Source organism: Coregonus lavaretus (genome assembly GCF_964263955.1).
Source record: "Coregonus lavaretus genome assembly, chromosome: 30".
In the NCBI taxonomy this organism is placed as follows: Eukaryota; Metazoa; Chordata; class Actinopteri; order Salmoniformes; family Salmonidae; genus Coregonus; species Coregonus lavaretus.
In genome coordinates, this window is record NC_140017.1 from 17627312 (window position 1) to 17699400 (window position 72089).

A 72089-nucleotide genomic window follows, 5' to 3' on the forward strand; every position below is an offset into this window, starting at 1 on the left:
GTATAAAAGGTGCAGTGAAATGCTTATGTGCTAGCTCCCTCAACATTGCAGTACATTTATCAATAATCAATAATAACAATGAAAAGAGTCAGGTCAAAAATAACATGTAGTAGAAGTAATATAAGAGGTAGTATGCGTAGTAATAATGGACTGTATTTACAAATATAAATTGGGTAGTGGAATCAATAGTAGATATTAGAACAGCATCGTTGACTGAATGTGTGAGTTTGAGTGCATGTGTTTATGGGTGTTTGTGTGTAAATTTGTGTGCCGTCAGTGCAAATAATTTCTAAGGTGCATATACACTCTTAGAAAAAAAGGAGCTATCTAGAAACGAAAGGGTTATTTGGCTGGGGGGGGGGCTGCTACAGTGGGCCCCCGGGGAGATGTTGTTGCCTTGCTCAAGGGCACAACGGCAGGCAATGGCATCTAGGATTTGATACCAGCAACCTTCCAGTTGCCAGCTCACTTCCCGCCAAATTTTTCCCGTCGGTGTGGATGCAAGGACCGACCATCCATTATATAAAAATTATAGTTTTAACCATGTTTTGAGGCTATACAGGGTTTGTTTACATTTTAGTCATTTAGCAGACACTCTTATCCAGAGCGACTTACAGTTAGTGAGTGCATACATTATTTTTTTCATACTGGCCCCCCGTGGGAATCGAACCCACAACCCTGGCGTTGCAAACGCCATGCTCTACCAACTGAGCTACATCCCTGCCGGCCATTCCCTTCCCTACCTTGGACGACACTGGGCCAATTGTGCGCCGCCCCATGGGTCTCCCGGCCGCGGCCGGCTACGACAGAGCCTGGATACGAACCAGGATCTCTAGTGGCACAGCTAGCACTGCGATGCAGTGCCTTAGACCACTGCGCCACTCTGGAGGTTTTTACATTGTTTACAAACATTCCAGTAAAACAAGCTTATATTTGGGGTTCTGATGGGGTACGACAATTTAACTAAGCGCATGAGGCATTTATAAATTATATTCTTCAAGAATCAATGGGCTTTTATTATTAATTTCTAAGTCCACAAATTGATGTAGCCTTTAAGGATTGTAGGTTTAAGCATTTCCCACGCTACATTGTGCCACGTTGATGTTCTTTGTGGCATCTTTTTTAAGGTCATCTGAGCAGCCGATGAACCACTAGAATAGTTTCTTTCAACAGCGGAAGTAGAGCCACATGAGTCAAATCAAATGTATTTGTCACATACACAGTTTACAGCAGGTATAAAAGGTGCAGTGAAATGCTTATGTGCTAGCTCCCTCAACATTGCAGTACATTTATCAATAATCAATAATAACAATGAAAAGAGTCAGGTCAAAAATAACATGTAGTAGAAGTAATATAAGAGGTAGTATGCGTAGTAATAATGGACTGTATTTACAAATATAAATTGGGTAGTGGAATCAATAGTAGATATTAGAACAGCATCGTTGACTGAATGTGTGAGTTTGAGTGCATGTGTTTATGGGTGTTTGTGTGTAAATTTGTGTGCCGTCAGTGCAAATAATTTCTAAGGTGCATATACACTCTTAGAAAAAAAGGAGCTATCTAGAAACGAAAGGGTTATTTGGCTGGGGGGGGGGGCTGCTACAGTGGGCCCCCGGGGAGATGTTGTTGCCTTGCTCAAGGGCACAACGGCAGGCAATGGCATCTAGGATTTGATACCAGCAACCTTCCAGTTGCCAGCTCACTTCCCGCCAAATTTTTCCCGTCGGTGTGGATGCAAGGACCGACCATCCATTATATAAAAATTATAGTTTTAACCATGTTTTGAGGCTATACAGGGTTTGTTTACATTTTAGTCATTTAGCAGACACTCTTATCCAGAGCGACTTACAGTTAGTGAGTGCATACATTATTTTTTTCATACTGGCCCCCCGTGGGAATCGAACCCACAACCCTGGCGTTGCAAACGCCATGCTCTACCAACTGAGCTACATCCCTGCCGGCCATTCCCTTCCCTACCTTGGACGACACTGGGCCAATTGTGCGCCGCCCCATGGGTCTCCCGGCCGCGGCCGGCTACGACAGAGCCTGGATACGAACCAGGATCTCTAGTGGCACAGCTAGCACTGCGATGCAGTGCCTTAGACCACTGCGCCACTCTGGAGGTTTTTACATTGTTTACAAACATTCCAGTAAAACAAGCTTATATTTGGGGTTCTGATGGGGTACGACAATTTAACTAAGCGCATGAGGCATTTATAAATTATATTCTTCAAGAATCAATGGGCTTTTATTATTAATTTCTAAGTCCACAAATTGATGTAGCCTTTAAGGATTGTAGGTTTAAGCATTTCCCACGCTACATTGTGCCACGTTGATGTTCTTTGTGGCATCTTTTTTAAGGTCATCTGAGCAGCCGATGAACCACTAGAATAGTTTCTTTCAACAGCGGAAGTAGAGCCACATGAGTCAAATCAAATGTATTTGTCACATACACAGTTTACAGCAGGTATAAAAGGTGCAGTGAAATGCTTATGTGCTAGCTCCCTCAACATTGCAGTACATTTATCAATAATCAATAATAACAATGAAAAGAGTCAGGTCAAAAATAACATGTAGTAGAAGTAATATAAGAGGTAGTATGCGTAGTAATAATGGACTGTATTTACAAATATAAATTGGGTAGTGGAATCAATAGTAGATATTAGAACAGCATCGTTGACTGAATGTGTGAGTTTGAGTGCATGTGTTTATGATGGGTGTTTGTGTGTAAATTTGTGTGCAGTCAGTGCAAATAATTTCTAAGGTGCATATACACTCTTAGAAAAAAAGGAGCTATCTAGAAACTAAAGGGTTATTTGGCTGTCCCCATAGGATAACCCTTTGAAGAACCCTTTTTGGTTCCAGGTTGAACTATTTTGGGCTCCATGTAGAATCCCTTTCCACAGAGGGTTCTACATGGAACCCAAAAGGGTTCTACCTGGTGCCAAAAAGGATTCTACCTGGCACCAAAAAGGGTTCTCATATGGGGACAGCTGAAAAACCCTTTTGGAACCCATTTTTTCTAAGGGTGTAAATAGCCTCTAAGGTGCAGGTCTGTGCAGGGAGACTGCTAGGTTTAGCTTTTCAGCAGTCGGATGGCCTGGTGGTAGAAGCTGTCTCAGAGCCTCTTGGTCCGAGACCCGATATTCTGATACCGCTTGCCAGATGGTAACAGAGTGAAAAGTCTGTGGCTTGGGTGACTGGAGTACTTGACGATCTTTCGCGCCTTCCTCAGACACCGCCTAGTGTAAATGTTCTGGAGGGCAGGGAGCACACCCCCAGTAACCTATTGGGTTGTCCACACCACCCTCTTTAGGGCCTTCCGGTTGAGGACGGTTCAGTTGTCGTACCAGGCGATGATGCAGCCGGTGAAGATGCTCTTGATTGTGCAGCTTTAGAACTTGTTTAGGATACAAGGGCCCAAATGTATTCAGGTGCCTGCTGCACCTTCTAGTGTGAAGTGGCGATACTATAACACTAGTTATAGTACACTAGACTATTAGAACACTGCAAAAGGTATAGACCATGATCATAGGTACAGTGGGGAAAAAAAGTATTTAGTCAGCCACCAATTGTGCAAGTTCTCCCACTTAAAAATATGAGAGAGGCCTGTAATTTTCATCATAGGTACACGTCAACTATGACAGACAAATTGAAAAAAAAAATCCAGAAAATCACATTAAAGGATTTTTAATGAATTTATTTGCAAATTATGGTGGAAAATAAGTATTTGGTCACCTACAAACAAGCAAGATTTCTGGCTCTCACAGACCTGTAACTTCTTCTTTAAGAGGCTCCTCTGTCCTCCACTCGTTCCCTGTATTAATGGCACCTGTTTGAACTTGTTATCAGTATAAAAGACACCTGTCCACAACCTCAAACAGTCACACTCCAAACTCCACTATGGCCAAGACCAAAGAGCTGTCAAAGGACACCAGAAACAAAATTGTAGACCTGCACCAGGCTGGGAAGACTGAATCTGCAATAGGTAAGCAGCTTGGTTTGAAGAAATCAACTGTGGGAGCAATTATTAGGAAATGGAAGACATACAAGACCACTGATAATCTCCCTCGATCTGGGGCTCCACGCAAGATCTCACCCCGTGGGGTCAAAATGATCACAAGAACGGTGAGCAAAAATCCCAGAACCACACGGGGGGACCTAGTGAATGACCTGCAGAGAGCTGGGACCAAAGTAACAAAGCATACCATCAGTAACACACTATGCCGCCAGGGACTCAAATCCTGCAGTGCGAGACGTGTCCCCCTGCTTAAGCCAGTACATGTCCAGGCCCGTCTGAAGTTTGCTAGAGTGCATTTGGATGATCCAGAAGAGGATTGGGAGAATGTCATATGGTCAGATGAAACCAAAATAGAACTTTTTGGTAAAAACTCAACTCGTCGTGTTTGGAGGACAAAGAATGCTGAGTTGCATCCAAAGAACACCATACCTACTGTGAAGCATGGGGGTGGAAACATCATGCTTTGGGGCTGTTTTTCTGCAAAGGGACCAGGACGACTGATCCGTGTAAAGGAAAGAATGAATGGGGCCATGTATCGTGAGATTTTGAGTGAAAACCTCCTTCCATCAGCAAGGGCATTGAAGATGAAACATGGCTGGGTCTTTCAGCATGACAATGATCCCAAACACACCGCCCGGGCAACGAAGGAGTGGCTTCGTAAGAAGCATTTCAAGGTCCTGGAGTGGCCTAGCCAGTCTCCAGATCTCAACCCCATAGAAAATCTTTGGAGGGAGTTGAAAGTCTGTGTTGCCCAGCGACAGCCCCAAAACATCACTGCTCTAGAGAAGATCTGCATGGAGGAATGGGCCAAAATACCAGCAACAGTGTATGAAAACCTTGTGAAGACTTACAGAAAACGTTTGACCTGTGTCATTGCCAACAAAGGGTATATAACAAAGTATTGAGAAACTTTTGTTATTGACCAAATACTTATTTTCCACCATACTTTGCAAATAAATTCATTAAAAATCCTACAATGTGATTTTCTGGATTTTTTTTTCTCATTTTGTCTGTCATAGTTGACGTGTACCTATGATGAAAATTACAGGCCTCTCTCATCTTTTTAAGTGGGAGAACTTGCACAATTGGTGGCTGACTAAATACTTTTTTTCCCCACTGTATCATATTTGGTAGTACAGTGGCTCCATGCACCTTGTGCCTATGAGGTTTAGGTGCTAGGGGTTGTTTCTGGCCTTGTCTTCATGCCTCTTGTTCTTTATGACTTTATTACTCAGTGCAGAAGTTCAGGTATTAATCCCCATTCATCTTGACAATGAACAGCTTGACAGATGGTTTCATTGTAATTTTTTAAAATGACCTCATTGTTGTGGGTAGCTGAAAATTAACACAACAATATTGTTCACATTCTTCATATACTGTAATAAGGCACCATGTGGTTATTTGAACAATGAGCAAAAAACTTCCCTGACTGACTCATGATTCAAACTTTGACATTCCCCTGGATGTCTTTTTACTGGCAGTGGGTATAGTCGACAGATTAGCATTTGAGTTTATAGGCATTTCCCACGCTTCATTTTCTCAGGTAATCTGAGCAGCCACTGAACAACTGAACATTGCTAAAAGGACATTAGTACAGCAATAGAATAGATCATGTCATGTAAACAATGTCTTCACATTTCTACAGGGCACAGGCTACCTTACAGTGTAGCCTACTATGCACACTCAATTGCCTCTCTATACCTAACCCAAACACGTGGAATATCAGTTTGATATTGACTGTTTGTTTGACTGTCTTTTTTAAAATTATTATTATCTTATCATCGTGGATATCTGACAAGACAAAAACATTCTTCACATAGTGATCTGACCAAGCAGCGACATCAATCATGTTTAATCAGATGCAACTATCACCAGTTGTGGCAGTCGCAGATTAAATGCAGTTAATTTATCATCTTTATGACTAAAGAATTTGGTTGTGTTCCCCTGTTCAGACGTTGCATGTATCAACCAATGGTTGTGTGCCACGTCATCGACTGTGTCATCGGCTGACAGATTATATTTAGACTACTGTCTGATCTCTCGAAACAAAAGTAAACACTGCATATTGTTACTTGGCCAGGGGTAACTGTTCTCACTTCCTCTATTTGGTCATGCCAGAAAAAACGGAAGTAGCCTAGACTAGAGTCTAGTTTGAAAATATAATAATAATCAGCGGTGAAAGTAAGCCGGTAGGCCATACCATTAGAAGATTAGCCTATCAAAATATAGCACCCCCTAGTTTGCGCACCTTTGAAGTTCAGATGAGAACAGCTAGGCCTTATAGTTAGAATAGTAACTGAAGTCTGGACACTGAGTGTAGGCCTCACATGTAGCCTGTTGTAATATTAACTCCTACAGAATGAAGTGTTATTTGCAGTAAAATTATAGACCAAATCTTAATTTTGTCACGGGAACAGGAGTAGAGAAGTATGATTTATTTATTTTAGCATATTGAGAGAATGTGAATGCACGCTCAGGGACCATGTTGTGTAGCGTAAACATGAAAAAAAAGTGACATAAAAGCTGACAGTAGCTAGGTTTTCATCCATTTTGCGACAGATTATAATGTCAATATAAAAAAATCTGCATAAAATAATATGCGCATTTTCCCACCAGAGATGTGTTTCCATCAAATTGACCTTTTGCGGATAAAAGGCTGTGCGTGATGATATAGTACACATCAAAATAACTTATGCCTATATTGTCATGTACCGAATGAAAAATACAAGTTAAATGGGTTTCAATCTCATTTTCAACTCTACTGATGGTTTTGTCACAAAAACTGTTGCGTTGCCTTGGCGCATGTGCTCCAGCCAACAGCTCGCAGATACAGTGCGGGTAGGCTACCTACATTATAAGATTAAAAGGCAGCCAATCATCGATCATCATGTCACCAGAATAAGACCCTCGATATTTATTGGAAAGGAGCATCAAGCTCATCACCTTGCACATTACTTGCACATTCACCACCCTGTGAAGTTCATCATAATTTATTTAATCTCTAGCCCAATAAACTGCATACTTTCCCGAGTCGTAGTGGGAGGACCACAAAACATATCATCGTGTGACTCCAAGTTTACTTCGATATGATGGTTATTAGATCAATATTTGCGTATAACGGTGTTCCCACCACCATTTCTTGCATAATTAATTTTACCGACACAAAAACATCCCACCATGTCGAACGAACAAATTATCTGTCAGCATTTATAAAATTGTACTGGCATTTCATGTTTCCATCCCGATCTTGACTTTTGTCAAGCAAGTCTAAGAAGCGGTATATCTGTTCTGTGTGCGCTGTTTATAATAATAATAATAATATGCCATTTAGCAGACGCTTTTATCCAAAGCGACTTACAGTCATGCGTGCATACATTTTTGTGTATGGGTGGTCCCGGGGATCGAACCCACTACCTTGGCGTTACAAGCGCCGTGCTCTACCAGCTGAGCTACAGAGGACCACACTGTTTCTATGCTTCCTGTTCTTAAGTTTTGCTTTTGCATCTTTTACTTTTCACTTTTGTACACTTCTATACTTCCTGTTCTTAAGTTTTGTTTTTGTGTCTTTTACTTTTAGTTTTTGTACACCAGCTTCAAACAGCTGAAACAACAATATTTTTGGTTATGGAAAATATATTTCACAGCGGTTTAGATGGTACAATGATTCACAGATTTTCATTTTCAAATTTGGGAAATTTTGCACAGAAAATCTCCCCAGTCCCTAAACGTCCTCACTCTGGGAGAGAAGCAGAAATGAAATAGAAAACCTTACTGATGTAAACTACACTGAATAAAAATATAAACTCAACATGTGGTGTTGGTCCCATCTTTCATGAGCTAAAAAAAAAAATCCCATACATTTTCCATATGCACAAAAAGTTTATTTATCTCAAATTTTGTGCACAAATTTGTTTACATCCCTGTTAGTGAGCATTTCTCCTTTGCCAAGACAATCCATCCACCTTAAAGGTGTGGCATATCAAGAAGCTGATTAAACAGCATGAACATCACACAGGTGCATCTTGCTGGGGACAATAAAAGCCCACTTTAAAATGTGCAGTTTTGTCACACAACACAATGCCACAGATGTCTCAAGTTTTGAGGGAGCGTGCAATTGGCATGCTGACTGAAGGAATGTCCACCAGAGCTGTTGCCAGATATTTAATGTTAATTTCTCTACCATAAGCTGCCTCCAACTTCGTTTTATAGAATTTGGCAGTACGTCCAACCGGCCTCACAACTGCAGAGGGGGGTGGGGGTGCTGAGGAGTATTTCTGTCTGTAATAAAGCCCTTTAGTGGGGAAAAACTCATTCTGATTGGCTGGGCCTGGCTCCCCAGTGGGTGGGCCTGGCTGCCAAGTGGGTGGGCCTATGCCCTCCAAGACCCACCAATGGCTGCACCCCTGCCCAGTCATGTGAAATCCATAGATTAGGTCCTAATTAATTAATTTCAATTGACTGATTTCCTTATATGAACTGTAACTCAGTAAAATCTTTGAAATTGTTGCATGTTGCGATTATATTTTTGTTCAGTATAGATTGGTGATGACGCATTCATTCTATTGATTTATAACATTATTCTGGTGAGCAAGGCTTTATTTAGTATTCTAGAGCATCAAGTAATGACAGAAGAGAAGCTGCATGTACTGTAGAATATCTAGTTATAGACAAGTTGACTAACAAATAGCCTACCAAATGTCGGAAATTATAAGCAGAAAATATCTAAATGAAGCTTAATAACAACAAAACAACCCTGTCCAGGTTACAAGTGTCATTACACTTTCTAGTGTTTTTCTAGCAGATGTATTTTTCTGTTCATCAAATAGCTGGTGTGCTTTTGGATTCTATAATTATTTTAGAGTGGATGAACTTGTGCAGTTATGGAGCTTTACAAATGATTTGTTTTACAACAAGACGGAAACGTTCTGCTTACCGGTATGCCACATATTAAAAGGTAATATATTTTAAAAGTGAAAAGACATATCTTTACTAATTAGGCCCATAAAAATGTTTTGTGGATGCACAAGCCCATGCACAGATAGGTCCCATACCAGCAATAAATTAATAATTGCCCTCTACAACCTAGACTACAATATGTCACCATTGTTTTTATCTTGAATGAAATGAGAATTTATTGGATAACCTTAACATCAATCATTTGTTTTTACCTTTAACCCTACTCTGTAAGTAAAGCAAAATCCTTGAGCCAAAAAATTATTGAGCAGTTTGCTTTTCACTTGTTCTTAGATCACGTCCGGTCCTTCTAGTGTGTCCATTTAGAAAGGTTGTGCCTACATGGAGTACAACTACGACCGGAAGTAACTTTTCATAACAGGTTATGAGAGGATTGTAGCTACACTACCAGTCAAAAGTTTGGACACATCTACTCATTCAAGGGTTTTTCTTTCTTTGTATTATTTTTTACATTGTAGAATAGTAGCGAAGACATCAAAACTATGAAATAACACATATTGAATCATGTAGTAACCAAAAAAGTGTTAAACAAATCAAAATATATTTTATATTTGAGATTCTTCAAATAGCCACCCTTTGCCTTGATGACAGCTTTGCACACTCTTGGCATTCTCTCAACCAGCTTCATGAGGTAGTCACCTGGAATGCATTTAAATTAACAGGTGACCTTCTTAAAAGTACATTTGTGGAATTTATTTCCTTCTTAATGCGTTTGAGCCAATCAGTTGTGTTGTGACAAGGTAGGGGGGTATACAGAAGATAGCCCTATTTGGTAAAAGACCAAGGTCATATTATGGCAAGAACAGCTCAAATAAGCAAAGAGAAATGACAGTCCATCATTACTTTAAGACATGAAGATCAGTCAATATGGAAAATGTCAAGAACTTTGAAAGTTTCTTCAAGTGCAGTTGCAAAAACCATCAAGCGCTATGATGAAACTGGCTCTCATGAGGACTGCCACAGGAATGGAAGACCCAGAGGTACCTTTGCTTCAGAGGATAAGTTCATTAGAGTTACCAGCCTCAGAAATTGCAGCCCAATTTAATGCTTCACAGAGTTCAAGTCACAGATACATCTCAACATCAACGGTTCAGAGGGGACTGTGTAAATCAGGCCTTCATGGTCAAATTGCTGCAAAGAAACCACTACTAAAGGACACCAATAATAAGAAGAGACCTGCTTGGGCCAAGAAACACGAGCAATGGACATTAGACCGGTGGAAATGTGTCCTTTGGTCTGGAGTCCAAATTTGAGATTTTTGTGAGACGCGGTGTGGGTAAACGGATGATTTCCGTATGTGTAGTTCCCACCGTAAAGCATGGAGGAGGAGGTGTTATGGTGTGGGGGTGCTTTGCTGGTGACATTGTCTGTGCTTTATTTAGAATTCAAGGCTCACTTAACCAGCATGGCTACCACAGCATTCTGCAGCGATACGCCATCCCTTCTGGTTTGGGCTTAGTGGGACTATCATTTGTTTTTCAACAGGACAATGACCCAACACACCTCCAAGCTGTGTAATGGCTATTTTACCAAGAAGGAGAGTGATGCAGTGGTGCCTCAGATGACCTGGCCTCCACAATCACCCAACCGCAACCAAATTGAGATGGTTTGGGATGAGTCGGACCGCAGAGTGAAGGACTGTTGGAAAAGCATTCCAGGTGAAGCTGGTTGAGAGAATGCCAAGAGTGTGCAAATCTGTCATCAAGGCAAAGGTTGGCTATTTGAAGAATCTCAAATATAAAATATATTTAGTTTAGCACTTTTTTGGTTACTGCATGATTCCATATGTGTTATTTCATAGTTTTGATGTCTTCACTATTATTCTACAATGTAGAAAATTGTAAAAATAAAGAAAAACCCTTGAATGAGTAGGTGTGTCCAAACGTTTGACTGGTACTGTAACTCTAACCATTGACTCTGTACCACGGGTATGACAATTACTTTTTACTGTTCTAATTAAGTTGGTAACCAGTTTATAGTAGCAATAAGGCACCTCAGGCGTTTGTGGTATTTGGCCAATATATCACACCTCATCTGGCCTTTTTGCTTAATCATAGCAGTCAAAACAACTTACATCGACATCCATTGATGGAAAAAGTTCTGGCGAGTTTAATAAAATCAAATGATCTTTTCTCTTGCGGAAAACCGAACTTTGTTTTTTAGCCTACGTAGTTACAAATTACGTCGACATTCCTTAATTCGCTCCATAACGTTATTGAAAAAGGGTTTAATGGATAAATGTTTCAACTCGTCTCTTGCTGCGACCCCAAAAAATAGGGTGGGTTTTGAGACATCATTGAATAGATGTGGCAACCCTGGTCAAGAGATACAGGAAGTAAACAAACTGATGGAGCTCTCAAAAAAAGAAAACAAGACGTTGCTAGCTTCGTGCAAGTGATACAGTTGCCATGACCGGTTGTATCATTTTACTTGTTGTACTTTCCGAAACATCCAGCTAGCTACATTGACTAAGGTAAATTTAGCAAGGGTAATTTAGCTTAAAAAGTATAGGAATGCTTGGCTAGCTACTGTAGCAAGCTAACGAAAGGAAAGGCGACCCGGCTAGCAAACTAACAGTAGCTCCCCACCATAACCAGACATCCCATCATATCAATAATATAATATAACATGTCATCAGTTAATTGTAAAGTCAATGTGTCATTACAAAATCGTTAGATGAAGCTAGCTAAGTGGATTTTCACTTTTACATGGCAACAAGCTAGCTTAGTACAGTAGCTAGCTAGTATAACGGTAACTAGCTAGCTAGGTCCGCTCCACTGTTAATAGCCAGAGCTACTCATCTAACCTAGCACCGGTAGCTAGCTAGCTAGCCAGGCAATAATACAAATTATTCCTGCAGGTTGCAGAGAAGAAATTAGTTTATCACAGATAATAAATGAACTAGCTATGCCTGTGTTGCCAGGTAAATAATGTGAAGTGAAATGAATCTAACGTTACTTATTTTGTATTTCTTTTTGTAGACACTGAATATAAAAGTCATATGAAGAGCCATGTCTCACACTCAGTCCGAGACGGTTGGCCCAATTCAGTGGACCATGGCGGAGCTACTGGGTCAGAGGAGCCTACTGGGCTTTGGCGCTCTTCTGACATGGCTGATTCTCTTCCATTTACTGGTGAACGTATGGCTGCTGTGTGTCTTCACCAGTCTCCTGGTGGTCATGGGGGGCTGGCTGGGATCTCAGGCTGTCCTGGACTCCAACAGCGTTGTTCACCTAGAGAGGTTCATCACATTGGAAAGGGTCCCTCCTTCGCCTGAGAGTGAACGGCAGCTAGACCACGAGATACAGACCACCGTGCGCAAGATAATCCGAGACTTTGTGTCCTCCTGGTACTGCATAGTGTCCTCGGAGCGGGACTTTGAGGTCGAGGTGCAAAGTGCCATGTACTCCATGGCGATGGAGCTGAAGAATCGGTCAAGAAGAGTGGATAGGAAGGTCCTGACCCAGAGGGTTTTGGACCTGTGTGGCGGCCACCTTCAGAGCTACCTGAGAGCCAAAGAAGTCATGGCCGAGCTGGAGAAGCAACCGGATGGAGAGAACAGCCTCTGGAATGCATACTCCCAGGTCTGCACACCTCACCCTGCTGTGAAGAGCTCAGCCATGGAGGTGAACTACGCCAGGGCTATTGTTGACCTGCTGCTGCATGTCCTTGTCCCTCCGCCTCACCTGGAAACCCGAACGGGAAGGTTTGTGGTCGGAGAGCTCATCACATGCAATGTCCTTCTCCCCTTCATTACGAAACTATCGGATCCAGACTGGCTGAACCTGTTAATCATTTCCGTTTTCACCAAGTCAAGTATGCAAGCCCCCAAAGCCTCAGAACCACCAAAACCACCATCACTGCCACAGCTCACTGTCTTAGAGCAGGATCAGCCCCAGCAAGACATTCAGGTCCCTTGCTCTTTACCCTTAAGGATCCTATCAGAAACACCTAACGACACAGAGGTTGCCACACCTGAGTTGGCTGCTTACGATATCATCGACTCGGCAGAGTTGTACTGCCCTCAGAATAATATAGAGGAAGAAGAGCCTAGACAGGCTAGACAGTACATTGGTATCTGCCCAATGGACTACCTGAGACCAGTCAAATCCAACCCGTTCTACCAAGAGACCGACTCAGATCTGGACTCGCCACTGACAGATTTCAAGAGGAGCTCCATGGAGTCCCTGGTTCTGATTGGTGCGGAGGAAGCGCTGTCAGACCGTTTCCGAGAGTGTGCCAAGCCCACTGACATCAGCAGCGTCATGGATCTGGAGGATGACCTCCGGGTTTACCCTGGCCTAGCCGAGGTCACTTCCTCCCCCAAAGTTGTGGTCTCTGAACAACAGGATCACCCCGACGCCTTCGCTAATGCGTTGTGCACCATGACGGAGGACGTTCCCTCGAGTGTCCGCAGCCTCCAGGACCTGGAGACGAGGGACAGCGGCACCAGTCCAGAGAGAGAGCTGCTGAGCGTGGACCTGGCGGTTGGCTGCCACTCCAACGGGCTGATGGCGTCGGTGAGCGGCCCTCTGCAGACCTCCTCTCCCATGGTGCCCCTGCCCTCCTTCAGCTTCGAGCCCCTCAGCAGCCCCGAAGGCCCGATCATCATCCAGAACCTTCGCATCCCCGGGACCATCACGGCCAAGGAGCACCGTGGCACCGGCTCGCACCCGTACACTCTCTACACGGTCAAGGTGAGTTATTATTGCAAGGTGAATCTGTTTGTTGTTTAATGTATGGAGAACAGTATGGAGAACATTCCATGTTGGTGGTTTGAATAGGCTAGGTTACATATGTGTCTATTCATAGCTATAGGCTACTGAAACACAACTTGTTCTGATCATTGATGAGGTGTGTTGGTCTTAAGGCCAGAACACTGAGTAGAGGAAAGAAAAGGTAAGTAGTGGAAATGGAAGTTTAGAGATTATTTTAGTCTATATTAATCTAGTTTGTTTTATGTTAAAACATATGTCTTTTAGTATGAAACAGCAATGGACTCTGATAACCCAGGGTCTATCCAGCCAGTTGCCTATCACACGGTCAACCGCCGATATAGTGAGTTTCTCAACCTACAGACCCGCTTGGAGGAGAAATCAGACTTGCGAAAACTCATCAAAAGTAAGTATTGTTATCTGAACAATGACAGGCGTTTTAGTTCCGTGTGTCATGTGGAACTAGACTGGGTGTCTTTCTTACAGCTTCTAACTGATCTTATTAACATGGTTTAGATGTGAAAGGACCAAAGAAAATATTTCCAGACTTGCCGTTTGGTAACATGGACAGTGACAAAGTTGAGGCCAGGAAAGGGCTGCTCGAGACTTTTCTCAAGGTTGGTGGAGGAATAACATCTTAACTCAAGCCTTGGGAATTCAAAAAAAAATGTTCTATTAGTTTTGTGCTCTGTAAACTGCATGTATTATACACTTTAATGTAATATTGCACATTGTCATATAGGCATGAGTGGACTTTATTTGGATGAATTAACATATCAGCGTTCATGACATTACACAATCAAATACAATCTTATTCATCACGTGCTTCGTAAACAACAGGTGTAGACTAACAGAAACTAAGCATTTCGCTGTTAGTCCACACCTGTTGTTACATGTGACAAAATAAAATGTGATTTGATTGTTACATGAAAACTAACACTCATGTCCCCTATTTGTCAGCAACTTTGTGCTATACCCGAAACTGCCAACAGTGAAGAAATGCAGGAGTTTCTTGCTCTTAATACAGATGCAAGAATTGCCTTTGTCAAGAAGCCGTTCATCGTAGCACACATAGACAAGGTATGTGATAGTATTGATAATGACTTTAACTAACTAGGCCTGTATGCATTAGAAACAAGGAGATGCATTACAGAAAACCTCAAAACATGGAGAGTGAGAAACTTACAGAGGCATAAATCATACCCTCCAAAACATTTTTACCTGCCCTGTAATTGGTAATGGTGAGAGGTTAGAATGTTTTGGGGGCATGATCTTCGTGCATCTGTAACTTTCTCACTTATCATTATTCACGATTCATTCCTGATTATCCGTAATCATGGTAGCGTCCACATTAATGTAGAAGTGTTCAGAAACATATTCTATTCTTATTTACAGTAAAAGTGACTCCAAAATGACACAATACATGATTTACCATTCATTTCTATTAGGCACAAAATTATCTGAAATACAACCAAAACAAACTGCAAATGCATCCAACAAGTTTGTGGATTCACAAGCTTAATGTAGTCATTGCGAGCTAGGAATATGGGACTAAATACTATACTTTTTACTCAATTTAATACACTATAATGGGGGGACTAGATACATAAAGTGCGTTCATTTCTAAACGGTAAAACAGATATGTATGAAAATACTCTCAAATAAAAGGTGACATTATGTACTGTCGCTTCATATAAAACATTGGATCTCAAATCCAAAATGCTGGAATATAGAGCCAAATGAAACGTTTTTGTTTCACTGTCCAAATTCAGTAAATACGTAGGGGAGTGTAACTGTGTGAACAAATGGCTCTGTAGATTGTGGATACCTTGAAGACGGCGTTTCCTCGCTCAGAGCTACAGAGCCCTACAGAAGACATGGACGGAGATACTGAGGGAAAGCCTTCCTCGGATAAGAAAAACAAGTAAGTCAAATGAACTCCTCCTTCTGTAGAACAATACAATAAATGGTGTCTCAATAATAGAATCAGGGTTGGGAAGTAACGGAAGCTCATTAGGTAATCACATTACAAGAATGAAGTAACTGTAATCAGCCCAGATTGGATTACAGTTACATTCTTAAAATCAGCTGATTACATATTGCATTACTTCTTCTAATATCAAGATGTGGGCTGCAAGTGTTTGCCTCAAACACACAGAAATGGCAGGTATTTGAAAGCTGTTCTGAGCCACACTGCTTGGAAGTCACCTTTCACCTTTCTGTTCTAATCTATTTTGAAATCTGCTTGGTTGCGTTCCTCAGAAACTTTTTTCAACCAAAAAAAGTCAGAGAACTGAATCCTGCCACATTTAATCAGGATCGTTGTGTAGAAAGGTTGTCATTGATTAGTCAATACAGTTCCACCCTGTTCACTCCCCAAGCACTGGCATGACAGACATGACAATCAGCTACTTAATCTGCTAAATCTAAAGTTTCAGTGGAAATGAGTACACTGAAATCTGTCTTTGAAGTCATACCAGACTGTTAAATGAAGGGAGGGCCAGATATACAAATGACCATTTCCTATTTTGCTAGCCACAATCTGTTTGGTGGCTGGGTGTAGACATATAATTTCACAATCAAAGAATGAGGGTTGGAAAGCTATTCCTTGAACTTGACAGTAAAGCTGACCTTTTGCTTGAAAAACAAGAAACAAACCTGCCAATATTACTGTTTTGTCCCTCTTGAGACGCCGTATCAATAACATAGCCAGGACACTTCCTCAAAATAGTCTCAAATTAATCTAAGATAACTCAATAAATCTGTAATTAATTTGGATGTTTTTGCCTTGGAGTTCTTAGTCACGCAATTGTACATTTAGCTAAGATGTTTGGTGCAGTATTTCTCAGGTGAAAAGATTTGCATGAAAACGGGTCGTCTGTCGATGAATGACAACACTTCATTGAAGAATCGTTAGACTTCGGCTACCGAACTTCGACAAGCTTCAAGAAAACATTTTGTGTGCTCAAGCAGCCCAAAAACCTCCTGCCGAACACCAAAACAAACCAAAACGTCCCAAAATGTTGTCATAATATATGCACAAACTGTTTCGACTGGGAAGCGGTGACGGAGTTTATCAGGAAGTGTATAGGTGATGTTGTGCCCACTGTGACTATTAAAACCTACCCTAACCAGAAACTGTGGATAGACGGCAGCATTCGCGCAAATCTGAAAGCGCGAACCACCGCATTCAACCATGGCAAGGTGACTGGGAATATGGCAGAATACAAACAGTGTAGCTACTCACTCCGCAAGGCAATTAAACTGGCAAAATATCAGTATAGAGACAAAGTGGAGTTGCAATTCAACGGCTCAGACACGAGACGTATGTGGCAGGGTCTACAGACAATCACGGACTACAAAAAGAAAACCAGCCACGTCGCCGACACAGACGTCTCGCTTCCAGACAAGCTAAACACCTTCTTCACCCGCTTTGAGGATAACACAGTGCCACTGACGAGGCCCACTACCAAGGACTGTGGCCTCTCCTTCTCCATGACCGACGTGATTAAGACATTTAAGCATGTTAACCCCCGCAAGGCTGCCTGTCCAGACGGCATCCCTAGCCACGTCCTGGCTGGTGTGTTTATGGACATATTCAAACTCTCCTTTTCCCAGTCTGCTGTTCCCACAAGCTTCAAGATGGCCACCATTGTTCCTGCACCCAAGAAAGCAAAGGTAACTGAACTAAATGACTATCGCCCTGTAGCACTCACCTCTACCTTACCTGTCACCCTAGACCCACTTCAATTTGCTTACCGCCCCAATAGATCCACAGATGATGCAATTGCCATCACACTGCACACTGCCCTATCCCATCTGGACAAGAGGAATACCTATAAGAATGCTGTTCATTGACTATAGCTCAGCATTCAACACCATAGTACCCTCCAAGCTCATCATTAAGCTTGAGGCCCTGGGTCTGAACCCCGCCCTGTGCAACTGGGTCCTGGACTTCCTGACGGGCCGCCCCCAGGTGGTGAAGGTAGGAAACAACATCTCTGCTTCGCTGATCCTCAACACTGGGGCCCCACAAGGGTGCGTGCTCAGCCCCCTCCTGTACTCCCTGTTCACCCATGACTGCGTGGCCAAGCACGCCTCCAACTCAATCATCAAGTTTGCAGATGACACAACAGTAGTAGGCTTGATTACCAACAATGACGAGACTGCCTACAGGGAGGAGGTGAGGGCTCTGGGAGTGTGGTCCCAGGAAATTAACCTCTCACTCAACATCAACAAAACAAAGGAGATGATCGTGGACTTCAGGAAACAGCAGAGGGTGCACCCCCCTATCCACATCGACGGGACTACAGTGGAGAAGGTGGAAAGCTTCAAGTTCCTTGGCGTACACATCACCGACAAACTGAAATGGTCCACCCACGCAGACAGTGTGGTGAAGAAGGCGCAACAGAGCCTCTTCAACCTCAGGAGGCTGAAGAAATTTGGCTTATCACCTAAAACCCTCACAAACTTTTACAGATGCACAATTGAGAGCATCCTGTCGGGTGTATCACCGCCTGGTACGGCAACTGCACCGCCCACAACCGCAGGGCTCTCCAGAGGGTGGTGCGGTCTGCCGAACGCATTACCGGGGGCAAACTACCCGCCCTCCAAGACACATACAGCACTCGATGTCACAGGAAGGCCAAAAATATAATCAAGGACATCAACCCCCCGAGCCACTGCCTGTTCACCCCGCTATCATCCAGAAGGCGAGGTCAGTACAGGTGCATCAAAGCTGGGACCGAGAGAATGAAAAACAGCTTCTATCTCAAGGCCATCAGACTGTTAAATAGCCATCACTAGCACATTAGAGGCTGCTGCTGCCTATTGAAATCACTGGCCACTTTAAGAAATGGAACACTAGTCACTTTAATAATGTTTACATATCTTGCACTACTCATCTCATATGTATATACTGCATTCTATTCTATAATATTATTCTGTATCTTAGTCCATGCCGCTCTGTCATTGCTTGTCCATATATGTATATTTTCTTAAATCCCATTCCTTACTTTTTTGTGTGTATTGGGTATATGTTGTGTAATTGTTAGATATTTCTGCACTGTCGGAGCTAGAAGCATTTCGCTACACCCGCTATAACATCTGCTAAACACGTGTATGTGACAAATACAATTTGATTTGATAAGCTTTAGAGAGGGAACTGATCGTTCTGCAACAAACTGACGAGGCAGATGCTGGTTTACCAAGGCGTTAATCCAAAAGTAATCAGATTACATTACTCATTTTGACTAATACAATGGATTATTTTACTAATTACTTTTATTGTCATGTAATCTGTAATTGCATTTTTCAATTAATCCGTCCAACCCTGAGGATATACACTGAGTGGACAGAACATTATGAACACCTGCTCTTTCCATGACATAGACTGACCAGGTGAATGTAGGTGAAAGCTATGATCCCTTATTGATGTCACCTATTAAATCCACTTCAATGAGTGTAGATGAAGGGGAGGAGACAGGTTTAAGAAGGATTTGAAAGCCTTGAGACAATTGAGACATGGATTGTGTAAGTGTGCCATTCAGAGGGTGTAGTGTCTTTGAACAGGGTATGGTAGTAGGTGCCAGGCGCACCGGTTTGAGTGTGTCAAAAACTGTAACGCTGCTGGGTTCTTCACGCTCAACAGTTTCCCATGTGTATCAAGAATGGTCCACCACCCAAAGGACATCCAGCCAACTTGACACAACTGTGGGAAGCATTGTAGTCAACAGGGGCCAGCATCCCTGTGGAACGTTTTCGACAACTTGTAGAGCCCATGCCCTGACGAATTGAGGCTGTTCTAAGGGCAAAAGGGAAGTGCATATATAAACTACCGTTCAAAAGTTTGGGGTCACTTAGAAATGTCCTTCGAAAGAAAAGCAATTGATTTGTCCATTAAAATATCATCAAATTGATCAGTAGTACAGTGTAGACATTGTTAATGTTGCAAACTGTCTCTAACCAGAATAGAAAGAGGAGTGGGAGGCCCCGGTGCACAACTGAGCAAGAGGACAAATACATTAGAATGTCTAGTTTGAGAAACAGATGCCTCACAGGTCCTCAACTGTCATCTTCATTAAATAGTACCCGCAAAACACCAGTCTCAACGTCAACAGTGAAGAGGCGACTCCGGGATGCTGACCTTCTAGGCAGAGTTCCAAAGAAAAAGCCATATCTCAGACTGGCCAATAAAAAGAAAAGATTAAGATGGGCAAAAGAACACAGACACTGGACAGAGGAAGATTGGAAAAAAGTGTTATGGACAGACAAATCGAAGTTTGAGGTGTTCGGATCACAAAGAAGAACATTTGTGAGACGCAGACGCAATGAAAAGATGCTGGAGGAGTGCTTGATGCCATCTGTCAAGCATGGTGGAGGCAATGTGATGGTCTGGGGGTGCTTTGGTGGTGGTAAAGTGGGAGATTTGTACAGGGTAAAAGGGATATTGAAGAAGGAAGGCTATCACTCTATTTTGCAATGCCATGCCATACCCTGTGGGCGGTGCTTGATTGGAGCCAATTTCCTCCTACAACAGGAAAATGACCCAAAGCACAGCTCCAAACTATGCAAGAACTATTTAGGGAAGAAGCAGTCAGCTGATCTCAACCCTATTGAGCTGTTGTGGGAGCAGCTTGACCATATGATACGTAAGAAGTGCCCATCAAGCCAATCCAACTTGTGGGAGGTGCTTCAGGAAGAATGGGGTGAAATCTCTTCAGATTACCTCAACAATTGACAACTAGAATGCCAAAGGTCTGCAAGGCTGTAATTGCTGCAAATGGAGGATTCTTTCACGAAAGAAAAGTTCGAAGGACACAATAATTGTCAATGACTACATTTCCTATTCAATTTGCTATATTTCCTATTCAAACTCATTTCATGTATGTTTTCATGGAAAACAAGGACATTTCTAAATGACCCCAAACTTTTGAACGGTGGTGTATGTATACAGTATTTCATGATGAAATGCACATTACATTTCTGTAAAATGTGTTGTGAAATGCATTGTTATAGAAATAAAGTTTGATTTGATTCAATCGATTGTCTTACCTGCTTTTGTGTCTGTTTTCAGGTCCCGGCTAAGGTTCTCCAGTAAAATCACCCCAGTCCTTAATGTCTCTGACATGAGGCCTAAAGTGCTATACTGCTTGGATGAGGGGAGCACAGTAAGTACTTCACTGTGCTGTGGTCTCTTGTCTACAGTGATAATTGTCGCATGAAATTCTGTTATCAGTACTTTTACTCCTTAAACCCATGAACGTTTGTCATGCTTCTCTTTTTGCAGGGGTTTAACGGCCTGTCGATAGCTGGCCTAGAGGCCTTCATCAAGGAGCAGGAACTAGCGGTGATGTGTGATGCAGAGGCTGAGAGGGAATGCAGTCCAGGCCTCACAGGAGAACTTGGAGGCTGTGGGTGCCCACAGAATAAATTACCAGGTGCATCCATTCAAGATTCTGGTAAGGACTGTGCAAGGAATGTGGATTTTTTTAGTAGTTGTGGGTACGTAAACGTACACAATGACACCTCTCACAATATTGTTCAATTCCCCATTAGTTCAATACAGGAACTAAGTTCATACAAAAATCTTGGCTTGTGATAAAGTTCCGTTTCTGGCCCGGTTTATGAATGTGCAGTGTTTTGGAATGTGGACAGCACAGAAGGTTAAGGTCCTCTAACTGATCTTGCCTGTTCCTTCAATCTCCACACATGGAAGACTAGCAGTCTGTTGTATTTCTCCAATCCAGTGAATGGCCCTAGAAAAAAGGGTGATCTCTTTGACATCATATGTAAACTATCTCCCACGACTTGACATTGGAATGAGCATGTCCCTTTTAATTATATCAAAATTGCTGGGGCGTCCATGTTTAAAGTCTGCTCATTGTCTTGTCTGAAAGGAGACGTGTTTCAGATGTGGGCCAGACTTTCATGGTGAGCCGTCTGGCTCCCTCTCACTGACCAGACAGGTCTGAAACATCCCGTTCCAAATCTCTCATGAACATTTCAAGGGTGAAAAGTAAACAACCTGAATGCTGTGACCAGCATACCCATGCAGTACTATAATGTCGCCACTAGAGGGAAGTATTGGCAAACATTTGTTTTGGGGTATTTAAAAGAGAAATTCCTTTTTTGTCTATGCTGAGAAATCTGTCCAGGAGCAAGAGCTTACAGGTTGTGTCAATGTTTGACATTGTGTGGATCATAGGTTTTTCCTTTTTAGCAGATTCCCTCTGACAAATTTTGCCAATAATGTTGAAGACATACAGTAGATATCCAACACTTACGTGAGGCTTTAGTGTTTTGAGATTTTCATATTTCATAGCCAGAATGCTATTTTGTATTTCTGGTTGAAAACTGAGATGCAGTTGCTCTCTCTAAATGATTTTACTTTGGACCACTGCTAATGCATGGTAAAAAGTGATACATACACAAGGCTTCAAACCTAATGGTGTTTAATGTGCTTGTTTCAAGCATGTGGGCTACTTTGTAAAGTGTGCATGTGTGTGTGTGTGTGCATCCGTGTCATTTACGTGTGTGTATGTGTGTTTTGTGGTACTGTCCACAGTGGCAGAGACGGCCCTGGCTGACGTGGCCCTAGACATCATGTGTCTGCTGATGAAAGACCAGTGGAGCTGGCTGTGCACCGACAACATCCGGAAGACTATCCGGCTGCTATTTGGAACCCTCATTGACAGGTACTGTACTAATGCATGGACCATAGACATATCATTATTACTCTACTCCATTCTATCAAGTCCACCAACACTGGTTGACATCTGTCACCACTTACCAGTCAGCCACTGCCCTCCCATATCTAGTACATAAGGACTTAAGGAACCAATCATTTCAAAATGGAACTTTTCAGAAGATTGTGTGAGTGGATTTAATTTAGACTTACTGTGCACACTAACTCTTATTAGAATTAAGCAATTAGCAAAAGGCTTATGTGGATACAGTATTGTTCTAGTATTATTTTGTCAAACAAGTAAGGTCTCTTACATATCTCAAGGAGTTCTCAAAAGGGGCCAACGTTGTTGTTGTGGTTTATTCTGAACTAGAAACGGTTCTTCTGTTGTGCAAGAGCACAATCTCTGACCTCGTAAAGAATTTGCAGCTCAGCGATGTTGTGTACTTGGCTATAAGGAATGTCTGGTCAGTAGTCGGTGCCAGAGCATGTGAGTGGAGTTGAGCGGTCGGAAATCCTGCACATCGCTCCTGCGCTCCACGTCCTTTACAACCGCTCCACTAAAAACCGCTCCTTGCTCACCCAAAAATAAACTGCATCTCCAAATTCTACTCCATTTATTAAAATCACAATTTAACCAACACCCATCACATTTTGTGACTGCCTGGACCTATCATTTGGTTTTGAAGTATTGAAACCAAACCATATGATTTGAATGAAAAGTATTTTAATAAACAACATGAAAAGGTGACTGTAAGAAGCGCTCATCATTTCAAATAGGCTACATGTCATATTAAACAGCATATAAACACTCTAAATAGGTCAGGAGCCAGAGAGGGAGCCTAAGAAGGAACGAAAATGAATTATTTAGGCTATATTATTATTAGCCTATTATTTCAATTATTTCAAGGCTATAGCCTCCAAACAAATAAATGGTGAAGCATTTGCAAGTGTGACACACTAGGCTGGCATGAACATTAAGCGCGCAGCATTTAAGCAACATTTCTTTGTATTAAATTATTATAGTCTATAAATTGCGCATGTAGGCTATGACTTAGAATTAAACAAAAATAAAATGAAAAATGCCTTATTAGGCCTTTGAATTCACTTTTAGAAACCCGAATTTGGCCGGTTATTTGCTGATGGGATGGTGCCTGGAGAGCAGGCCAGCAGTGGAGAATATCCTCTCCCTCCAGGCTTGCAGAGCCACTGGGGATGCTATACACCCTTTGGGCCACTCTTGCCAGGCTGGGCAGGGATGCAGAGTTACAAAAAACAATACAAAATCTATAGGTAGGCCTAAATAACCCTATCAAAACAGAAAGCTCCTTGAAAGAGGTCATATGTCAGCAGGCCTATTGGAAAAGAAAAGGAAAGCCGCACACTTTAGGAGCTCAGATGCAATAAGTTAATATCATAATAACCAACGTTTCGACAGACAAGCTGTCTTCATCAGGGTATAATGAGAAACACTGCGGGTCACTAGTTTATATAGTGTCAAAGGACACACGCAGGTGTCTGTAATCATGGCCGGGTGTGGCCTAATAGCATTGGCCAATTCACAGATAAAAACAACATACAAAAAACATGGATAGCATACGATCATAGATACAACTTGGCTACATAGGCCCACAAACATTTACAATGAATAGCAAAATCACAATAATCACAAGAATGGCTTCAAATCAAAGTATACGTTGAGACCGAAGGGAGCAAGGGTCTTTAAATTAAAGATCCAGGCAGCCTCTCGTTTTAACAATAAGTTGTAGAGGTCACCCCCTCTCCTAGGGAGGGTGATATGTTCGATGCCGATATAACGTAGGGACGAAATCGAGTGGTTCACTTCCAAAAAGTGGGCAGCGACTGGGTATGTCGAGTTTTTGCACCTAATGGTGCTACGATGCTCCGAGATTCGTACTTTTAATTCGCGCTTTGTTTTACCCACATAATTTTTACCACAAGGACAAGTTATAAGATAAATAACTGCCTTAGTGGAGCACGTAATAACACCTTTGATTGGGATCTGTTTCCCTGTTTGGGGGTTTGAAGGATCTACATTTGTAAGTGCCATTGCATTGAGCGCAGCCGTTACACTTGTAGTTTCCATCCGGTAGAGGCGCAAATAGACGTTGTGCAGGGATATTTAGGGGTGGTAAATCAGAGTTTACCAATTGATCTCTGAGGTTTCTGCACCGCGAGAATACAACCAATGGAGGGTCCGAAAACACATTACCAATACTGTCATCGGATCTTAGAATGTGCCAATGTTTGTGAACGATTCCCTTAATTTGTTCAGAGCACTTTGAATAGCGTGCAGTTAGAATGCAAGAATGCTTCTTTTTGCGAGACTGTCCCTGAAAGAGGTCAAGTCTCGATTTGTTTAGAATTTTCTCAATGGTAGTATTAATCTGACCATTTTTGTACCCCCTCTCCTTGAATTTTCTTTGCGTCGCAGCCATATTTTGGTCGAAATCTGATTTGTTTTTTTACAAAATCTTTTGATTCGACAGAATTGGCTGTAGGGCAAACTGTTTTTCAAGGGAAGCGGGTGACAACTATCAGCCCTCAACAAACTGTTACGATCAGTAGGTTTCCTGTAAAGATCAGTGTATTGAACATTATCCTCACACAAAATCAGAAGATCAAGGAAACTGATTTGACTTGTGTCAGATTGCATAGTAAATCTCAGGTGCTCAGAACAAGAGTTAAGAAAACCATGGAATGCCTGGAGCTGTTTTAAATCACCCCTTCATAGAACAAAAATATCATCAATGTACCATTTCCAAATAATAATCTTAGGCAAGAAAACATTTTTGAGAGGATTGAAAATAGACTGTTTCTCAATGTAACCCACATACAAATTAGCATAGTTAGGAGCCATAGGGGATCCCATAGCAGTACCCTTCGTCTGAATAAATAAATAATTTAGAAACATGAAGTAGTTGTGTGTGAGTACTATTTCAGCCAATGTTATATAATGCACGCACTGGAAGGTAGTTCATTTGTGTCACGTTGCAGAAGAAAATGTTCCATGGCTTCAATACCGCCCTCGTGTGGAATATTCGTATATAACGACTCATTTACATTTACATTTACATCATTTAGCAGACGCTCTTATCCAGAGCGACTTACAAATTGGACTCAACATCAAAAGTAACAAGCAAGGTATTATCAGGGAGAGGATCAAGAGATTCAATAATAGAGATCATACTGCTGGTGTCCTTTACAAAGGAGGGGAGCTGTTCTGCGAGTGGTCTAATAAAAAATTCAACAAAGGTTGATACTGCATCAATGCCCGCTACAATAGGGCGCCCTGGAGTTTTTGTAACATTCTTGAGTAATTTCGGCAAAGTATAGAAAGTGGCAATTTTAGGTGTTGAATAGACAAAAAATCGTGTTATTTTTTGGTGATTTGACCAGAACTTAAATACCCATCTAGGACAGGAAAGATAGTGTTCTGAAATTGGGAAGTGGGGTCACTTCTGAGTTTCTTGTAAAAGGTGTTGTCAAGCAGTTGTCTGTGACACTCATTTACATAAACTGTACTATCCATGAGTACAACCGACCCACCCTTATCAGCAGGGCGGGTAAGAACTGACGTATCGGATTGTAAATCAAGCAAAGCTTCTTTTTCATCCTTGGGTAAACTTTGAAAAGATATGTACTCATGTTTGTTCTTAAGGAGATTACCAACATCTTTTTCAACGAGTCTGCAATATGTCTCAATAGAGTGATTGCGATTGGCTGGAGGCACAAAATAACTCTTACTTCTGAAAGGAGTCGGAGTATGTGCAGGTGAGCCACCTACATGTTCAGTTGAAATATCAATGATAGCCTATTGTATAGATAATTGAACGGAAATGAACAAAACTTTTAAGAGATCAGATTTTTTGTTTATAAATACTTTGCTACAATGACACACTTAGCTAGCTACCCACCTCATTCCTTTCCCGTTAGCATGTGCACGTAGTAAGTACACCACCATGCTTTCGGGAAATGTGTCTTTTCAGATTCTATAATGATTCTTTAGTTGTGGACACGACATCACCACACTCCCTCTCTTGCTCTTGGTCCTCATCTTTGTAAGTCACCTTGATTTTGCACCTGTGTGTTTTATCAGTTTCTTTATGAAAATATTTAGTGAACTCCATGACAGTAGCTAAAGCAAGGGGCTATAGCAGCACACAAGTTGACAACAAATGCATGCTGGGCCGGGCATGCCCTGAGCTTATGAAGTGAGCTCTACTGGAGCAAAATTGGAGCGGGAGAGAAGTCCGACGCTCCAGCTTTTGGGAAACTCGCTCCGTGCTCCAGTCAAATTGGGCACGCTCCGCTCCTCGCACATATGGGACAGGTATGTTGGCTCTTCTGAGGGTAATTGTTATTTTGGCGGTCAAGTAGCCTGTTACTGTGCATGCCTCGATGTGTGTCACAGTCATTTATTTGAAAGGGTAGTCTCAAGCAGGGGGAGATTTTTCTTAAATTCTCCAATGACCTTTCGCCTCTCCCCGCTGTCCGAGTCCGACACGCTCTCACTCAGGGCTAGACGCGCACACACACACACACACACACACACACACAAATCATATTTTTTACTATCCTTGTGGGGACGTAAAATTCATTTCCATTCAAAATACTATTTTCCCTAACCCTAAACCTAACCCTAATTCTAACCTTATTGTAACCCTAAACCTAACCCCTAAGCTTAAAATAGCCATTGTCCTCGTGGGGATGTTGGAAATGTCCCCATGTTTTACTATCCTTGTGGGGACTTTTGGAGATTTCCGGTACCCATGAGGATAGTAATACACTCACACACACAGAGGTGGGAACACGCAGTTATAAACGTGTCTGTCATGGTCCCTTCAAATGGCTTCACAATACCATCTGTCAGGAGCTCGTATTTTAAAGGAATGTTTTTCCTTTTGCTCCGAGCCAGATGTTTTCTTCACATTTCGCAGAATCCAGTTATTTACTGGTTTACAATGATTTGGAAGAAAAGTTATTTTTTAAAATATTGAATCACTTTAGAAATCAATTCTTTCCAAGTTTCCTCAACCTGCTGTTTTATAACTGTCCACAGTGCCTCTGTACCTACAGTAGATCTATGTTATGCGATTAGTTGCTTCTGTTTCAAAACATTTTTGTGGGAAAACTGTGATTTTGAAACAGTAAGTTCTTCTCTGCTATGATCAATAGGCCTACCAAGGTATCCTAAAGCTTGATAGACCTAATGATAGTATCTTGATAATGCATTTTATCTTAATTGACAACATTTATTTCTGGCGTCCTAAGATATTAGAAGCAGTTTGGAGAACAATGCCTGTATTCACAAAGCGTCTCAGAGTAGGAGTGCTGGTCTAGGATCAGGTCCGACCTGCCCATATAATCGTATTCATTCTGATCTAAAAGGCAAAACCGATCCTATATCAGCACTAACACTCCTTCTCTGAGATTAAGCCTAAAGGATGGTGTATAAACGCTTGACCTAGTTCCGTTCAAAATAAATATGGGTGATGCTGTGATAATGCTTAGGCTAACTTGTTTTCCTAATGAGATTTTCTCCTCTGACTCTTGCCGCTCGGACGACTTTTACGAGGGTTTCCGTTCAACAGGAGAGTCGGAAAGTATCGTATCACAGGGGCCCCTGGGCCTTGATGTGTGAGCTGAGCCTCAGCCAGACTGGGACGTGATTGGCCACGTGCAAGACCAATCCTGTTTATGAAGTAGTAGAAGCTTCCTATTCTTCATTCTAATTCTATGAGTAAAAACTGTAATACTCTTTAAGTTTAATAGAATGATTTTGATTAATTGATAAAGGTAAAGTTTGGAGGTTATTGAAATGTTGAATTTAGGCTCATTAAGCATATTTTCTTGAGTGGAAAGAAAGGTACTTCTGGTGTCATAAAGGTACCTCTGAATCTTGAATTTGATATGTTTGTTTGGCTTCCCTTCTCTGTGAATGCCTTCAGCAACAACTTCACAGAAATTCGGTCATAGACAAATATAGCTGACCCTGTAGCAGTAAAGTCAACATGCAAACAATGTTCTTGGGTTTGTATAATCCAAGTCACCTAACCCTCCCTAAAGACAGAGGGCCCTGTATTAGTGGCCCATGTGTTGTTGGTCCCCGCTATTTAAAGCATCAGTTTGTCAGCAGAGACCGTTCTCACGGTGGCAACCAGTCCTCTCTTCATCTTCTCACACGTTGCTCAGCTATGCTAACCCTACCCTAACAGACAGGCCCTAAGGACCCCCATGCCTCTGGAGATGACCGTAGAGGCAAACACATTTAGTTGAAATTCTCTCACACTTTAAATTCTCTAACAAGGGAAAGGTTAGCTAGACTTAACAGTTACTAGGCCTATAGCTTTGGCTACTGTTGACTGTACTGTCTGTATCTTTTCAGGTTTTCAAGACACTACCGACTTTGATTAAAGGTTCTCAGTACTTCTCAGTTCAGTGCATCGATGACTTAATTTCAGTAGGAGTATTTTAGTTGTTTACTTACAGTTACAATATTTAAACGCCAAGAAACCAGCGCTAAACCTATTTAATATGACATAAGCGTTTAGTAAAATGCAGAGGAGATGCAGGCCATGGAAACCCGATCCATGTCTGTCACCGGCACCGCTTGCATGTCTGCTCTGCTTTAATCAAGAACCGCGAGTGGATGGAGCAGGCCTCCAACACACAACGTCTGGGTCTGTGTGAAGAATTTGGCTGGAGACTTGCTCTCGTAAATGGGGTCCAAGGCATTGGTTAGGGAGATGCATCATTTTATAGACTGGAAACTGGGACAATCTAAGATGAAAATATTCTCCCTTAGACAGAAGTCTGGAAAATCCACTCGAGGCCAGATTTGTCTCTTGTCTGTACATGAAGCAAGCACAATCTTCAGAGGAACAGCATCGAAGGTATGACTGACAATCTTATCACATTGAACAATATGCCTCATATACTGTCCGGTACAGTTGGTAGGAGTGTGGTGCTAGCAACACCAAGGTCATGGGTTAAATTCCTGCAGGGGTCACATACACACATACTGAATTTATGCACTAATTGTTTTGTAAGTCTCTTTGGATAAATAAAATCTTCTTAGTGACTTTATATATAATGTAACCTCACACAGGGAACAGCAGAAAAAGTATCTTTAGGCTTTGTGAATGACAGCAATTTCATTTGCATAGATTTGACCTTCACACAAACACTCCTCTCACTCTGGCTGGTTTCAGATAAGTGAGTAACATTTCCGCATAAGGTGGTCCCACAGGGTGATGATATGCTTGTTTTGTTATGTGCAGTATCCTTCAGTCATCAGTGTACTTAAGGGACCATCTTCAGCTAAGGGAATCTGAGATCTGTTTTGCATGACATGGCTCTCAGACTTGTCCAGATGCATTCCCAAGGTGAGAAGACGAGGTGTTGTGTCCTCTCCACTTTATTTTTTCTATCAAATTGCCTGTACTGTTTTTCCATTCTATTTCATTTCCACCCTTAAGCCCCTGTCTATTGTCAGTTCAATAGAATGATAGTTTCATATTTTTGGTCATTTTGGATCCCACTTCTGACACCTGTAGTTTTAGTTTGTGAAACAGGGGCATGCCTATACAGTACTGGACTGTTGTCCTAGCATTGAATGTCACAGTCTTACTGGCATGATATAACAGTGATACATGAAGTGATGATTGAAACCTCCCAGTAGTCAAGTTGGATGAAGTAGCTTAACTTCGGTACAACCTTTTGCCTCAGCTGAGCATAGTTGATAACATATTCCAGTGTGGAACATTTGCTCCCCAAGTCCAGAAAATACGTCATTCAGTATTTAGGTAATGAATCGACAGCTTCGCCAGCAAGCCAAATATGACCCTTGACAGAATAGGCAAAGTACAGGTGTTCCCTGCTGGAGTAGCACCTGAAATACCCTACAACTCCGTCAGCACACTGCCTTCTTTCTCAGGACTTTTGAATGGAGCACTTGTTCGTGGTGGAGGTGTGGAGGCTAACAGCTCTACTATACGTTTCACATCTTTAACCCCGTTGGGTCTACGCTCCCCCCCCCCCCCCCCCGCCCGCCTTGCTGCACCTGTCATGCAATGATACAATTCTTTATTTGTATTCCTAAACGGGAATATTAATACTTTTCATAAACAATGTGAGCCGGGGGCCACGGGGCCAGATGACAGCTTGATGAAGTGTAGACTGCGTTTTAAACTTGTCAACGGGAGCGTCCCCCCTCTCCCCTGTTCCCTTTAGCCTCTGTGTTTAATATCTGCCCTGGGACCAGCCATAGAGCTTCGCTTTCAGCCACGGTGATAGCATGTGGTTTTAATTAAAGACGTTTCAGTCTCTGCTTAATTTAGCAATGACCGCACATGTTCAGGGATGCAATGAGCCTTTGAAGACTCTGGTCAGACTTCCAGATTTAACAGTGTAGCAGGCTTAATATGTAATGATCGCTTTAAAATAGCAGTGTTGGTGCATTTTCAACACACAAAACTCACACTCACACATTATTATGATCACTGTGCATTTGCTTATTTGTTGAATTTGAAAAGACACGTTTAAGGGCCCTTATTTTCACAATGACACAATGCAAACCAGAGACATACGATCATCTTGGTAGTCTAATTGCATCTATATATTTCTGGATCCGGCTCTTCTTGTTTATTCGTCTTCCACTCAGCCGGCCTTCTTATTCCACTCCCTCCTCCTGCCTTTAAAGAACGTGTCTGCCTCTGCTGAGGACGAGTCTGACCACAGCTTGTACAGCTCGGCTCTCCAGCTCTGCTGTCATGTGTGGAGCAGATCCATGCGGTGAGATGTTTAGCCATGTCACATGGTCATTTGCGCTATAGTGTACAGCAACAGTTCACAGCCAACATCCATTTTCGGAGGGGAAAGATGGAATGATGGGTCCTGCCAGTATACTAATGGACAGGCCCGAAATGTTACAGATGTGTATTACTGTTACTTAAACACCAGCTGTTTCAAGGCAATGTTTTTCTGTTATTGTGCTGGCTTCGATTCCGCCTTGTCCCAGTACAGACTATTTTTATTTCTCTCAATTTAAATGTTTCATTAGCCGCTTTTTGGGCAGGTGTCAAAGCTGCGTTTTTTTTATCCAGAGTTAACAATGTGTGAGGCCTTGTTGTTCTTTAATGGTGAATGCTTTTCATTCACAGCCAGGGTGAGTTCAGCTGTTCAGCCTAAATGATTGGCCCCAAAATAGACATCCCTCAGAGATGGTAGTTTCTAACAGTGGTGCTGGTTATTTTTATTGCACAGAGGGTCTTGCTGTGCTTCAAACTCTTGAGTTATGAGTCGTTCACCCAGCTGTGGAGGAAGACCCCATTGCAGGCGCCCAGCTTTTGTTTGAGTCCACTGCACTGGTGGTCAGGCCATTAGTTTACAGCAGATTTGGCATAGCAGGGATTGAGCAGGTCTCTTCTTCTTATTGGTGTCCTTTAGTAGTGGTTTCTTTGAGCAAATTTGACCATGAAGGCCTGATTCACACAGTCCCCTCTGAAAAGTTGATGTTGAGATGTGTCTGTGACTTGAACTCTGTTAAGCATTTATTTGGGCTGCAATTTCTGAGGCTGGTAACTCTAGTGAACTTATTTTCTGCAGCAGAGGTAACTCTGGGTCTTCCATTCCTATGGTGGTCCTCATGAGAGCCAGTTTCATCATAGCGCTTGATGGTTTTTGCGACTGCACTTGAAGAAACTTTCAAAGTTCTTGAAATGTTCCGTATTGACTGACCTTCATGTCTTAAAGTAACGATGGACTGTCGTTTCTCTTTGTTTATTTGAGCTGTTCTTGCCATAATATGGACTTGGTCTTTTACCAAATAGGGCTATCTTCTGTATACCCCCCTACCTTGTCACAACACAACTGATTTGCTCAAACGCGTTAAGAAGGAAAGAAATTCCACAAATTAACTTTTAAGAAGGCACACCTGTTAATTGAAATGCATTCCAGGTGACTACCTCATGAAGCTGGTTGAGCGAATGCCAAGAGTGTGCAAAGCTGTCATCAAGTCAAGGCAAAGGGTGGCTATTTGAAGAATCTTAAATCTAAAATATATTTTGATTTGTTTAACACTTCTTTGGTTACTATATGATTCCTTATGTGTTATTTCATAGTTTTGATGTCTTCGCTATTATTCTACAATGTAAAAAATAGAAAAACCCTTGAAAGAGTAGATGTGTCCAAACTTTTGAATGGTAGTGTAAATGTAGTTATAACTATCCTTCCCGCTATATTTAGAGTTGCCCTGCCTTAAAGTGATTATTGCCTGACAGTTTGATTAGGCTATGTTTCTGAAACTGTCACTTGGGTTGATTGACATCTTGGATTTGATTGGAGCGGTCTGCTGAGCTTTGAGGTACTATTTATTTCTGAGCAGGCTGCCCTTACAAAAAAAAGATTGCAGTTTTGAAACTGCGGTAGAAGTGCAGTAACTGCAGTCGACTGTGGTATTTTAGACACTTTATACTGGACTCTAACTGCAGTTATACTGAAGCGTACTGCAGTGATACTGCACTCTGACTGCAATGCACTCTGACAGAAATCTTTTTTCGTAAGGGTGGGATGTTGGCGAGTACAGCTCCTCTCCATCACCCTCTCTCCCTCTCGGGCGTGCTTATCTTGGGCTGGCGGTCGCTCATGGCTCCTGGTATTCTTCTCGTCGTGTGACGCTCCGACCGCAAGGAAATTCTGCTGCGTGATATTCTTTTCAGGATGACATGTCACCTGCTGCCGTAAATTGCTCTTTCCTGGCAAGCCCCAACCCACAAGAGTAATTACTAACAGAGAGAAATACTGTCTGGCAGGTTCCTCCTCTCATTTCTCATGTGAGAGACGTGTATTTCACCCAGACTGACTGGTCTTCTACTACATCTTCTAAAACCGTCTCATAGGCTGCATATACAATCACTCTTGTTTACTAATATGTATGGCAGTGAAGGGTTTGCGAATGACAACGATGAATTTAAACAAGTTATTGGCAAAGTAACTAATCCGATCCATGTATGGTAATTGTTAAAACATACAGGGGCACAGGCATGTACATATTGTTCCTGACTTCTATGAGCAGTGTGCTGCCTGTGTTAAGATTTGGGTACTGGCTTGGCACCTATTGGAATGTTAGGTGTATAACATTTTCCTTATACTTTCTTTGGTTTCCACACCATTGCAGTATCCAATCTTTCTCAACTTTATCCCATTTCCTATAATTTAGTAATATCTTTTAGATAGACTGTAATGAGAAAATGATTCTGGTGGTTTTCATGGTAGCTATAATGCCGTAGTCCTCCCGACCACAATCGTTGGTATAGACTTACATGCCATTTGTCACCAGAAATTGGTTCAAGGATGTCTGTCCTATGCGGGGGGAACTAATCTTCAGTCTGAGACTCTATTAGCAGGATGGATGCTGGAGAGACACAGGGCCTCTAACTGTCCCTGGCGCGATGCACTAGACTGTGAAATCGGAAATCAGCCTTTCTGAAAACCTGCCCCAGCCACACACGATCAGTAACGTTAGATGTCAGTGTGTTGACCAGCCGATGGAATGAGGCGCCACAACACTCCCAATAAAAACAGCCCCCGACACACAGACACACACACACAGAGATATGTCTTACTATATTTGCGAGGACCAACAATTGATTCCCATTCAAAATCCTATTTAACCTAACTCCTAACGCTAATTCTAAACCTAACCACCAACCCCTAATCCTAATTATAACCATAACCTTAACCCCACATTTTTTGTTGGTTTACCATTCTTGTGAGGAGTTCTGGTACTCACAAGTATAGTAAAACGTGTACGCACACACACAAACACCGGCGTAGCATGGACGGGGTATATGGTGGATGGAGACGGTGATCTGACGACGCCAGACCAAACCAGGTTAGGCCAGGTCAGCTAGTGCCTCAGTGGAAACAGACACATCAGAGGCCAGAGGAGAACTAGGTAATACTGGACTGTGCTGCTCCTGCTACTGCTGGCCTTTCTGGCTCACTATCTGCCTGGAGTCTGAAGGCTGCCTGGAGGCCTCGTCTGCCAGACACCTTTTGGATGCTAATTGGCTCAGCAGAGGTTTCAATGGAACATGTTAGCACAAGACCTGGGTTCAAATAGCATTTGAAATAATCTTTCCAATACTTAAGCCGTGCTTGATTGAGCTCTCCTGGCGGAATGGGACCAATGAAATAGTCCTGAGAGTGCAAACCCCACCCATATGGCATATTCCAGGCAGGCTCAAGCAAACACTCAACTTATTTCAAATATTTCAAATACTATTTGAACCCAGGTCTGGTAAGCACTACATTTTACATTTACATTTTAGTCATTTAGCAGACACTCTTATCCAGAGCGACTTATAGTGTCACGTTCGTTCAATGACGGGTCAGACCAAGGCGCAGCGTGATATGCGTACATGTTTATTTAAACTGAATAAACACACGACAAAACAATAAACAAACGAAACGTGAAGTCCAAGGTAGCACACACAACTCAATAGTGCCAATAGGCTGCCTAAGTATGGACCCCAATCAGAGACAACGAGCGACAGCTGCCTCTGATTGGGAACCACACCGGCCAACATAGTACTAAACATACTAGATCCCACATAGAAAATACTACATAACAAAGAATATACACACCCTGACTCAACATATACGAGTCGCCTGAGTCAGGGCGTGACACATAGTTAGTGAGTGCATACATTTTTCATACTGGCCCCCCGTGGGAATCGAACCCACAACCCTGGCGTTGCAAGCGCCATGCACTACCAACTGAGCTACAGGAGGCCAACTGAGCTACACTAGCACTCTGATGCAGCGTTCTCCTCACATACACAGGCATTCCAGAAGGATTAGGACACCAGACACCATATAAGGTTGTCAGAATAAAGACCACAGTGGAGATGGATCTATTTGAAGAGAAATGCAACCGAGATGATCACACTCCTCTGTTCTTACCAGGAAGTCAGCTGCATTGAGTGGGGCTGTTAATAACACTTAATTACAACAACATTGACCAATTTGACCGACTGCTTATTTTGTCCCATCCAAATGGCTTCCCACTCTTGGAGGTGGTTACGGTAAGCACAGCTCAAGTCTGGTATGTGGTTATTTTTAACATGCACTGTGTGCTATAATATCAACACTGGAAGTGCGTTCCATGAACAATTACAGAGGAGACTGCCATTATAATGAATTTAAGAAATTAATTAATTAACTCTCTGGCAACAAGATAACTATAGCATTTTAATAGCTTGAGCTATCAATTGATAGTTAACCCTTGATAATCTATGGTTCTGTAATGAAAATATTTCACAAAGGCTGAATCTTTATTAACATGTTGTTCTACCATCTTTTTCTTGTTAATTTAGTCTTCTAACCTCTCTTGACCACTTGTGTGCAAAGAACAGAGGAAGATTGTTAAGGGATTTTGGATTGCTTTGTGTGAGTTTTAATTACATTCTCTCCATGTCTCTACTACAAAATTCGGATTGAACGCAATTTGTAAAGCTTGCCTAATAGGCCTACATAGAAGCACAGCATAGTGTGTTCTGTTGAGGTCAGTAGGGGTTATTTGAGGTGTTCACCAAGCTATCAGTCTCACTCTGATGATCACACTTTGTGCTGGCATGCCTATGTGCAGCCACACGTGTTCACAGAACTTCACACACAATATCCACCCCTGGTTTTTAACAGTCATGAGTCTCCCTCCAAGGCATTGTCGGATCCAGAGGAGATTCATAAAATAGCCCCTTTTTGTGGGAGCCGCAGTTAGCCCAGTAGTGTGTGTCTATTGTATGCCTGCAGTGCTAAAGACACTTCATAATGGCGCCACAGGCCCCAGCGTTGCCACTGAATAGCCCCCACTCTGCTGTGTCATTATTTGTCAGCCCCCCAACCTCTATCCCTTATGAGGTTCTGCTGGGCCTGTAATTAACATTAGTCATTCAGCGGCAGACTTCCCGTAAGTCCTTTCCAATTTATGGACAGTCAAGATAAGAAAAAATATGTGCTCTTCCCTGTGAGCTCTCAAGTGAAGAGGACCCATTTTTTTATACAACTGTCAGCCTTAGCTGTGCACCCCCCCCCCCCCCCCCCCCCCCCGAGGTTTTCTGGACACAGACAGTTAAGGAGTTTCCTCTAGCAGACATCCACATCCACCAGGACTCGTCAGACAGAGACAGACCTCTCAAGAGCCCCTTGGTGATGCGCCTTATTGCTCACAGGCCATCTGCCCAATGTTCTCGGAGATGTAAACTCTGGCTTGGCTTTGATTATGCCTGAGATTTCTCCTCTCGTACTTTACACAAACCTCTGATGTAGCACTTGGCCTTGAGGGCCGAGACTAATTGAGACCCAGAGTACACCATTTCTTGGCTTCACATCGATGTGCAGAGATGTTATCAGGGTTCGGATGCAGTCGCAGCGCCTCTGACTGAAGTAGAGGTGGTTTTACCGGTGTTGAGGAAGGAAGGTGTCACGCAAATTATATCCTATCTCAAGGTCCTAAGTTGTTTATTTTTGCTTATCGTTAAAGCTCCAATTAGACGTTTTGTGGATGTGTAATTAGCACCCTGATACATGGAGAATGGCATTGTGTTTCAGGTGATTGGCAGTTAGCGGTGGCCTAGCCATACCATTTTCTATTGTCTTTGGACTGAGGAGTAGCATTCATTTTGTTGTTGTGGTCAGAAGTAATCCCCAGCTGTCCCCCTCTCCAGCCAGTGTTGTTGGTCTGTAGCTGAAGGCCATGTTCATTCATTATAAGGCAGAGTTTGCAGCACAGCCCATCTGGAGCCACTTTGGGGATGTAGCCGGCGGATAAAGACGGCACTCTCGTATAACCGACGTACCATAAATACGTGGTTATTTGTTTGTCTTTCACTCTTTATTACATCCGTGTGGTTGTGTTGTTATTACATCCGTGTGGTTGTGTTGTTATTACATCCGTGTGGTTGTGTTGTTATTACATCCGTGTGGTTGTGTTGTTATTACATCCGTGTGGTTGTGTTGTTATTACATCCGTGTGGTTGTGTTGTTATTACATCCGTGTGGTTGTGTTGTTATCACATCCGTGTGGTTGTGTTGTTTCGTTTTTTACAAGCAAACGAGTCCTCCATTAAAGGGGTACTTCGGGATTTTGGAACTTCCCCACAGTCAGATGAACTTGTGGATACTATTTTTATGTCTGTGTCCAGTATAAAGGAAGTTAGAGGTAGTTTTGTGAGCCAATGCTAACTAGCGTTAGCGCAATGACTGGAAGTCTAAGCGTATTTACTAACATGCTAGCAGATACCCTTGGACTTCCAGTCATTGTACTAACGCTAGTTAGCAACTTCCTTCAAACTGCACGCAGAGACATAAAAATGGTATCTACGAGTTCATCTGACTCTGGGGAAGTAGATAAAGGGCCTTGTTGCCAAAATCCTTAAGTATCCCTTTAAGTCCCTTGGAATCTTTCCCTGGACCTTGGTTTAGGTGGTTGAGGAGAAAATTGCTCTTGTTGTGTATGACATCGGCTTTAGTATTGTTGATGCAAGTTATTACTGTGAGCTAAAGCAGGCACGTTGCACTGAGGAGGAACACTTTGTCTCAGTCCAGTGTGCCTCTGGGTTTGTGTAACAGTCTGTTAACATGTAATGAGTTGTTTAAAGGCTGGCTGCAGACCTCCATTCCCAGTTTGATTATTTTGCTAGCTAAATAGATTGATGGAATTCAGCTCTTTGGCAGCCTAGGCAGGTTGTCTTGCTCTGTTTGGCACCACCATTGTGGGAATTCAACTAGCAGTTGGATGGATGGACGATGGCCTTTTTTGCTAAATTGCCCTGTGCACTTACACAGTACATCTGCATTCACTAACACCTGCACTCAGGCCATGCTTAAAATCCATCATTCTGACTTTTGTTGGATGTTTTGATTCTGGTAATTAACTCAATGCAATTTTGAGTCTTGAGTGAAGTGGAAATGTATCAGATATTGCTTAGGTCATCGAGCCGATTAAGTGTTGTCGTAATTTAAACTGAAGTGTGATGCAGGATTTGGATGGGGTATTTAATCCAACAGCAATTTTTTAATTAGTACGCAATGTCTGCTAATTCAGCTGTGCTGGAGTCCGACGTTAGAGAAAGTAGTCGTTTTATTTTCCCCATTTGTTTGAGCTCCGTAAAAACCCTTTCATGTCTTCCTCCACATTATTGTTGATTTTTTTTCACTATTGGCTACCGAGTCCCAAGTCCTTGTGTTATTTTCACCCAAGGTTTTAGAATAACAGCTACAGTTTATGTTATTGGCACCGAATGGTTTTACACAGATCACATGGAATGAGTGTTAAAGCCTGAACCCAGACAGGCCTCATGTTTTAAACTGGTTTGACAGGCTCGGAACCCACAGCCATGGCAGGATAAACCTAACAATAAAGCACAGGTTCTTCATTCTCAAGTGTTATAGTGCATTCTTCATGATGGACTTCTGAATCCTGAAGTCCATTTTGATAATCGTCTACATCACGTGTCGAACTCATTCCACGGAGGGCTCTGTGTCTGTAGGTTTTTTCTCCTCCCTTGTACTTGATGGATGAATTAAGGTCACTAATTAGTAAAGAAATCCCCTCACCTGGTTGTCCATGTCTTAATTGAAAGGAAAAACCAAAAAGACGCAGACACTAGGCGCTCCATGGAATGAGTTTGACACCCCTGGTCTATGTCAGCAAGAAGATGCTTTTCCATTAATTTGTTTCATTAACCCTGTGTGTATCAAGGTATTAAATGAAGGTGAGAGTGGTCTACTGCTTCTTCAGCTATCATCTCACTTAGAAGCAGCTAAGGAGTTTCACCAAGGGTTCCAGTGAGAAGCAATGAAAATGAACTAGCAGAGCCAATATGCTCCAAATCTGGTGATATTAAGGGGTTCCTCCAAGCATGTGCATCAGGGTCTGTCTCTGTCTGTCACAGACAATGAATTAACTGTCTTTCTCACTCCTCCAAATGAGGCGTGTGGACTCCCCTTTCCATTGCCCACCCGAACAACACCACGTCGTGGGCTGGGTCACTTTTTCCGAGCTCATTTCACATGTCAATTAGGCACTTTTCCAAATGGAATATAGTTATCACGTTGATGTTTTTGCAGTGTCAGAAGAAATCAAGGCACCTATTAGAATTTGAAACAGGGTTGTTTAAACATGGCTGGCTACGGGGAGAGCGTAGTAACCCTTTTTTTCCATTCTTCCAGAGGTGGAGAAATGTATTCTCTGCTAATGCTGCGTGTCCCTGTCAAAGTCGCTGCCAGTCAAAATGGGCTGCACTTCATAAACTGCCCACCGGGCCAGTAGTAATAATAATAATAATATGCCATTTAGCAGACGCTTTTATCCAAAGCGACTTACAGTCATGCGTGCATACATTTTTGTGTATGGGTGGTCCCGGGGATCGAACCCACTACCTTGGCGTTACAAGCGCCGTGCTCTACCAGTTGAGCTACAGAGGACCACTAGGATTTTTTTTTTACTACTGTTGATTCCAAACAACTTGCTTTTTAGTTCCATCACCTTACATTAGCTGTGGTCCAACGTCAGCCCTTAAATGGTTTGTCTGGACCAGTGCAGCTTTTTTCTTCTTGTTATCCCAAGAGGCCTACATTCCATCCACCAATGCTAACGTTGAGTGGCTGGTTAGCTATTGCACTTTGTGTTGCATCATTTTCATCAATGATACTGTAATATGTACTGTATTGTATAACATATTTAGAGAGTATGTGGTGGTGGGAATTCACGAAATGGCAAGATGCATGATCTTTTCCAGAGACAACATCGCCCACTGTGTAGGCTTACTTCTTAGGTTGGTTTCCCTGCATCGTTACTCATGGTAGGAGACCTTCACCAGGTGCACCAAGTCAGGGCGAGGATATTTCAACGTGAACATGACTTACTCTGACGCTGACTGTGAAAGACATCACAGCGTGTCAAAGAGCGCAAGGCCCTGCTGGGAGTGTTTCCAGGGCCTCCAGGTTTCCTGATGAAATAGTGCAGTCGGGCTGCTATAAACCTCCCCAGTGACAGGGTAGGAGGAGCTGGAGTGACTGCTGCTTCCCCAAGACATAAACCACGACCGCATGCATGTCAGACCAGACCAGACCAGACCAGCCCTCCCAGGACATTGTAGACGGGGGAGACATGGCAGGTTCCCAATGCTTTCAGCAGGATCTGCCGCAAAGTCCAAAGATTTTCCCAAATGAGGGAAAAAAGAAAGCACTTTTTTAATGTTTGTCTGAAAGAAAGTATGTTTGGCCTGGGCAGCTCGTGCCCACGTGTTTGTGTTTTCGACTCGTCTCCGCTGTTCTGTTGTTGTAAGCGACTATGATTTAGGCTAATGCGCTTGTCTCCGGTCAGGATGTGGCGTTGAATGGACACTCATCATTGTCCACCTTCTGAGGTTTTAATGAGGGGGCTAAAATAAAACAGCAGAGTAAACTTCAGAGGCATGAAGAATAGGAGATCCGTGGCAATCAAATGCCAAGGTCGACTTCCCAGAATTAATAGCTGCTCTGTGAGACATGACAGTTTCTTCAGTCAAGCAAGTATTGAGCTCAATGTGCAACACATTTTAGTACGGAATCCATATTACTTGTGTTACATAAGTTGTATTTTCTCATTAGAACTCCTAGTCATTGTTATTTGTTGAACTCCGAAGTTCACTCATTGGAACGTATTTTTCCTATTAACTTATCTTCTCTCTCCCTCCAAGGCATACAACATATGTGCAACGATAATAATTGCTCACATCAATCTTGCCAGAGGTTCTTAGCAGGCAATCCTTCATAGGCTTTATAGTAACATTATCTCACAGTCCCACATCATGGTTCCACACAAATGTCAGGATGTCATCATGTATTGGCTTGGGAAGCCAGACTCGCTGTTATGAAACATACTAACAATGAGAGGGTGTAAGATAGTGGAAAAAAAAAAGCTACGAGATCCACGTTTTCCCAGAACCGTCCATGTCCCTCAATAGTGTGTGGCAACACGGGCCGAAAAAACCTGTAATGAAATAACTAAATTAAGGGATTTGGCCTTGAAGGACATTATTTAGAACATATTTTTGTAGCATTTTACAGTATTATGTAACATCTGCAGAGTGTTATTAATTGATTTTGATCAAGTCTCTCATCCAATTGAATACAGTCTGGATACAAACTATTTTTGTGTTCACTGTTTGCTTAAGCCCTACTCAAGAGACCAACAGCAAATCTTCTCTCCCTGTGTGTATGACTGTAAACAAACCAATCATTTTACAGGCATGGCACGTTCTTTGGACTGCTTTTGTTTAGTTGATTAATACCATCTACTGTATTTCTATAAGGCTATTGGAATGTTGTATGGCCATTACCTTGTGCTCAAAACACCTCTGCACATTATGTGGATGGCGGGTTGTTGCATTCTGTGCCTACATGCTGTAAGTCAGTGTGGCGTGGACCCTGTTGTTTATGTGTGTGTGTGTGTGTGTGTGTGTGTGTGTGTGTCATACTGTCTCTTCAATGTATTGTTTGCCAAACAGGTTTTACTCTTGTTGGGAGTAAAATGTCCTCCTCGCCATACACAAATCCTTCATTTAGAAGTGGACGGTTTGCCTTGTCAGAAGTAAATTGATGTTTAAACTAAAGGAACTGTGCCTTAATCTGTACTTTCAGGTGGTATTTCGCCACGTAAATTACTTCCACAGGTACATCTTGGCTTGTCAATGCTATAGATTCTCAGTCTGGATGAATGTCAATGCAACCTCACGTGCGCTCGCTGGTTTGACACATGCTGCACAAACCAAGCCTAGTATTTTAAATCTTCCAAATACGCTGAGCATTTGGTTGAGCCTACCTGGAATGCCAGACAGGGAGGGTTTGCATTTTGGGATGATTCCATTGGAATAGCCTCTCACATATCCGTTGAATACCGTGCAGGGATGTGCTGCTTTTTGCTGATACATCAGGAATTCCTACTTTTCTGCCATCATCCTCTATTCATACTCAGTGAAACTTTCTATGTTGTCCTGATCATTTTACTGATGTGATATTCCCTGATTCATCAGGAGTATCTGCTTCTCTGCCATCATCCTCTTTTCATGAACATTTACCCTACCCCCACACTGACCTCCTATCTTTACGGATCTACAGTGCCTTCGAAAAATATTCAGGCCCCTTCCCCTTTTCCACATTTTGTTACGTTACAGCCTTATTCTATAATGGATTAAATTCTTTTTTCCCCTCATCAATCTACACAGAATACCCCATAATGACAAAGTGAAAACAGGTTTTTAGAAATGTTTGTACATTTATTACAAATAAAAAACTGAAATACCTTATTTACATAAGTATTCAGACCCTTTGCTATGAGACTCAGAATGTAGCTCAAGTGCTCCTGTTTCCATTGATCATCCTTGAGATGTTTCTACAACTTGATTGGAGTCCAACTGTGGTAAATTCAATTGATTGGACATAATTTGGAAAGGCACACACCTGTCTATATAAGGTCCCGCCGTTGACAGTGCATCTCAGAGCAAAAACCAAGCCATGAGGTCGAAGGAATTGTCCGGAGAGCTCCGAGACAGGATTGCGTCGAGGCACAGATCTGGGGAAGGGTACCAAAACATTTCTGCAGCATTGAAGGTCCCCAAGAACACAGTGGCCTCCATCATTCTTAAATGGAAGAAGTTTGGAACCACCAAGACTCTTCCTAGAGCTGGCCGCCCGGCCAAACTGAGCAATTGGGGGAGAAGGGCCTTGGTCAAGGAGGTGACCAAGAACCCGATGGTCACTCTGACAGAGCTCCAGAGTTCCTCTGTGGAGATGGGAGAACCTTCCAGAAGGACAACCATCTCTGCAGCATTGCACCAATCAGGCCTTTATGGTAGAGTGGCCAGATGGAAGCCACCCCTCAGTAAAAGGCATATGACAAAAGGCACCTAAAGGACTCTCAGACCATGGACCATGTGGTCCTCTGTAGCTCAGCTGGTAGAGCACGGCGCTTGTAACGCCAAGGTAATGGGTTCGATCCCCGGGACCACCCATACACCCCAAAAAAATGTATGCACGCATGACTGTAAGTCGCTTTGGATAAAAGCGTCTGCTAAATGGCATATTATATTATTATTATATTATTATGAGTAACAAGATTCTCTGGTCTGATGAAACCAAGATTGAACTCTTTGGCCGGAATGCCAAGCGTCACGTCTGGAGGAAACTTGGCACCATCGCTATGGTGAAGCATGGTGGTGGCAGCATCATACTGTGGGGATGTTTTTCAACGGCAGGGACTGGGAGACTAGTCAGGATTGAGGGAAAGATGAACGGAGCAAAGTACAGCGAGATCCTTGATGAAAACCCGCTCCAGAGCACTCAGGACCTCTGACTGGGGCGAAGGATCACCTTCCAACAGGACAACGACCCTAAGCACACAGCCAAGACAACGCAGGAGTGGCTTCGGGACAAGTCTCTGAATGTCCTTGAGTGGCCCAGCCAGAGCCCGGACTTGAACCCGATCGAACATCTCTGGAGTGACCTGAAAATAGCTGTGCAGCGACGCTCCCCATCCAACCTGACAGAGCTTGAGAGGATCTGCAGAGAAGAATGGAAGAAACTCCCCAAATATTGGTGTGCAAGCTTGTAGCGTCATACCCAAGAAGAGGCTGTAATCGCTGCCAAAGGTGCTTCAACAAAGAACTGAGTAAAGGGTCTGAATACTAATAATGTAAATGTGATATTTTGATTTGCTAAAATTTCTAAAAACCTGTTTTTGCTTTGTCATTATGGGGTTTTGTGTATAGATTGATGAAGAAAAAAAACGATTTAATCCATGTCAGAATAAGGCTGTAACGTAAGAAAATGTGGAAAAAGTCAAGGGGTTTGAATACTTTCCGAATGCCCTATATCTTTACTGATTTTCTATACAGTATGTTTTCCTGATCACATCCCTGATGTGTGTGTGTGTTGTCTGTCACTTGCAGGTGGCTTGACGTGAGCGTTGCTAACCTGACCTGTACCCAGTACTGGGTGATCTACCTGCGGGTGCTGCAGGATGCGGTGTGGCCGGGGGGCAGCCTACCAGCCCTGCCCCGCCCGGAGCGCAGCCACCAACAGAAGGAGGACACCAAGCAGCAGTCCCTGCACTGCCTCATGAAACTACTGCCAGGTAAGGGATCACTAATAATGAAGAGGCAGGCTCGTGTTCATTAGGCACCAAATGGAGGAAAATGGACTGAAACCAGAGGGATTATGGACTTGTTCAATAATAAATGCTCATTTTTGTTTTTCCGTTCCAATTATTATTATTTAATTGTATTTTTGTAATGAACTTTACTAATCAACGTGACCCAGGACTTTATCCTGTCCTTGTGACCTGACCATGAAAAAGGAACTAGGTTATAACTTTGGTCTGGAGTCCAGTACAGCACATGATCAGGAAAAACTCCTGGCCCATACACACTAATTCCTATCGAGCTCTGCAAACATACAATTCATTTGTATTACAGTAGTATATATATATATATATTTTTTTTAAATTTCTATTTGCCATATATTTTTTATTGTCCTGTTTCACAAAAGTTCTGAACCTATACATTTTACAGACACAGAATATTTTACATTTGTTATCTTGTTGTTATTAGTCCCACCCCTCAGCTCCATTCAACTCCTCCCATCTATCTCTTAACATCATCCATATTGGATTTATATTTGCCATATATTTTTCAACTGCGCTGTGATGCTTCACAAAAGTTCTGAACCTTCCTATTCTCATAGTTTCTACAGATTGTAAATTAAATATATATATTTTTGCTAAAAGTACTATTATATTATTGGTCGATTGACTATGACTTTTCAAATCACCAATTATTGCTATCTGCAGCGTTAGCTCCAGGTAAATGTTGCAATTCTTCATCCATTCTTGGACATGTGACCAAAAACAAGCTACATATGGACAGTACCAAAATAAATGATCTAATGACTGTCTCTTCGCAGCAAAATCTGCAGAACTGGGAATGTTGTATCCCCCATATATATATAACATTCTATTGGTTGCAAGCATTTTGTATAATAATTTTAATTGAAAAATTCAAGGTTTTGAATCAGGCGTCGTTTTGCGTATCAGTTCATAAACCATGTGCCATGGAATCGGTACATCGAAATTCTCTTCCCAACTATTTTGCAATCTACATGGCACAGCTGTCAATTTTTTGGAACTTAAATTAAACTGGTAAATTTGTTTATTTATCACAATTTTCTTTAACCAATTTTGGTCTTTAATTCAGGGCCGACAGACAAGTTTCTTACTTTTTCCCCCTTCCACTTGCCTCTTCCATTTTTGCGGTAATGCTGCAATTAGTTAGTTGTAATTTGGGGTAGAGCAGACATTTCCATATATTTTTGTTAGCTGCATGTGTGACAACACCACCAGTCCTATTTATGATATCATTTACAAAGATTATACTTTTTTTTTTTTTTATCAAAAAATTTGTATATTTGAGTTTAACCACTATTTGTTGTATTATTTGTTCTGTCTTTTATGGTGGATTAAACTAAAATTGCAAACAACTTTCTATGGCTTGTTTTAAAAATAAGAATATTTTGGAGATTATTTCGTTTTCAAATAACCGAAAGTGAGAGGTTTTAATCTAAATAAAGGGTAAAAGGACATTTCTTTCGGGATATGTATACCGAGTATGTCCACATCCCCGTCAGACCATTTTATTGGTAAACTACACTGTAATGTAAAAGTTGTATTTTTTTGTGATCCAATACGTAATATAGTACACATCATAATTTGAGAAACGCTCATTTTTGTTTTTCCGTTGCAATTATTTTTTTTATTTTTTTTATGAACTTTACTAATAAACATGACCCAGGAGTTTATCCTGACCTTGTGACCTGACCATGAAAAAGGAACTAGGTTATAACTTTGGTCTGGAGTCCAGTACAGCACATGATCAGGAAAAACTCCTGGCCCATACACACTCATTCCTATCGAGCTCTGCAAACATACAATTCATTTGTATTACAGTAGTATTATTGCTTATGTGCAATACAATGGCATTTAATGTAAATTCAATCATGTAAACTAACTATTGATATTTATAAGAAGCCATTTCAGGGACTGCTGGTCTTACTATATCCAACTAGCTATGTTTTTAGTTTTTCCCTGTGGAGTCCTGTGCGGCCTCACGGTCCTATATTTGTACTCTTCTGTGTTTACAGATCTGCTCTCAGATATGCTGGGCTCTGACAAATACCAACTAAGCTGGCAGACTGCACTGGAATCTCTGCAGGACCCTTACATAAACAGGTGACCACACACACACACACACACACACACACACACACACACACACACACACACACACACACACACACACACACACACACACACACACACACACACACACACACACACACACACACACACACACACACACACACAAAACAAAGTAATGTACACTACGTCACTTGCCTGTCTGTATGGCCGTGATTTAAAGAGCCTGACATCATGGTCTTGCAATAGATTATGAAGGAACATGACATGAGGTATTGATAAAGGGTTCTAAAGCTAAGTGATGAGCTGGTTGTGAATCAGTGGGCATCAGCCAAGCTTTATAGCGTGTTCCATATGATATACCTCTTTCCAGACACGTTTCCAGTGGGTCAAGCTGATGATTTATACATTGCCAGCCCTTTGTTCTTAAGATACATCAGTTTTGATTATAGTGGCATGTATCACAATTCATCTTCTTATTGAAATGTTCAAATAAGGTGTGTGTGCGCAAGGTACAGTATAATATATTTACGACTCAACTAAGTCCCTGTAGTGTTTGAAACATGCTGTTAGAATTAAGAGAGTTGTTTCATGAATTTACATCACTGGAACGAAGAACACAGCCATTTGTAAGGATTCCATTGCTGAAGTAATTTGGCTCGTTGAACCTTGTAGGAGCTTAGGTTTTGGCCCTTATGGTCCTCTTGGCCTGTATGCTTTCGCCAAAATCATGCCTTGATGTAAATGGGGGAAATTGCAACAGAATTGCAGAAATATTAGGTTGTGATTTGGCCCATTGTAAAACTCGCTAGCCACAAATGACGACGTTTTCAACATTTTAAACAAACTTAAAATATCCACCTGTAACTTGCCAGAATGAAATGGTGTATACTTTTGGAGAGAGGAAATGTTGGACAGCAGATTTCTGGAAGACCCCTGACCTTTTAACCTGTGACTCTTACCCGGTACAGACACCTGGTCTACTGTATCTGGGACCTTCTCCTCGAGTTCCTCGTCCCCGAAACATCTGAGGAGGACTTTCAGAAAACCCTGCTGCAAAGTCTGTCCAAAAATGCAGAGAAACTACCACCATGAAAGCCGTGGGAGAGATACTGCGGTACACACACATACACACACGCACACACACACATGTTTAATCAACTGTGTCAGTGAATAGCCCTTGATGAAAGTCCAGCCTAGCGCATCTGAATCAATTCCATTATTCATGTGTCCCCACCTTTAACGCTGAAATTTTGGACCCGAGGTCATCCGGGTCTGTCTCCGATTTAGTCCATGACGTTTGTGGGTCTCAAACATCGGCCACACATCCGGAGCAGCTTTGATTATCCAACACCTGTTTTCTGTTTGATCAGAATACCTCTCTGATCCCCAAAAGCCCAACACACCAGATCTGTACGTGTGGGAAAAGCCGCCTTCCCAAACTTCCCAAATCCACCCTTTTTCCTGCTTCCTAAAACCTCCAGCTTTGGACCAAACTCATTTCAGATGGACTTCACACCAACGTTATCCTTCGTGGTCTTTCTGTATCCTGTTGGAGCTAGACGTTTACTAGAATCGCTAGTGGTTTGGAGAAGTCCAATTAGATTTTTCCCCACTTTAGGCTTACTGTGTCGTGCTTTGCCCTTTCGGGATGACTTGCCTTTGTGTTCCCCATTATATACCCCTATTCCTTTGGCTCTACACCAAGCTCCACATCTGTTGTGTTGCATTAATACTGTACTTCCTTCCTCCTGAGGCCTGGCTCGTACTGATATGGTCCACTGATACGTTTCTGTTAAAGTGGTCGTTCACATGTTTTGAACTTGTATGATGAAGGCCACTGCACATTGAAGCGCTTGATAGCCACTTTTCCCACGGGCCTGACATGGTTGTTTTAAATAATATACTCTACAAGTACAGTCGTGGTCAAAAGTTTTGAGAATGACACAAGTATTGGTCTTCACAAAGTTTGCTGCTTCAGTGTTTTTAGATATTTTTGTCAGATGTTACTATGGTATACTGAAGTATAATTACAAGCATTCCATAAGTGTCAAAGGCTTTTATTGACAATTACATTAAGTTTATGCAAAGAGTCAATATTTGCAGTGTTGACCCTTCTTTTTCAAGACCTCTGCAATCCACCCTGGCATGCTGTCAATTAACTTCTGGGCCACATCCTGACTGACGGCAGCCCATTCTTGCATAATCAATGCTTGAAGTTTGTCCGAATTTGTGGGTTTTTGTTTGTCCACCCGCCTCTTGAGGATTGACCACAAGTTCTCAATGGGATTAAGGTCTGGGGAGTTTCCTGGCCATGGACCCAAAATGTTGATGTTTTGTTCCCCGAGCCACTTAGTTATCACTTTTGCCTTATGGCAAGGTGCTCCATCATGCTGGAAAAGGCATTGTTCGTCACCAAACTGTTCTTGGATGGTTGGGAGAAGTTGCTCTCGGAGGATGTGTTGGTACCATTCTTTATTCATGGCTCTGTTCTTAGGCAAAATTGTGAGTGAGTCCACTCCCTTGGCTGAGAAGCAACCCCACACATGAATGGTCTCAGGATGCTTTACTGTTAGCATGACACAGGACTGATGGTAGCGCTCACCTTGTCTTCTCCGGACAAGCTTTTTTCCGGATGCCCCAAACAATCGGAAAGGGGATTCATCAGAGAAAATGACTTTACCCCAGTCCTCAGCAGTCCAATCCCTGTACCTTTTCCAGAATATCAGTCTGTCCCTGATGTTTTTCCTGGAGAGAAGTGGCTTCCTCGCTGCCCTTCTTGACACCAGGCCATCCTCCAAAAGTCTTCGCCTCACTGTGTGTGCAGATGCACTCACACCTACCTGCTGCCATTCCTGAACAAGCTCTGCGCTGGTGGTGCCCTGATCCCGCAGCTGAATCAACTTTAGGAGACGGTCCTGGCGCTTGCTGGACTTTCTTGGGCGCCCTGGAGCCTTCTTCACAACAATTGAACCTCTCTCCTTGAAGTTCTTGATGAATGGTTGATTTAGGTACAATCTTACTAGCAGCAATATCCTTACCTGTGAAGCCCTTTTTGTGCAAAGCAATGATGGCGGCACGTGTTTCCTTGCAGATAACCATGGTTAACAGAGGAAGAACAATGATTTCAAGCACCACCCTCCTTTTAAAGCTTATAGTCTGTTATTCTAACTCAATCAGCATGACAGAGTGATCTCCAGCCTTGTCCTCGTCAACACTCTCACCTGTGTTAACGAGAGAATCACTGACATGATGTCAGCTGGTCCTTTTGTGGCAGGGCTGAAATGCAGTGGAAATGTTTTTTTGGGATTAAGTTCATTTTCATGGCAAAGAGGGACTTTGCAATTAATTGCAATTCATCTGATCACTCTTCATAACATTCTGGAGTATATGCAAATTGCAAAACTTTTGACCACGACTGTACATACAATTTTCAGTGGTCTCTCTGCTACTTTTTAAAGTTATGATACATTTTATGAGCACCACCAAAACAGTGAATCACTGCTGGTGATTTGCTGAATGTGCAATCCTACAGGAGAGGTATAATTTGGTTAATGACCTATAATGTAAATTTCGATGTATAGCATTTATAATTTCTTTGAAAGTAGCAGAGAGCCCACTCTGGAATTGTGATGTGTTTGAAGAGTAAGCTAAATCGAAAAGGGTACTTTTGAGATATTAATAATAATATAGTTCATGTTGAATCGATTAATGTGAACAATTATATTTCAGAATATAGCCATACTCCATATTTCAGAGCACACTATAAGGAGTATAATGACACCAAGATGACTGTACCATGTGCGGTTCACGGATCATAGGGTCAGGAGGCATGTATAGGTTGGTCTAAAAAGGGCCTAAAATGGCCACTTTCATCATGATTTTCTCAAAAAAGCATGTGAAACATCCTTCCTCCCAATTAAGTTTTTATGTGAGAATTGCCAGAACAATCTGAGATGCCCCAAATATTTTCAGGCCATGCTGGTGTGCAGTCACCCAACTATGCGTAACTTATGTCTGTGAAACTGCCACAAAGACTTCTCAACATTTGCATTGCATGACACAAGATGTTCACCATGTTTGACACTCTTACTGATGCTTATTAATGCCTTTAAATGTGTACAGTAGGTCTGATGCCAGGTAAAGCTCATGCAGGCAGTATAGTAGCATAAATCTGATGTCAGAGGTCCAATGTGTCCAACACAAACTGTTGCACTCTCATCTTTGTCTTAAAAGAAGATAATATCTCACTCATTCTTTATTTCTGTATTCTTGTTACGTGATTTATTTATTTGATTGTGTCTAACTTATTTGTTCGATTGTAATGATGCTTTCTGTGAAAATGTATATTGATCAAAAAGAATGACAGGGATACCAGTGGTACTGAAGAGAATGAAATGAATACCTGTAGGAAATGCTTTTAAATTGCCTTAAACATGGCTGGAAGAGGTCTCGTCTGTCTTTACTATGTAGTCTGTGGACATGCCTTTTGTAGATAGTGTCACAAAGTAGTAGCAAACCCCAGTGGCAAGGTGGGTTCTGATGTTGTGCTGAATGTTGTGTTCTGTAATGTTTATTCTCTCCTGAACACATTCCTAGCTGTTACCTCTATTCCCGTTGAATCCTTTTTGATGAACATTAGGGGTAGCTTGCATTCTGCAAGACCATTGTCCTGTCCTCAAATGTATCACGTCACATGAAATGTTCATGTTCAACACGTAACTAATTTGACAAAATTGTGAGTGCTGTTTTCACATGGAACACATTGTGAATCTGTGAAAGTTTGTTATGTGGCTTTTGTTGCAAGTTGTTTGAGTACTGAAAAAAAATGTTTGTGTCAAATGATATTATGTACTCTGGATGGTGCCATTATAATATGTTTACCCCCATGATAAAAATAAGTTATCAGTGATTAACTAACTTACAGAAGTGGTATTGTTTGTTATTTGTTTGGTTTCTCGTCAGAAGGGTTCTGCACGCAATGGCTACTAGCTACTATTTCATTGAAGTCTCGCCATTTCTCCCTAACTTCCCCTTTGTCAACATCTCAGCTCTTTCTCAATTGTCTTTCCTTGATTAATCTTGTCCTCTCTCCTTGCCTCCTCAATACACATTGGAGGAGAAGGTCAGAGGGGAGGGATCTAGGAATTGAGAAAATACCATTTATCACTTAATTACATGTCTGATTTGACATTACAATCCCAATTCAGTTTACACCAGTGTCAGACTTTGGGTGAAGGCTTTTTGAGTGTGGCATTGTACATATTCATGCTTTGAATGTGACTCTTTGTAACCCTGTCAGTGTGGTATAACTGGACTCCATCACAAGGTTTTACATTTGCTGGTGTTGATAATTTCCAAAACCAATAAAATGACCAAAAGTTGATTAGTGTACATCATTTGTTGTAAGGTGGTCACGCATGTTTATGACAACTCTACAGTACACTTGAACTACACTACCGGTCAAAGGTTTTAGAACACCTACTCATCCAAGGATTTTTCTTTATTTTTACTATTTTCTATATTGTAGAATAATAGTGAAGACATCAAAACTATGAAATAACACATATGGAATCATGTAGTAACCAAAAACGTGTTAAACAAATCAAAATATATTTTATATTTGAGATTATTCAAATAGCCACACTTTGCCTTGATGACAGCTTTGCACACTCTTGGCATTCTCTCAACCAGCTTCATGAGGTAGTCACCTGGAATGCATTTCAATTAACAGGTGACCTTTTTAAAAGTACATTTGTGGAATTTCTTTCCTTCTTAATGCGTTTGAGCCAATCAGTTGTGTTGTGACAATGTAGGGGTGGTATACAGAAGATACAGTGAGGGAAAAAAGTATTTGATCCCCTGCTGATTTTGTATGTTTACCCACTGACAAAGGCATGATCAGTCTATAATTTTAATGGTAGGTTTATTTGAACAGTGAGAGACAGAATAACAACAAAAAAATCCAGAAAAACGCATGTCAAAATTGTTATAAGTTGATTTGCATTTTAATGAGGGAAATAAGTATTAGTACTTGGTGGCAAAACCCTTGTTGTTAATCACAGAGGTCAGACGTTTCTTGTAGTTGGCCACCAGGTTTGCACACATCACAGGAGGGATTTTTTTTCCACTCCTCTTTGCAGATCTTCTCCAAGTCATTAAGGTTTCGAGGCTGACGTTTGGCAACTCGAACCTTCAGCTCCCTCCACAGATTTTCTATGGGATTAAGGACTGGAGACTGGCTAGGCCACTCCAGGACCTTAATGTGCTTCTTCTTGAGCCACTCCTTTGTTGCCTTGGCCGTGTGTTTTGGGTCATTGTCATGCTGGAATACCCATTCACGAACCATTTTCAATGCCCTGGCTGAGGGAAGGAGGTTCTCACCCAAGATTTTACGGTACATGGCCCCGTCCATAGTCCCTTTGATGCAGTGAAGTTGTCGTGTCCCCTTAGCAGAAAAACACCACCAAAGCATAATGTTTCCACCTCCATGTTTGACGGTGGGGATGGTGTTCTTGTGGTCATAGGCAGCATTCCTCCTCCTCCAATAACGGCGAGTTGAGTTGATGCCAAAAAGATCGATTTTGGTCTCATTTGACCACAACACTTTCACCCAGTTCTCCTCTGAATCATTGAGATGTTGATTGGCAAACTTCAGACGGCCCTGTATATGTGCTTTCTTGAGCAGGGGGACCTTGCGGGCACTGCAGGATTTCAGTCCTTCACGGCGTAGTGTGTTACCAATTGTTTTCTTGGTGACTATGGTCCCAGCTGCCTTGAGATCATTGACAAGGTCCTCCCGTGTAGTTCTGGGCTGATTCCTCACCGTTCTCATGATCATTGCAACTCCACGAGGTGAGATATTGCATGGAGCCCCAGGCCGAGGGAGACAGTTATTTTGTGTTTCTTCCATTTGCGAATAATCGCACCAACTGTTGTCACCTTCTCACCAAGCTGCTTGGCGATGGTCTTGTAGCCCATTCCAGCCTTGTGTAGGTCTACAATCTTGTCCCTGACATCCTTGGAGAGCTCTTTGGTCTTGGCCATGGTGGAGAGTTTGGAATCTGATTGATTGATTGCTTCTGTGGACAGGTGTCTTTTATACAGGTAACAAGCTGAGATTAGGAGCACTCCCTTTAAGAGTGTGCTACTAATCTCAGCTCGTTACTTGTATAAAAGAGACCTGGGAGCCAGAAATCTTTCTGATTGAGAAGGGGTCAAATACCTATTTCTCTCATTAAAATGCAAATCAATTTATAAAACATTTTACATGCGTCTTTCTGGATTTTTGTGTTGTTATTCTGTCTCTCACTGTTCAAATAAACCTATCATTAAAATTATAGACTGATAATTTCTTTGTCAGTGGGCAAACGTACAAAATCAGCAGGGGATCAAATACTTTTTTCCCACATTGTAGCCCTATTTGGTAAAAGACCAAGTCCATATTGTGGCAAGAACAGCTCAAATAACCAAAGAGAAACGACAGTCCATTATTACTTTAAGACATGAAGGTCAGTCAATACGGAAAATTTCAAGAACTTTCTTCAAGTGCAGTCGCAAAAACCATCAAGCGCTATGATGAAACTGGCTCTCATGAGGACTGCTACAGGAATGGAAGACCCAGAGTTACCTCTGCAGCAGAGGATAAGTTCATTAGAGTTACCAGCCTCAGAAATTGCAGCCCAAATAAATGCTTCACAGTGTTCAAGTAACAGACACATCTCAACATCAACTGTTCAGAGGAGATTGTGTGAATCAGGCCTTCATGGTCGAATTGCCCCTACTAAAGGTCACCAATAATAAGAAGAGACTTGCTTGTGCCAAGAAAGACGAGCAATGGACATTAGATTGGTGGAAATTTGGAGTCCAAATTTGAGATTTCTGGTTCCAACCGCTGTGTCTTTGTGAGACGCGGTGTGGGTGAACGGATGATCTCCGCATGTGTATTTCCCACCGTAAAGCATGGAGGAGAAGGTGTGATGGTGTGGGGGTGCTTTGCTGGTGACACTGTCTGTGATTTATTTAGAATTCAAGGCACACTTAACCAGCACCATAGCATTCTGCAGCAATACGCCATCCCATCTGGTTTGGGCTTAGTGGGACTATCATTTGTTTTTTCAACAGGACAATGACCCAACACACCTCCAGGCTGTGTAAGGGCTATTTTACCAAGGAGAGTGATGGAGTGATGCATCAGATGACCTGGCCTCCACAATCCCCCGACCTCAACCAAATTGAGATGGTTTGGGATGAGTCGGACCGCAGAGTGAAGGAAAAGCAGCCAACAAGTGCTCAGCATATGTGGGAACTCCTTCAAGACTGTTGGAAAAGCATTCCAGGTTAAGCTGGTTGAGAGAATGCCAAGAGTGTGCAAAGCTGTCATCAAGGCAAAGGGTGGCTATTTGAAGAATCTCAAATATAAAATATATTTTGATTTGTTTAACACTAAGAAAAACCCATGAATGAGTAGGTGTTCTAAAACATTTGACCGGTAGTGTACATCACAATGCATTCTATTTCTTAGCGTTAGCTAAAGTGTTATCAACATTTAACATGAATGCAAACACATTTTATCCAGACCATAACAGTGAGGTCATTGAGGCTAAGGCCCAGAAGTTTCTTTTGATTTGATCGTTTACAACGTATAGCCAGCATGGCCCCATTAAGAAGGGACAGAATGTGTTCATGAATAGAACATAGAAAATCCGTCTTCTTTAGGCAATCGCCCAGCGCTGCAACATCAAACACAGTCATCGCCTCTGGACCTGAGAGCTCTGTTTGGCCTTTGTTTCTCTGTGTTGACCAAACGAGAGGCTACACGATAAATAAACAAAGGTGTGAAGAGATAAAAATAGTTAAAACACTGTCTGCAGGTGTCCATGCCCTGATCCTGATGACGCCGTCTTTAACCAAAGCCGTATGGTGAGTCAAGGAGGAGCACCTGTTGACTGGAGGACAATGGTATTCTGTGCCGGGCCTGCTTTGCCATAGCACTACTATTTTACGTTTACGTGTTATCAAGGAACATTGAACTAGAACATGCAAATCTGGTCTGTGTACATTAGGACGTGCATCTGAAACCATTTTTAAAAGTTTCGCAACGGAAATAGAAAATTAGCAGCTTACAGGTCATTTATTTAGCAGACGCTATTCAGTCCAGGTAGTCCCTCCCAGTTTCAGCCTACTTAACATGACCCTGGTCTTCTTAGCATTGGTCCCTTGTTGTAGTTACAAAACCAAATGCATGCAACCACCAACCAATGAGAGCCAAATATTTTGGTACAGAGTTGCTGTCTCCAAAGGAGTGGTACATTCTGATGTTTATGGCCTACTCTGGTCTAAAAGCCCAATGTAATATTATACTACAGTGGGTGAGCGTTGCACGCACTGTTAGGATAATAGTGGCTAGAGCAATATATTTATTGATTAATCTAAAGAAACAAGCACTCTAGGGTGTGTGTCTCGCTGCCTCAACCCTCATATCATGTTCTCCAGTGATCTCTTATGAAATGATAGCTGTAACAAACACGTGCACACGCACGCATGCACACAGTCACACAAACGCAAACACGCACACACACACACAGCTTTCTGGCCCACTGTGAGAAGGAGAGTTGAAGTTTGCAAATTCATTTGAAACCAAAAATCGAACAATCCAAATTCTCTTCTTATGGATCAGTGTGAAAAAAGAAAGAAAAATCTGCCGAAGCGCCTTGCCAAGTTCCCCACTGTGCCCTGAAGACAAAATGCTTATCTTCCAATGGCAATAAGGAAAATGGATGAAACCTGTAGACCTTCCATAATTAAAATCAGAACAGACCCTTGGAACCGATTGTTCTGTGCTTGCTTGTATAATACCAAACTGTTTTTTGCAGAATGGCATTATATGACCATGAAGTATAATTCCACGGCAATAACAGAACGATTTACTCTTAAAATCTATATTCAAACCTGATCATGAACAGGGTCATTGTCACATGGTCTTTTAGGTACCTCCTTTGGAGTGCCCAATATAACAAGTCAGCCAATTATTTCATTCATGAATGATCTTTTCTCAAAGTACACATACTAAACACAATCGTCAAATCCAAACCCCCCTTTTTTATTGATAACCTGTGAACCAGTGTATTGTTTTTCATGGCAGGGGTAGACCAAGCAGCCGCGTCTAGGGACATGCTGTAATGCTGGCAGTCAGAGAGGCCCCTTAGAGACCCTGCAGCTCTCTCTGCCCATCACTCTGTGAGAGAGAGAGAGCCCATAATAACAATGGTGATGACTACCCCCAACTCTCCACATCTCCAGCTTCACCCAAGACCATCATCGTCATCACTGCGTTTATTATCGAACATGGAGATTAGCTAAATGTTTCCTAAACAGGCACTTACGTTCTAGGTTTGTTTATCATGAAAATCTTCCATCCAACCAAGGGCAAATGTTTAGATAGATTTTCTCTGTCATTGTTTCCACGAAGTGCCTGGGATCCACATCAACTGATCTATATCGCGTTTCCACAGTTTTCCCCTCTCCCTCTACTCTCGTGAACATTTCAGTGACAGCTTTGATTAGAATGAATGCTTACGTAACAGCTGGGTGAAGTGGAGATTATAAAAGGGGAATCATTTTGTCTGACTAGGCTATATACAATAGTTGTGGTCTGGAACTGTGATTAAGAGGGCAGTTTTCTGAACCATTAAGTCTTGGCTTGCCCCCTTAAACATATACAGAGGCTATCTAGTGGTATATCACACTATTCATACTATACACACCAGGGGAAGTGGTATGCATAGAAATAGGATTACTAGAAGGGACAACGACCCTTGACCACAACAATTTGACTGGAACACTCATGGGTACACTCAATATGACTGACATGGTATTGTGATGCATAATTATATTTCTATAGGGGTATGGATATCACAAAACTCAAAGCTCCCATGCAAAGATCTGATGCAAATGGGTGGACAAGCCCCTACACATTAGTCATGGACAGACAAATCTGGTTAGTGTAGCCTAGCTACCCTTGACTATGGCTCCACTGAAGAAGATCCTGTGTTTATTTATCACAGAAAGGCAAATAACTGTGCATTATACAACTTAAAGGCTGAACCGCATTATGCAAGCCAACGGGTTCTGATTGTCCAACTGACATAAAGGAGTGAAAAAGAAGCTGTCCCTCATACAAACATAACAATCAATGTGTGTCTGTGTGTGTCAGTCCATCAAACAAACAATGTGAACTATGTTAAGGTTTACATGTAGTAATAAAGATGTCAAATTAACATTGATGCTCTGTAAATGTTTGATACAGTATGATGAGTGAGTAGGCTTAAACTCTCGGTATGCTCTCTGTCTTATGCAAGGTGGCAGTTATTTGAATTAGAATGCTCCTAAAGAGGCCCTGTCCTATTGAATGGGCTAGCTATTCTTGGAGAGATATGCTGTCTGTGTCCCAAATGGCACCCTATTCCCTACATAGTTCACTACTTTTGACCAGCGCTCTATGGGCCCTGGTCAAAAGTAGAGCTTTGTATAGGGAATAGGGTGCAATTTGGGATGCAGCCTCTGAGTGTCTTCTTTTGTCAAACTGTGGGGGGTCTCTGTGATGTGGCTGTGAGCCAGGTAACAGTTTGACTATCTACAGTACATAGAGTGCATGCCTCTGCAGGCCACACTTTTCCACGCCTCCCTCTCTTTAGAAGGAATTTGTAAAATTGTGCCTTGTTTAATCAGAAGCCGAGTGCAATAGAGGAGATTGATTTTGCATTGTCTTGTGTGCACTGGTTGCAGAGAATCAGTGTGCGTCCCAAATGACACCCTATTCCCTATTTAGTGCACTACTTTTGACCAGGGCCCATTAGGACACAGACTCAGCGTTGGGGTGAAAGGAGATACTTACGGATCCACCATAACCTCACATTTACAGACTGTCAGGACTGGGTCACTGTAGCAACTAAGAGGGTTCCAGTTTTTAGCTGTCAGAGACTTCTATGCCAGTAAAATGTAGGCCCCAGGAAGCAGGCTTTCAGGCAAATCTATCTTCGCTCACATATCCAGAGCGAAGCCTGTGGTTGCTGGGGTGAACCCAGCAACCACCCCCCACCATCATATAGAAGCTTCTTCTTCACAGGAGAGTGGAACAAGTGAATTGATTAAGCTCCTTTGCTGTGGAGGGACATTGAGGAGGAAAGTAAGGGTATTGAAAATTGTCAGATTTTCGCTATGCAGAAAGCTGGAACATTTGGGAGAGAAAATGCATACAGTGGGGGAAAAAAGTATTTACTCAGCCACCAATTGTGCAAGTTCTCCCACTTAAAAAGATGAGAGAGGCCTGTAATTTTCATCATAGGTACACGTCAACTATGACAGACAAATTGAGAAAATAAAATCCAGAAAATCACATTGTAGGATTTTTTATGAATTTATTTGCAAATTATGGTGGAAAATAAGTATTTGGTCACCTACAAACAAGCAAGATTTCTGGCTCTCACAGACCTGTAACTTCTTCTTTAAGAGGCTCCTCTGTCCTCCACTCGTTACCTGTATTAATGGCACCTGTTTGAACTTGTTATCAGTATAAAAGACACCTGTCCACAACCTCAAACAGTCACACTCCAAACTCCACTATGGCCAAGACCAAAGAGCTGTCAAAGGACACCAGAAACAAAATTGTAGACCTGCACCAGGCTGGGAAGACTGAATCTGCAATAGGTAAGCAGCTTGGTTTGAAGAAATCAACTGTGGGAGCAATTATTAGGAAATGGAAGACATACAAGACCACTGATAATCTCCCTCGATCTGGGGCTCCACGCAAGATCTCACCCTGTGGGGTCAAAATGATCACAAGAACGGTGAGCAAAAATCCCAGAACCACACGGGGGGACCTAGTGAATGACCTGCAGAGAGCTGGGACCAAAGTAACAAAGCCTACCATCAGTAACACACTACGCCGCCAGGGACTCAAATCCTGCAGTGCCAGACGTGTCCCCCTGCTTAAGCCAGTACATGTCCAGGCCCGTCTGAAGTTTGCTAGAGTGCATTTGGATGATCCAGAAGAGGATTGGGAGAATGTCATATGGTCAGATGAAACCAAAATAGAACTTTTTGGTAAAAACTCAACTCGTCGTGTTTGGAGGACAAAGAATGCTGAGTTGCATCCAAGAACACATTTTTACATTTTACATTTTAGTCATTTAGTCAACACCATACCTACTGTGAAGCATGGGGGTGGAAACATCATGCTTTGGGGCTGTTTTTCTGCAAAGGGACCAGGACGACTGATCCGTGTAAAGGAAAGAATGAATGGGGCCATGTATCGTGAGATTTTGAGTGAAAACCTCCTTCCATCAGCAAGGGCATTGAAGATGAAACGTGGCTGGGTCTTTCAGCATGACAATGATCCCAAACACACCGCCCGGGCAACGAAGGAGTGGCTTCGTAAGAAGCATTTCAAGGTCCTGGAGTGGTCTAGCCAGTCTCCAGATCTCAACCCCATAGAAAATCTTTGGAGGGAGTTGAAAGTCTGTGTTGCCCAGCGACAGCCCCAAAACATCACTGCTCTAGAGGAGATCTGCATGGAGGAATGGGCCAAAATACCAGCAACAGTGTGTGAAAACCTTGTGAAGACTTACAGAAAACGTTTGACCTGTGTCATTGCCAACAAAGGGTATATAACAAAGTATTGAGAAACTTTTGTTATTGACCAAATACTTATTTTCCACCATAATTTGCAAATAAATTCATTAAAAATCCTACAATGTGATTTTCTGGAAAAAAAATTCTCATTTTGTCTGTCATAGTTGACGTGTACCTATGATGAAAATTACAGGCCTCTCTCATCTTTTTAAGTGGGAGAACTTGCACAATTGGTGGCTGACTAAATACTTTTTTCCCCCACTGTATCTGTGCCCCAGCATGGAATAACTTAATTGAGAGAGGGAAAAAACAAAGGAGAGAGGAGAGAATAAATCAACAATTTAGAGAGGATAAGATATAGAATAGTATGTCTCCATTTTTACATTTAAATATATATATATATATATATATATATATATATATATATATATATATATATATATATATATATATATTTTTTATATTTTTTTTATTTAAGGTTAATTCAGTCATTTCCAAAGGAGACTTTTATGTTATTTCCCCGCTGACAGCTATTTCCCCAAGTGAGCAAGCAGTAAATTGGAAAAGAACGAATAATTCGGAATACACAACTTTTTCAGTGGCGCAACACAATTTGATAATCCACATAGTTTGTTGCTCAGGTTCTGGGCACGACTAGGCCATAGCATTGATGCAAGGCATGCATGGATGGGGCTCTCCAGATGGATGGTGCCCCAAGGTATGTTTTGTTGGCACACAGCATAGAGTTTTAATTGAGTAAATAAAATAAAGACTTGTTTAAGATCAGCAGGAACCCCACCAGTCTTCATGTCCTCATTTACATCGAAAACATATGTTCCCACTGAAAGTTACGAAATCCCTAGAGTTTGAATCTCCAACAGTATTTGACATGCTTTGGGTTTTTGGCAGTGTTCAAAGGCACATTGTTTTCTTTTGTTTTCTTTTCGATCTTATGTAGACACACGTGCCAGGCAGACATTTCGCTGGGATAGAAAAATAAGGAAGTTTGAGGTAGTCTTTTAAGCTCGCTTAGGTTACTACTAATACCACATTTGTGGATTTATTTGTAACCTATATGTTTTTCTGTATAATGTGTCTCACATTGCGGCTATTATTTTAACCTCTCTCCTGTTTGTTGTAATAGTGACTTTATACATCGAATCTATGAGCATGATATATGCTATAATATAAAGGTGTATACATAGTTTACCATGTATATTACCTTTAATCCTACCTCTTCTTCTTGGTGAAATATTCAGAAAATGATTTCCTTTATACATAAAATGGTTAACGCATGACACCACTGCATACCAGAGTCATATCTGCTGCATACCAAACCTACTAAATGTTATTGAAATGTTGATGAAACACACTATACCATTAGTTTAAAGTAATTGACTGAAATACCCCTGACTTCAGTCATCCATGAGACCATGACTGTGTCTTTATTGAGCCACGCACTCTGATTTATATGATTCCTGGCCAGGTGTGTGTTCAGTACAGTAAGTAACAGTAGGAGAGGGTGAGGGTCACTCTGCTGTACAGCAGTGCCCTCTGGTGGTTGTTATGTTCCTGTCATGGCCAGGGTACAGTCTGTTGCTCGACAAACTCCCTGCTCTATATTGTATAGCTACACAGATAGTATCCAGTGTATCTTTTCCAATGTCAGTGTAGATCTTCAGGTTAAGCTTTGCAAATAGTTTGCATTGCAAATAGAACATACAGAAGGGTGTGATTCTTTGTACTGTGCTGGTTTGTTAGTTATCTTGGTAATTAATGAAACACTAGTTCTCCCCTGGTATCACAAGAGTTTAAAAAACGTAAACATCCTTTATGCACACCTGCACAACTTTTTACTCAAAAGTAAATGACTTATGCCCATCTTTATGTTCATATCATTTTTCTTGTTTATAAGTGAGCACATTTGCCCCCAGGAGGAGCTTTAGTGAAATAGTTGACTTTTAGTCCAAATCCACATAACTTATTTATCAACCACAGGGAGGCAGTATCATAAAACATAAAACTTTGGGATCCACCTGTTACCATAACTTCTCATCTCTTCTATCAGTCAGTCAGTTAGCTCCTTTTAGAATGTTTTAATACTCATAATCCATTCAGAAAGCAAAGTGTTCCCCTCCTTGGGCCTACAAATAATTTAGTAGTTTCTAGTAATAATACAAATAATTTAGTAGTTTCTGGTACTTTCTAGTTTCCGCATGTGCGGTCAGCTAAACATCACTGTACTCTGTATGTTGTACTTTATTTGATGACGAGAGATGGGAGGAATACAGTCGTTTCATTCAGAGGATACAGATGTAAATATCAGTTTGTCTGTGTCGCAATGCGGCCGGAAATCATAGACTGAGAAAATGCTCTCACTCATAGCTGTGACCAAAATCTTTTCTATTTTTTCCCCCATAATTGACTGCACCTGTCTTTTCGAATGGACTATATTTGTTTTGATTGCTCCAACAAAATGAGAGCTCTGATGCCTGCGATATTGAAAATGCCCTTAGCAATTTCAATGTTCCTTCATAACAGATCATTAGATGGTAATTTAGTTTCAGTTATTAGGGTTGGCTGAACATTGTTATGTTATTATCAAAAGTGGTGGTCTGGGATGGAATCCATCACTATTGCTGCCAAATCCAACAGGAGCATTGAATGCAATGAATGTTTGACAAAAGCCCAAACAGATCACAGATCTTGGTATTTGCTAATGATCATACAGCTCATTAGTCATATTATGCTGAAACACAAACCTACTGCTCTCCTGAATAAGCTAAGTATCTGACTCATTTCATCAATCTTTGTATTTCTGGTTGCACTTTACACATGGGAGCCTATTTAGCCCAGTGTGCAGCTGTACTCAGGTTGTAAGACTTTGTTTTCTTTCACATTAAATCCTCTTTGATAAAGTTGCTTCCCACTGGGCACAGACATCAAATCAACATCTATTCCACCTTGGTTCAAAGGAATTTCATTGAAATTACGTGGAAACAATGTTGATTCAACCAGTGTGTGCCCAGTGGGTTGTTTGCTCAAGCAAATAGGAAATCTAACATGGCTGCCAATAAAAATTCAAATAATTATGCAATAGTCAAGACATTCCAGAAACCCACAATCAATGCTAACTTTATGTGCAGCACAGCACGACACAGTGGAAGAATAGTGTCAGAATTCCGTGACTGTGCTCATGCAGGTATCTGTGGGTCTTCATAATTGCTGTTATTTGTTTTTGGCTGTCATCGGAGGTAGTTGCCTGTGTTGGAAGAATGTGTCCTCTAACTTACAAGTTTAGTGTTCACTATTGCTAGCTATACAATACAACATAACTTTCCATGTGTTACAATTTCATAGGTCAGATTGAATACAGCTGGAAGTGACATAATATAGCCTGATGTTTGCATATTTGTGTGACAACTTCCATTTAGGGTATTATCCAATTGTACCTGCCTATACTTTTGTGACCTTGTACTAACACTTAAATCAAGATAAGTGAATTGTTGATTTATGATACCATGTTAATATAACTCCTCATGATGTCTCAGCTGTTGCTCTTTAGTCAAGTAAAGAGAAATGCATCAGACATGATTGGAATCTTGGGCGGATAATGATAAGATCTCCTCTGTTTATCATACTCCTCAAATGATAATCTCAATTCAAGTTCATTTGTCTTAGAGAAGACTCATACATTTCATCTCTGTTCCATCTCTTTATTGCTCGTAAGGGACCTTTTAGGATTTAAAAAACGGAGACATTAATGATCACACACTGATTCAAAATTGACATCCATTTCACAAAATTGAGTTACCTCTGCTCCACTGTGCAGCTCCTCCCCAAGCCAAGGTATCAGAGCAAGGGCAGTAGGAGAAGGCAAAGAAGGGGTAAACTCATGAATTACTGGTGCCATTACCGTGACCCCAAATGACTGTGACGCCAGAGCCAACCGAAGGAAAGAAAACAGGACTTATTTGGGTAGAATTTGTTCCTATTAAAATGGCTCTTTTATAGGGAGACCTGATGGTTATCAGACTTCTTAGATGGCAACTGACTGTATGGTGCTCCTGATTGATCGATGATCAAAGCCTGAACCTTGTTTGACCCTATCAGGCTGCAGCTTGATCTCAGGAAAGATTTACATAGGGCCATTTAAAGGGAGATTAAGCAGAGCATTAGTTGTTAACTGCCAATGGACGACAAAGAGCAGATACTGCACATTGCTGTCATGTTAAGAGTTTATTGCACAAGTGAACTCCTATTGGCATGTCTTCAGGCAGACGCTATCTTCTATGTTTCTGTGCTTGGTCCAGAGTTGTTATAGAAGAATAGCAATGATTTGCTTTCTTTATAAGTCAGTGGCATTTTGTACAATTTATGCTTTGTTGTGAGTTGCATGACATAGGGGAAAAAACACTTTCATATAGAAGTTAATCAATTTAACTCGGTAGAAGGTAGAAATCTTCCCCCTCAGATGGAGTTAAAAAATATATATATAATAATAATAATTGCATGCTGCCACTTTTTGGCAGCAGTGATGAATTGATGAAATAAAATGGGAAAGATTTGGTTCTGGCAGTTCAAAAGCTCTAGCGAGGCACAGAGTACTTTATTGCATCTGCCTTTCCTCTGGTGACAGATGGTCTGATCAAACCTGACCTGCTGCATTGAAATCCACTCTACTTCCCATATCATCCTACAAAGTAACCCTTATCCATTCACCCGACGCGTCATTCATCATTTACCCCCAAAATGCAATGATACCTAGACTGGTCCCAGATCTCCTATGGCCATTGATCATGCCAGGAGTTGGCAAGACAGCAGAAACATATCGGGGACCAGGCAAAATGATACCCACTTCCAATGGGTACATTACTGTATGGCTATAGTCGTACCACTGACAAGACCATCTGCAAGAGTGGAGTTGCTGCTTCTCAGGAGTCTGGTATGTGTTTATTGAATTCCCGATTAATAACACTCTTGTCTCTCAGCGGCAGCGGCTGTCTTTTTCAATCATCCTTCTCTAACAGACAGGTCAGGACAGGCTCAGCTGGCCTTAGAGTTTCAATCACAGAAAATAATTGGAAGTATTGGATCCTTATTTAAAATGTTAAAGTTAGATTGAGTTGAGACCAATGATTTATATACACTAGATGACTGTATGGAGCGCTGTGTTGAAGCCATCGAGCCTCCATCTTGGCACTCCTCCACCATTGTAAAAAATATTTTGGAAGCTATACAAATGCATTTATTAATGTCTTCATTCGTTTTTACCACATTTATTCTATTACAGACACCTTATTGCATACTTTTACATTATATTATGTGAGCTAAACATACAACCTCAATTTTTTTAAATATATATTTTTTAAATCCTTAAGGTATAATATTTAGATATTACTAATGTTACTGTCCCCGATATAACAAAATAATACTTAAATACATGTAATTTTGTCCTTGAAACATTTATTTGAAATACTGTAGAATTCCATTCATTCCTATGGAGGACTGCTTCTACTGCGGAGTGCCAATATGGCTGACCGGTGGCTTCAAAGCCTCTCAAAGGCCAATACATAGGATCAGCAATCCAGGGTTTATATACATCATTGGTCGAGACAGTTGAGCAACATACCCTTAGAAAATAATTACTAGAAGGGACAAAGCCCCTCAGACTGTGGTAATTTGACAGGAGGACTCATGGGTATTCTATTTCTATGGACAGACCACCCATTCTGTGCAGTACTCCATTCTCTTCCCCCCACAGTTTGGACCTCAGGTTGAATGAAGGCAGTTGTCTAACATAATATCTGTTATACATCTCTGGATCCAAAACGGGGAGGGATTCATATTGCAGTTTAAATCAAATTGATTCTCCACATAATGTTTTCCAAGTATGTGATTATGCAAAATAAACATTTGAGTTTTTCTCTTCCCGTTGGATTGTTTCCCATCCAATAACTGAAAACAAAACCTGAACAGAAACCTCATCTGTACTTCTTTCCCTCTTTTCCTCGCTGGAGAAATACGTAGGTGGCAGTTACCCAAAGCAGTACCGCAGACAATATGAGCAAGGCTGTTACAAACTCTGTATACCTTGCCAGTGTTATTACACTCACTGTACTTCTAATCAGACGATACTTGTAGTTGTACTATCATCATGATCATAGATAAACGTAGGAATACAGACGTCAAGAATAACACAACGTTGAACAGCTTGGAAGTTGGACCATACATCAATAATACTAGCTTGACTTGACCAGCATATGTTTCAGCAGTCAAAAGCCAGCGATATTCTCTATGGGGGAATATACAGTAAGAGGCGGGGCAAATGTTTCAGTGATTACTGAATTATTTCTCATCTTCTCTGGCACACCTACAGTTGAAGTCGGAAGTTTACATACACCTTAGCCAAATACATTTAAACTAAGTTTTTCACAATTCCTGACATTTAATCCTAGTAAAAATTCCCTCTCTTGGGTCAGTTAGGATCACCACTTTATTTTAAGAATGTGAAATGTCAGAATAATAGTAGAGAGAATGATTTATTTCAGCTTTTATTTGTTTCATCACATTCCCAGTAGGTCAGAAGTTTACATACACTCAATTAGTATTTGGCAGCATTGCCTTTCAATTGTTTAACTTGGGTCAAACGTTTCGGGTTGCCTTCACAAGCTTCCCACAATAAGTTGGGTGAATTTTGGTCCATTCCTCTTGACAGAGCTGGTGTAACTGAGTAAGGTTTGAAGGCCTCCTTGCTCGCACACGGTTTTTCAGTTCTGCCCACAAACTGTCTATAGGATTGAGGTCAGGGCTTTGTGATGGCCACTCCAATACCTTGACTTTGTTGTCCTTAAGCCATTTTGCCACAACTTTGGAAGTATGCTTGGGGTCATTGTCCATTTGGAAGACCCATTTGTGACCAAGCTTTAACTTCCTGACTGATGTCTTGAGATTTTGCTTCAATATATCCACATAATTATCCTTCCTCATGATGCCATCTATTTTGTGAAGTGCACCAGTCCCTCCTGCAGCAAAGCACCCCCACAGCATGATGCTGCCACCCCCATGCTTCACGGTTGGGATGGTGTTCTTCAGCTGGCAAGCTCCCCCTTTTTCCTCCAAACATAACGATGGTCATTATGGCCAAACAGTAATATTTTTGTTTCATCAGACCAGAGGACATTTCTCCAAAAAGTACGATCTTTGTCCCCATGTGCCGTGGCAAACCGTAGTCTGGCTTTTTTATGATGGTTTTGGAGCAGTGGTTTCTTCCTTGCTGAGCGGCCTTTCAGGTTATGTCGATATAGGACTAGTTTTACTGTAGATACTTCTGTACCTGTTTCCTCTAGCATCTTCACAAGTTCCTTTGCTGTTGTTCTGGGATTGATTAGCACTTTTTGCACCAAAGTACGTTCATCCCTAGGAGACAGAACGCGTCTCCTTCCTGAGCAGTATGATGGCTGCGTGGTCCCATGGTGTTTATACTTGCGTACCATTGTTTGTACAGATAAACGTGGTACCTTCAGGCATTTGGAAATTGCTCCCAAGGATGAACCAGACTACAATGTTTTTTCTGAGGTCTTGGCTGATTTCTTTTGATTTTCCCATGATGTCAAGCAAACAGGCACTGAGTTTGAAGGTAGGCCTTGAGATACATCCACAGGTACACGTCCATTTGACTCAAATGCTGTCAATTAGCCTATCAGAAGCTTCTAAAGCCATTACATAATTTTCTGGAATTTTCCAAGCTGTTTAAAGGCACAGTCAACTTAGTGTATGTAAACTTCTGACCCACTGGAATTGTGATACAGTGAATTATAAGTGAAATAATCTGTCTGTAAACAATTGTTGGAAAAATTACTTGTGTCATGCACAAAGTAGATGTCCTAACCGACTTGCGAAAACTATAGTTTGTTAAAAAGAAATTTGTGGAATGGTTGAAAAACGAGTTTTAATGACTCCAACCTAAGTGTATGTAAACTTCCGACTTCCAACTGTACATGGGGAAGTTTGGTCAACAAGCCATACTAGCCCTCTGATGTCATAGAGTAGTTGTCTCCTTGTTCTGAGGAATGTCTGATGTCTGTGTTTCTTGTCCTGTTGTCTATCCAGATGGGAGTCTCTCCATCTACTGTAGGAGTTGTTGTGTGTCCTCTTCCTCCCTCTCCTTCTCTCGGAACAACAGGAGAGAAGAATACCAGGGCACGTTCTCAAAACATGCACAGACCAGCTGGCAAGTGTCTTCACTGACATTTTCAATCTCTCCTTGTCCCAGTCTATATACCCAACATGTTTCAAGCTGACCACCATTGTCCCTGTTCCCAAGAACTCCAAAATAACCTGCCTAAATGACTATCGCCCTGTAGCACTCACATCTGTAATTATTTACATTCACGTTTACATAATTTAGCAGACGCTCTTATCCAGACCGACTTACAAATTGTGAAGTGCTTTGAGAGGCTGGTCATGACACACATCAACACCATCATCCCAGACACCCTGGACCCACTCCAATTCGCATACCGCCTCAACAGATCCACAGATGACGCAATCGCAATTGCACTTCACACTGGCCTCTCCCACCTGGACAAGAGGGGAAATAACTACACTACCAGTCAAAAGTTTGGACACACCTACTCATTCAAGGGTTTTTCTTTATTTTTACTATTTTCTACATTGTAGAATAATAGTGAAGACGTCAAAACTATGAAATAACACACATGGAATCATGTAGTAACAAAAAAGTGTTAAACAAATCAAGATATATTTTATATTTGAGATTCTTCAAATAGCCACCGCTTTGCACACGCTTGGCATTCTCTCAACCAGCTTCACCTGGAAGGCTTTTCCAACAGTCTTGAAGGAGTTCCCACATATGCTGAGGACTTGTTGGCTGCTTTTCCTTCACTCTGCGGTCCGACTCATCCCAAACCATCTCAATTGGGTTGAGGTCAGGGGATTGTGGAGGCCAGGTCATCTGATGCAGCACTCCATCACTCTCCTTCTTGGTAAAATATCCCTTACACAGCCTGGAGGTATGTTGGGTCATTGTCCTGTTGAAAAACAAATGATAGTCCCATTAAGCCCAAACCAGATGGGATGGTGTATCGCTATAGAATGCTGTGGTAGCCATGCTGGTTAAGTGTGCCTTGAATTCTAAACAAATCACAGACAGTGTCACCAGCAAAGCACCCCCACAACATAACACCTCCTCCTCCATGCTTTACGGTGGGAAATACACATGCAGAGATCATCCGTTCGCCCACACCACGTCTCACAAAGTCTTTTCCACCGGTCTAATGTCCATTGCTCGTGTTTCTTGGCCCAAGCAGGTCTCTTCTTCTTATTGGTGTCCTTTAGTAGTGGTTTCTTTGCAGGAATTCGACCATGAAGGCATGATTCACACAGTCTCCTCTGAACAGTTGATGTTGAGATGTTACTTGAACTCTGTGAAGCATTTATTTTGGCTGCAATTTCTGAGGCTGGTAACTCTAATGAATGTATCCTCTACAGACAAGGTAACTCTGGGTCTTCCATTCCTGTGGTGGTCCTCATGAGAGCCAGTTTCATCATAGCGCTTGATGTTTTTTGCGACTGCACTTGAAGAAACTTTCAATGTTCTTGAAATGTTCCGTATTGACTGACCTTCATGTCTTAAAGTAATGGACTGTCATTTCTCTTTGCTTATTTGAGCTGTTCTTGCCATAATATGGACTTGGTCTTTTACCAAATAGGGCTATCTTCTGTAAACTGATTGGCTCAAACAAATTAAGAAGGAAAGAAATTCCACAAATTAACTTTTAACAAGGCACACCTGTTAATTGAAATACATTCCAGGTGACTACCTTATGAAGCTGGTTGAGAGAATGCCAAGAGTGTGCAAAGCTGTCATCAAGGCAAAGGGTGGCTATTTGAAGAATCTCAAATATAAACTATATTTTGATTTGTTTAACACTTTTTTGGTTACTACATGATTCCATATGTATTATTTCATAGTTTTGATGTCTTCACTATTATTGTACAATGTAGAAAATAGTAAAAATAAAGAAAAACCCTGGAATTAGTAGGTGTGTCCAAACTTTTGACCGATACTGTATATGAGAATGCTGTTCATAGACTACAGTTCAGCGTTCATCACCATAGTCCCCTCCAAGCTCATCACCAAGCTAGGGACGCTGGGACTGAAACCCTCTCTCTGCAACTGGATCCTGGACTTTCTGATGGGCTGGCCCCAGGTGGTGAGGGTAGGCAACAACACATCCGCCACTCTGACCCTCAACAAGGTTGCCCCTCAGAGGTGTGTGCTTAGTCCCCTCCTGTACTCCATGTTCACCCATGACTGCGTGGCCACGCACGACTCCAACACCATCATCAAGTTTGCTGATGACACAACGGTGGTAGGCCGACGGCGATGAGACAGTCTACAGGGAGGAAGTCAGAGACTTGGCAGTGTGGTGCCAGGACAACAACCTCTCCCTCAACGTCAGTAAGACCAAGGAGCTGATCGTGGACTACAGGAGAAAGAGGGCAGAGAATGCCTCCATCCACATCGACGGGGCTGTAGTGGAGCGGATCGAGAGGTTCAAGTTCCTTGGTGTTCACATCACTAAGGACTTAACATGGTCCATACACACCCGCACAGTCGTGAAGAGGGCATGACACCACCTTTTCCCCTTCAGGAGGCTGAAAAGATTTGGCATGGGCCCTCTGATCCTCAAAGTTTTACAGCTGCACCATCGAGAACATCTTGACTGGCTGCATCACTGTTTGGTTATGTATTGGCGCCGGAGAAGATGGCTGCCGTTTTACAGTCCTCTAACCAATTGTACTATTATGTGTGTTTTTTCGCGTTATTTGTAATTTATTCTGTACATAATGTTTCTGCCATTGTCTCTTATAACCAAATAGAGCTTCTGGATATCAGGACAGCGATTACTCACCTCGTATTAGACGAAGATTTTTCTTCAACGAGGCGGCCGCGAAGGATATCCTACAGACACCCGACAAGGCCCAATATCGTGGACGTAGGTCGGGGTGCCTCGTAAGGATCCGACGGCGAGCGAGTAAACTGCCTCTTCCATCAATCCTATTAGCCAATCTTCAATCATTGGAAAATAAATTAGATGACCTACGATTACGCTTATCCTACCAACGGGACAATAAAACATTTAATATCTTATGTTTCACTGAGTCGTGGCTGAACGACGACATGGACAACATACAGCTAGTGGGCTATACGCTACATCGGCAGGATAGAATGGCTGACTCCGGTAAGACAAGGGGTGGCAGTCTGTGTATATTTGTAAACAACAGCTGGTGCACAAAATCATATACTAAGGAAGTCTCAAGGTTTTGCTCGCCTGAGGTGGAGTACCTTATGATAAGCTGTAGACCAGACTATTTACCAAGAGAGTTTTCATCTATATTCATAGCTGTCTATTTACCACCACAAACCAATGCTGGCATTAAGATTGCACTCAATGAGCTGTATAAGGTCATAACTAAACAGGAAAATGCTCATCCAGAGGCAGCGCTCCTAATGGCCGGGGACTTTAATGCAGGGAAACTTAAATCCGTTCTACCTAATTTCTACCAGCATGTTAAATGTGCAACCAGAGGAAAAAAACTCTAGACCACCTTTACTCCACACACAGTGACGCATACAAAGCTCTCCCTCGCCCTCCATTTGGCAAATCTGACCATAACTCTATCCTCCTGATTCCTGCTTATAAGCAAAAACTA

The 72089-nt window shown here is 41.9% G+C and overlaps 1 protein-coding gene across 1 annotated transcript; it reads left to right on the forward strand.

The window, feature by feature from the left end:
- The first annotated feature begins 11320 nt into the window (after nt 1-11320).
- snx19b (sorting nexin 19b) lies at nt 11321-48709 on the forward strand. The gene is made up of 12 exons (XM_084148456.1): nt 11321-11468; nt 11977-13692; nt 13978-14116; nt 14227-14327; nt 14671-14790; nt 15528-15634; nt 20786-20879; nt 20999-21170; nt 22277-22406; nt 44416-44600; nt 46661-46748; nt 47687-48709. Exons 2-12 carry the CDS (start codon nt 12007-12009, stop codon nt 47808-47810), a joined length of 2946 nt encoding a protein of 981 aa, XP_084004582.1. The 5' UTR covers nt 11321-11468; nt 11977-12006; the 3' UTR covers nt 47811-48709.
- Nucleotides 48710-72089: the final 23380 nt, after the last annotated feature.

Bases quoted from the DNA above. Each gene is read 5' to 3' on its own strand.
- snx19b (XM_084148456.1), top strand. From the start codon at position 12,007: ATGTCTCACACTCAGTCCGAGACGGTTGGCCCAATTCAGTGGACCATG. The intron at 13,693-13,977 runs GTGAGTTATTAT...TATGTCTTTTAG, and splicing joins ACACTCTCTACACGGTCAAG to TATGAAACAGCAATGGACTC. The intron at 21,171-22,276 runs GTAAGGACTGTG...TACTGTCCACAG, and splicing joins TGCATCCATTCAAGATTCTG to TGGCAGAGACGGCCCTGGCT.